Genomic DNA, 55,210 nt, shown 5'->3' on the forward strand with positions numbered 1-55,210 from the left:
TTTTTTTAACATTTATTTGAAAATATGTAATCTATATAAATAACCTTACTATAAATAATATATGTAAAGGTAATTGAACCTGACTAGAGTTATTTAAATTAAAGAAAACACCCGATAACAATAATTTATGGTAAAAAATAATGACAGAACAGGAATCAAGACTTAGTTGGATGGTTACAGGGTGATTAGGTATGTAAGTAGTAGGTACCTAATAAAGTGGTAATTAAATGTAAATTAATATTTGTACACATAAATATTTTATTATTTTTTTATTTTGTCCTAAGATTGGCATGAAAAAAAAATGCGGTAAAAGACATAATAGTTTCTGCCATCACTAGTAAGGAGTAATATTCATTTTTAATTTTAAAATTATAATCTTATTCGTTGATTTAAAAGTTTTATTAATAAAAAAAACATTTAAACACCATTAATTTAGAAGTATTTAGCTGAATAATGACAAACTAATAATAATAATAATAAACTAACTTAGTTTTTATGTATATAAGTCTATGATAAGTGGATTGGGATAGTACAAAAGGAACAAAAACAATATTTTGTTATGAATAGAGGTTATCTCAGTGATTGTATAAATGTGTAAATCCTGTTAAATAGAGTAGTTACAGATTTTTTAAGACATATTATTTAGTAAATTTATTTGTATAACCTTTAAGTAAAATTAGAATTTTATTTTTAATCAGATGAAGAGCGAGCATTATGAAAAAAAAATATCAGACCTAAAAATTTAGATACAGATGATATTACAGAAAAATATCAATATTGTAATTCTTATTTAAAAAAAAAAAATTAAAATATATCTGTAAACATTACTGTCATCATAAAAATTAAACTCCCTAAACATGATGGGTATCAACAAAAATTAAAAGATTTATCATACAATGATGCCAATGATGGTAAAATTAATTAACATTTTAGACATTTTATCAGTTCATAGTAATTTATTTACACTAGCTTACAAAGAAAAGTAATTATAGTTCAGAGTCCCATATATAATAATAAGAATAAGTAAAAACAAACGAAATAGAATATTACTATAATTTTTATTGAGCAAATACAAGAAATATTTGGTTTATGAAAAATAGATGCTATGTTGTTCTTGTTTCCACTTGGTGTACATATTTTTAGGAATTTTATTCATACTATTTAATTTTTCAATAAAACGGTTTCGCAATTCATTATCTACCAATTGGGTATTCATCAAAGTCTTAAGAAATGTACCAGTAAAATATTTATTTCTAAAAACACATGCTTCTAAGACGACTCGCATTACTTGACCAGTTGATTTGAAAGATTCGAGCACCTTGACAATGTCTGATTCATGTCGATTCTAAAATATAGTGTAATAAAATTCAATATTATTATTTATTACATTAAAATAATGAAAAATTAGTTTTTACGTTCAACTATAATACACATTAAAAATTTAAAAATCATTTAAACATATAATCAAACTTTAATTTTGATATTAGAGATTGAACATTTTTGTACATGAATATGATTGATATGTGGTCAATGCAAAAAATGTTAACATAGTTTTAAAAAATGCTAAACATTCAAAATATTTTTTTATGGTAAAAAAAAAAATTATTGAAAAAATATAGATAACATTCTACTTAATCTTAAATTTAATAATAGAAATAGTTCTGGTATTGAACTTGAACTCATAATTATTCAATGTTAACAATTATTAAAAAAATAAATAATAATAATAACCATTTTACTAAAATTATATATTTGTAATAAATTGTTGAAATATATTTTATCATGTAATTCTGTAATAGAATTATGATAATACAAGATTGCTAAATTATTTTTAATAAAGTATTACCTAATTTAATAATAAATTAAATAAGTTAAGGTTAAAGCAATATAATTAACCACATATTTTTTCAACATAAAATTATAGAAATATTGCTTGAATTAAAACAAATTAATTTTTTTTTTTAATTTCTTTAACCTAGTCTTAATAATTAAATCTTTTTAGTAAGTTATTGATACAAAATATAATTATTTGGGTAATTAAAAACATATTGCTTCAAAATAATTATTAGAACTGAATTAAAATTTAAAAAAATATATTATTCTTTGTATAGTATTAAAAAAATAATTTTTGATTTTTTTTTTTACCTGACAATCATCGTAATTTTTAAATAGACCCATGTAATCTTCTCCATGGTTTATTTTTGTTAGTTGAGCTTGGGCTTTTTTGACATAATTTGACTGTATATTTCCACAAGATTCTGTTAGTTTAGGTTGCTGAAAAATAATAACGCATTAATATATACTCGAAATAACCAAGCTTATGAATCATTTATGTAATTACAGTATTAATATGGGCTGCCAAAGCAGCAGGTAAATCAATAGGCAATAGTTCAGTGAGTAAAGAGTAGAATACTTTAGCTGTATCTACATTTGGTTTATATGTACTGTACCATCTGTTGTATTCTGACCAAAGACCAATTTCTAAACAACAATGACGAAACATTAATAAAGCAGCTTTTTGCATTAAGAAACTTTTTTCTGTAGTCGATTCTGACAATGTTTGATTGAAAAATTCTTCTAATTTCACTGTTAAATAAGTAAAATATTTATAAATAATAACATAAATTTTGCACTATAAATATATCTAAATATATAACAGAGAAATAAATACATTTTAATACATGGCATAGATGAGATTTAGTTTTTACAAAAGTAGAAATCAAAGACAGTATCAACTTCCAATTGGCCTTTTCTGAATGCTGTGTTATGACATTCTGAATCAATGTATAAATATCATCATCATTTAATTCATCTAGAAACTAAAACAATTTAAATTATAAACATCAATTAATAAATTACTTAAGTTATTAGTTTTTATGGAAGATAAAAAATAGTAAAAAAAAAAATTACCATTTTAAGCATGTTGTAAATAGAATCTGGAGTTTTATACAATCTATATTGTTCATATGCAACATTTAAATGAAAATTAACATCAGCTATAAGCATGTTTTTTAACATTATTTTAAATATTTTTTGAATTGTTGATTTTATTAAACAAGATGAACATTTTAGATTTTTTAAATAGATCCATACATCAGGATTTCTTATGATTATTAAGCTCGACTGTTAAAAATGTAGAAATAAATCTATAAATGTAAATTAATACTATTATTACACATTGATACAAGGCTGTATCTGGAATCTTAGCTCTCCCTCAAAATTTTTAAATATAGAGTCATTTTTATTCAATTAAAAACATGTTAAAATACATATATAAATTAATAAAAATTGTATAAAATATATTAAATAGTATGGTATAAAATATTCTGTTTAGACCTCTTTCTTTTAAAAGAAAGTTTAGATATGGCCTTGTATTGATTTAAATTGTATACTTAATCAGTACTTGAGTTAAGAATTGTTGAATAATTTGTACGTGTGGATCAAATTTATGATTAGGTTCTCCAGACAATAAAATTAATAGACTACCCAATAAGTCTGTCAAAATTTCTTGACATAGTTTTTCCTTTGATTCAGACATACAAAGTAGAATTTTAACAATTTGATCACGATCCCACTTATAACTGAAACAAGTTGATATAACACAAATAAAATAAAAATATTTAGTAAAAATTCTACTGACCATGTGATAAATTCTGTAAAGTCAACAATTTGTTTCATATGTAGTTGCCAAATTATTTCAATGGAATATTTATTCTCCTAAAATAATTATATTAAAGATTTTATTATAGTTTAAAACAGAACAATGTGTACCTGAAGTCCCAAAATAGTCTTTAGTAAATTTGAATTAATATCTTTAGATAATTCATCGATTAAATTGTCTAAAGTATTTCTATCTTTTTCATTCAACAACATACTCATGTCTTTGTTTCTAGTAAGTAATTCATTTAATTCTTCTATATTCTTAAATAAAATCATTTTGACACCTAAAATAAGTGTTTATTAAAAAATAATTCTAATTGATACATTAAAATATAGAATAATATTTAAGACTAAACTATTAAAAATATTTTTGTTAATTTAATTTGTTAAAATCAATCAAAATGATGTATAATATGTATATATACTAATTAGTATAAATTATAAAGTAGTAATTTAGTTTCAATAATCACGTTTAAAAAATTGAATGTTAAATTAAATACAAATTCCTTTAATTATACAAATTTAATAGGTCAAAATATATTGGCTATAATTAATAAAACAGAATTATTGAATAATACAAATAAATGATAAATGCATCTTAAACAAACAGCAGTCAAGAATAATATCAAGACTTCTATATTTTAAAGTTTAACACAAAACATTTTTGAAAAACATGTGGATAGCTGATTAAAAACAAATAGTCAAGAAGTCAAGATGATATTTAATTAAATTTGTTATACTCGTTAGTTATATCACAGAATAGATTACATTTAATCTATTTGGTGGTTGTATCTTATATGTTAGTAAAGTAAAAAAATTATGATAACTATGTTTTTATTTAGCTATCAATACATCTATATATACTTATAACATCAATGGATATGATGACATCATAAGTAAATTAAATATATTTAGACAATTATGGCACATTGGCTTATTCTAAGAAAATTTTTAATAATTATTGATGAAATAATAAGAGGCATATTTGAACTATCAACTCTGTATACCATATCAATAAATTAGATGAATTAAAGTTAAATATATATAAAAATACATGAGAAATCTATAAAAATTAATGTTTAAACATCAGTATTGTGCGTTTAAAAATATTTTAATTATTTAGTAGTATTAAATACTAATGATGAAATAAATGTGTGTTATCTAATGTTAGTAATGCATAAAGAAATATACTTTAGTGTTTAAATTATTAATTTAGAATCGTACTAAAAATAATATTCTTGAATACTATATGGATAAAATGAATACAAATATCATGAAAAATATTCATAAGTTTTAATAATAATAAATTAACATTAAGTTAATTTTTATTGAATTTAGAAATTAAAATATATGAATCTTATTGGTCATCTATGTAATATATATATATTTTTATACTACACTTAAATAGTTATATTTTTATTTAAATTTTATTTTATACATACATATATTTATTAGCTATTTTTATGAGCTTTACTGGATATAATTTGCCATTTCTGTTTTTACTTTCATTTATGATACTATTTTTATTTACTAAAATGATTGTTTAAATAAATCATGAGACTCAAGTGCAATTATTTTTTTTTAAATGTTAAATTGTCAAATAAATTAAATTTAAATATATTTTAATAATGACTAGTGCTAATTTAAAAGTTAATATTTCTAGTTTCAGATAAAGAGCAATTTAAATATATTATTTTGTAGGTAAATTATAGTTAATCTTAATTGTGTGATTAAATTATAATTTTGCAAATATTGAGTAATTAGTACTTTTTTATATTTATATACCAGCTATTCTTTAAATATTCGTTTTTATAAGAAAATTATCAAGAAACAGCGAAAACAATAAAAAAAGTTAATATTTAGTAAAGTAGAAACAGCCATAAAAAATATTTTTCATAATGAACTCATTAGTTTAATTAATTTTTACATCAATATAAATATGGATATTATATTATTATATAATCTATAAAAATATTGGCAAAATTATATTTGTTGATAAAATTCTGATTTTATTAAGTGTAAGTAAATGTTGGGCAAACACAGCAAGCACTAATATGTATTAATGCTAACAACGCAAAACTGGTATTGGTAAACCCATAAATGTTATGTTATAAATATTTTATTGAATAAGACAACACAAGATGACTTCTTAATAAATATCTCCTTACAATTTAAAGTTTAATCTTTATGATTTAAATATTTGATAATTATTTGACTAAACCACAAGTTTTCATATGCTCAAAAAACTAAAGTACTGATACCTTTGATAGTCAATTTTGCCAAGAAATTTCAATTAATCGAGCAGTATTTTCAAATTAATCTCAAAATACTGATAAATAAGATGGAATTAGCCACTGTGAGGTATTTTTATAAAATTATTGAAAGAGTACTTGACATTTTTCATGTGGTAAAAATTAAAAACAATTATGATTTCAATATTAAAATTATTTACTAATAAAATTTAAAAAAATAATGTAAACTTTTTTATATTTTTATTCTTTATATTCAAAACAAAAAAAGGTAAATAAAAACATACATAATTTATCTTTAAAAATTTAAATGCTAAGTAATGATAACAGATATCTTATCTGCTTAAAACTAAACAGGCAAATGGCTGATTTCACATGATAAGAAAGCGCTCAACTGCCAAATTGGCCAAATCGAATGCCACGTGGGTAGGACTTCTACCACTTCTTATCAAAGTATTTTTTCATAAGTGTAAGCCTCTAAGGTCTAAGACTGAAACTAAATTAAAAAAATGAGTTAGTAAGTATAAATTAAACATAATGCAATTACGATAATAAAATTATTAATGAATTAAAGTATATTTATTTATAAGAATCTTCAAAGATCCGTGACTTATTGTGTGGTATTACACATACCTTTTTTAATATCTTTATATAATAATGCAGATTACGACTAAGTTTTATCGTACGATACGCTTTTACATGAATTATATGTCTAGATCCTACAAGGGGTTTCCTATTTTCCATTTAATAAACTTTAAAATAACAAAACAATTTTATATTATATAGTTATATAATATATTATTTGAAGTAATATTTCCTGACATTTTCCAATCTTTATAATTCGATTGATCTTGTCTCTTATACAGTTGCACTAAATAAGAGTTATGTATTTCGAACTAAAACTAATATCTTTCATATTCTTTCGTTTAGATAAAAAATATTACATTTCAATCGATATTGTCTTATTAAATTTGTATGCAGCATATAAACCATATTATGTTTTTTTCTCAAATAAAATTTTAGGTACGCCACTGTGTGTATGCCTTGAAATTTTAACATTTTACCGACTTTTAATAATTTTTTTTATTCTCAATGTAAAAGTATAATTAACGAAAATTTAAGAGAAAACCGGCTAAGAAATAGCTCTATTCAATGATTTACCTCATTCCACGTTTGATCCTGGAACACAATAACCTAAAATTAACACAATTCTTAGTTATAAATAAATAAAAAAGTACAATAAAGATACTTCGTTTTCATGAATGAAGACCTCCAATTTTACAATTACAGTACTACACACACACATTTGCAAAAAATAAACCTATTTCAATAATGAGCGACATGTTTAGTGTCAACATTTCATTTTAAAAGGACGCCGCACCCATAATTTTATATATATATAATTTTAAAGTGAGTAATGAGCATTTTTAAATTGTAATACTTTACATTACTATAACTCAGTTTAAAATTATAATATCAATAAAAGCCTATGCGATAGCCTAGATAAAATTCTTACCTTTAAGTTTGGTAATAGGTAAATTTACTCTAATATTAAAGCTAACAACATAAAATGGATTCTGCTGAACGAAAATTTGCTATGTTGTATGTATGTAAGACAGAGATAACACATGCGGGTGTAGAGTTCTCTTAAGACCAGTACCTTGAAAACAAACTAGTTCAGCTCATCCAAGACCACTTTTTTTTATAAAAAGATCATTTTTATTTGGTTTCTATACCAAATAACTAATAAGCATTCCAGGAAACGATAATTGTGACATGATGGCTAATAAAGCAGTTTCATCCACAACGACTACCATAGCTTTATGACTACATAGTACATACTATCATAAATAAAATTGTAAGTAAATATATAATAAACGAAACACAATAATTTATAACACTAACTTATAACAGTTTGTAAGTAATCTAACGAAATTAGAATACGAAATTAGTAGCTTAAAGTCCAAGTTGGTGTAAAATTATCCCACACCAGGATAAACAAACTATAATATTAATGATTTAGTGCAAACATCAAGCACATTTCATTTTAGGTAACGTTTTAGTAATTCGCTATGATTTTATAAAAAAAAGTTGTGACTAAAAAGTAAATCGTTCACCCACCGCCTATTAAAAAATTGAAATAAATGAAAATATTTTTTATGTAAGTGTGAAGTTGTTGTGAGCTTAACAATTTACCGAGTATCGAACAAAATTAAATAGAACACTGATTTATAGCAGAAAAATACAGTCGAGGTCTATCAATATTATAAATTAGTGGCTATCTTTTAAAAACAAGACAGTAAAAAAAGGTAGGTAATATTTAAAAAAAAAAAAAAAATGCAAATTTACCCAACAAATTAGTAAGAGATAATATTAAACACGTATAATGATAAAATTAAATACCAACCATAATCGGGATTTACCATTACCGAATACAAAAAATTGTAATGTTATCGTTGCATTTTTGATCGAATATTAACATAATTTAGTGACTCGGCATCGTAATCTAAGCGATAGTAGTAATAATAGTTTTAATAATTATTCAACTATCCCAAAAATTTGAATGTGCGGGCACATAACACATATTATTCTATACTGCACATATTTTGTATGAAAATGAAACGTTCGCGAATAGCGCACGTGCTCCAGTACCGGCGGCAATACGCGTGTCGTTGACCGTCGTTAAAAAAAAACCCGCGAACAGGTTGACCATCTGATGGAGGGGGCCCGTGCTGACGGCGACGACGTTGCGATGTGGGTGGATATCGCATGATAAGCGGGGTATCGGGGTCGTGGATTTGTCGTAGGATTTTTGAAAAAGCTCTGGTGGATGGGTCGGTCGGTAAAGTTGTGACGAAGGTTGGGTTGGGCGTTACGGACACACGGTAGAGTACACCAGAGCGTCCAGAGCTTAAAATGCATCTGATTTCAGGGGACACAGTCATTAATTTAACTGTTACCTTTGAACTTTGACGGATTTCTATCGCGAAAAAAACCTGTGGCTTGTAACTTCCAAAATCCCCCCTCTTTTGTGCTGCACATTAATATTATATTTTATAATATGATAGCACTTTGGGTACACATTTGTCATTCGGAGAACACAGTATTTGAACCCCCGGGGAGTAGAAACACGCTTTAACGTTTAATTACACCGATATCGATAAAATATAATTCGGAAAACAATCGGCAGCCGACGGTTGAAAAGAAACTCGTTCGGCGCGCGCACGTCAAGTCGTCGTGGCGCCGCCTGAACAGAATTGCGTCGCGCGGTTCGGTCACTCGGCACAGTCGGCACCGTCTAACCGTCTCGCCCGGTCGCACGCACACACGCTCAGACCAGTCGACGAATCTCACTGTACACGCGCGCGCGCGCACACCATTCGCTCGCCGACGGAGAACATATTAATAGCTCGACCGATCAGTCCGTGGCCACTGCGTTCAGCCGCCACTCGCTCAGTATATCGCCGCCGTCGTCCGCCGCATCCCGGAGGAGCGCGTGTCGAACGCACGCGGCAATTTCAAATGTTCCGTAATTTTTTCCAAGCTCTCCCCTGTCACATTTAACGCGACACCGCGTCCTCCACGGTTATTTATAGTCCATATTTTTATATTTCGTACGCACTATTATTATTATTGCTATTTTATTGATTGTAATGAATAATAATTAATTTTTTACCACCGACATACTAATTAAACGTAATATAATTAATAATATTTTTATAACTCAACTGTGAAAAACGCTTCGTCGACAATACATTATCGTATAACGAAGTATTGTATAATTTGTCGTACACACCAGCTGCCTAAGCGTACACGCGATGAATTTCCTAAAGTGTACATTTGCATTTGTATTGGTCGTTTTGGCCACTGACACGGTTCGAGCATGGGGTAAGTCAATGATACAATAATATTATTAGTTATTACGATTATAAAAAACAACGACACATTATAATTATTATGCATACATCTTATTAAATCGGCTGTCTTTGATAATGAACAATACTCGTGCTATTTTAAAGTATTTATAGTATATTTTATAATCAATGACAACGTCGAGTATTGACGGCTCGGCTCGGTCGCATGCGGAATATTGCGTAATATACGTTATTGATATTATAACGGATACGTTGCTCGGATGTAATATCCTCTGATCATGAAATCGTTAATAAGCATAACGATTACAATTTACAATATACATGTGCGTACTACATTCGCACCAGTAGACGTACACGCGTGTAGATAATGTATGCGTAAATTATTTTTGCCTACAGAATTATTTTTTTTTTTGCACGTGATCGGCCATAGACCGAACGCCGGTCGTCACGTACGCCACACTGTCGGCGCTCATGACCTTTCCCTATTTCCCGACTGCGACGGCTGCCGGATTCTTTTTCACTTCGCTTCTTCTTCTTCTTCTTCTTCGGTGCTTCGGTCACATCTACTTCCTCCCTCCGCCTCGCGCGCCTACCGTTCGCCGCCGAGTGGCGTACGTGACGAACTGCACGTACACCACACGGTTTTTCACTCACCCCGCACCCCTCCTCACCAACCCCCCGAACCGTTTGCCTACGCCGCCGCCGCTCCCACCCTCTGGAACAATAAACGTCGCATATAATAAATATTAAGCGGCGGCGCCGTCGACCCCGCGCACTTCAGATTATGTAGGATTATCGACATGAATATTACACAATACCTACCACTAATTATGACGCGTATTATTGAAAATTTTACAATCTTTAGATGATGACATTGGTCTGTTAAGCTGAAAATAATAATATTAACATCCGAATCATTAAAATATGTTGTTTTCTTATTATATTATTATTTAATAATGATACTTGTATAAAACATTGGTTTTTTTCCGCCGTCTAGATTATTTGTATTTAATAGAATGATGGATGCAGTTGTTGTGTTATAAAACTAGTTAATTTGTTTATGTTATGCGTGACGATTTTTTTTCGCAACAACAGACCAAAAGTTTAACTAATGACGTTTTACCCCTACTCCCGTTTTCAATCGGTTACCTGTCGAAACACGTTTATTTATTTATCACGCCGATACCCATTAAATAATAATATTACAATATAATATTATATATTATATTATACTGTTCGATTGTCAGATAGGTTGAATGATAGCATCATATTCACAGCGCTTATTTTCTGCGTGATTTTAGCATTTAACTGTCCCACTACTAATAACTTAAGTTTAACACTACTTTTTTTTCGTTGGCCGAGAAATATATGACGAATGAGTGTAAATCGTCGGTTACTTTTGTCATGCGTTTTCGATATGCGGTGTCTACGAAAAATTCGTTACACAGGTAAACTCTTTTTGTAATGTCCTCTTCAAACAAACATTTACACTTGCGGTTTTTTGCGTTTTTTCCAATTTGTTCATCTTTGAGGTATTTGTTAGATAAGCAGTTATAGGAGTATATATTAAGATTTTTTAGAAAAGTGTTGTATAGTTAAGTCAATATTGCCCACCTAACAAAAATAATGTTTTCGTATATTTTAAGCAGTTTTATACCTATCAGCCAAAAGTCATCAAAATAATCATTAGTGGTTGATAAATATAACGATTTCCCGATTGTAGTACAACTATTGAAAAAAAAACAACGAAAGTCCAATGTGAGCTTATTGATTGATATAAGATATATTTCTTGTCCTACTATACTTGTTTGCATTTTTTAAAAATTATTCGTTGACGCTCAGTTGTTCTATTAAGATGTTATTTAATTAATTTTATGTTTAATCACTAGGATATTTTGAAATTCATTAAGTATAACAAGTTCGTTGAATTAAATATATAGGTATTAAACTAATTATTTTGATTTAAAGATACTAATATAAAAGCTAGTTGCTGTCAAAAAAATAAATAAATAAATAAATAAAAATAAGAAAACGAGTTTGCTTATAATATTGTAACAATTTAATAAATTCTTTTTTTTCAAGTTGTTTACTTGTAATTAATAATAATAATAAACAAATAATTGAATTATTATTTATATATTTTATTTATGTTATAATATATTAGGTATACAAAATTAATTACTGAAATATATACATTTAGTCATATGTTTATGTATGATAGTATTTACCATATTATTTGCTCACATTGTAATTTGTAAGTATCAGTTTTAAAGTGTTTTAACAAAAGCGTAAATTACATAGTACGTCTATTTTCTATAGATTGTAAACACGTGAAACCTATTTAAGTTATTATAGTAACTGCCTAAAGTTAAATCGTTAATTTAAATATCATTATGTAAATACGTTGTAGAGCAATAAACAGTTCGATTAAATTTTAATTTTTCTTACTGCTGATAAATTAATTTCTATTATTGGTGTAATGCCAATTACACTATAGAGAAAAAGAAATTTTCCATAATTCAAAAGTATTTGTGCAAATATATTTTACTGTTTATCTTATTAAAAATCGATGTAAAAATATTGTAATTAATTTCGAGTACAGTTCTTTCTAACTTAAAGTTTTATATTTTATAAATTTTGAAATAATATTAGTAAAATAGTGAAGAAATTTAGTCTATATTGTTGTATAGTATATCTGCAGTAAAAAAAAAAAAAATGTCTTGAAGATGTTTGTGTTAGATGAATGAGCGAAATAACGTAAAAAGTCTTGGTGACTTGTAATATTAATAATCCAGAAATAATGTCGTGTCACAATGAATGTATAGGTAAATGACCATTGACCGGTGTATGAAAATTTGGGCCGTTAGACTTTTTTTTAGTCCAGCTTTAAACCAATGTAAAAATTACCTGCGAAAATTCGGATCCCGAATACGTTATTCTTTTTGCAGAAAACGAAAACGCTGAATATTGAGTATATTATGTAATATTTTATGCAGTGGACACTGGATTCATTTTATAGAACGGTGGCGCGGGCATTCGTTCATTAATTATTATAGCTGGTGCAATTACTATGTTATCGTGTAATAGTGTCTGTTTCTGATACCGTCTATTACTTAAATATTATGAGTATGGTTCCAAATAATTTCAATTATCCTAGATGGCTAGAATTACACGTATTACGTTAATGTGCGGAATGTAGATTCTTGTGTTTAAGAGCAAAGTACTCTTTAGTACAATTTACGCGGTTGGGAGCAGAAATTTAGGATAGTGTTGTAACACTTATAACTAATTTTTTAACTTAAAATCAACGATTCACGAATTGCATTTTAATATTTTTATAATTGATTTTCGGCTTACTAATTATTACTTAGCACTATTTAATTGCTTTGTACAAGAGGGATGTCTTTCATTTAATTTTTCATGTCACTGGAGTAACAACAATTTAAAGAAATCTTATTACTGTATATTATAAAATTAATATACTGTATTTTTATAATATAAAACTAGTTAATAATATATTATTGTTTAATTGAATTACAACTCTATAAATACTAAAGGTACTTTAAGTATTGATAAAACTGTACTATGAAAAACAATTTGTTTTTTTTTTTAATGGAAATAAAGTAGTGACCTACTTTGGGCAGGTCAAAATAAAATATTTTTAAATACCCTTTAATGGCTTTAATATTGTATTATTAATATAGATAATTTATTAAATTCTTGTATCTTGATATAGAACGGTTAAGATTAGATATAATTTGCCAAGGTAATAAAATATTGTATAATGTACCAACTAGTGTAACAACTAACCTAATACCTACATAATTTCATGAAAATGTTAGAAAATATCATAGATAAGTACCAAAAATTAGAATTATTTAGACACTAGTATTATACTAGTAAAAAAGATCAAAGAACTATTAAATCCTATCGTTGTATAATTTATTTATAGAAATTTGAAATGTAAATTGAATTATTGTTTAATATTATAGTAAGTAATTAAAAGCATTTTGATAACGTATTACCTAAGTATACATAATATAATATAGTTCATAGAAAAAACATTATTATATTCTTCAGTTTTTAATATTTTCAAATTATTTAATTTCAAACATTTTTAATTTCGCTTTGGAATTATTGATTTTTTTCAAATGTATTCATCGAGATATTCATATAATTAAATACAAATAATGATTGATAATATATTATTTTTTTTCAAATAACTTAATAAATAATAATGTATCAATAACTTGTTTTTGTCTGGAAAGGTGATAATGAATTACCTATTCATTATAATTTTTTAAACCGAACTTTCGCTTATCGTGTATACCTACTTACTAGAAAATTGTAGTATAAACAAAACACTTAAGGACTAGTTAATAATAATATGATACGAGTATGTATTATTATAATTCATTATCATATGTCACAGTTTTTTTTTTTAATAGTTTCAATTAACGATTGAATGTATTTATTAATCTAACCTCTTATGATATTAAAAGTAATTGTTGTGATTTAAGAAAATTGTACTTATTAATACGGTATTTATCAGAAATTGTTTCGGTAAGTCTAAAAAGAATTGATATTTATTCAATTCAAAACCAATATGCAAATAGTTTTCTTAAAAAATAATGGTTTTATTTATTCAGTTTTTTTTATTGAAACACGGGATTGAAACGTAACCAGCTTATTAATAATACGCTTCTAATAAGTAATTAATAAATATTTATTTAAATCAAGGCCAATAATGATATTTATTCTTTTTATTTAAAATAATTAAATAATATTTTAAAAATGTTAAGTTAAACTGGAGTTAATTGTTTTAATTTAGTCTATATCATTTATTTGCGATATAAAATAATTTTGTTTTTAACCAACTACGAAATATTTTAAATAGTTATAAGTTATAACGTTAAGATTTTAATTGGTGGTTTAATTGGTTTTAATTTACAACATTTTAACAATCATTTAATTCTGTTCATTTTAAAATCTTAATAATATTGTAGAAAGTATATTACTTTATATAGTTAGATTAGGTTATGTTAAATAATATTTAAAAGAAAACATCAAAATTATTCTATTATGCTAAAACAACGTATATATATATTATACAATATGTATTTCCTTGTATTTTAGCATATCTTTCAAATGTTATTTAAAGCTTATATAACAGTTTAATTTTTCCAATTCACATTTGTACGTTTTTCTTGTGTGTCTATTTAGTACAACTTGATAAATACCAAACTATCATATCATAAAGTAATTCACCATGAATATTAATACCGGTTTTGTACACATTTTACGTATATCAAAACATTTTTTATTCAATAATTAATTTTCAAGGTACCTAAATTATATGGTTTTTCGTATACTTATTAGTTATTATATTAATCAAACTGTTGATTATTTTAGTTTCAGTAGTATTGTATTCAAGGAAATAGTTCATAATATTGTCTGAAGTATTTTACAGTTAGATGCCCAAAAGTGGTCATTGGAAGCCGGATATTGCGCTAGAACAATATAAAATCACTAAGTATTGAACGGATATATTATAATGATTAAAAGTTTATAATGGCTAATAGCTGATGTCTACACTACTCTATAATATTTTGTTGAAAAATACTGTTAATAATGATTCAATTCAAAGTTCGCATAATGTAAAAAAAATAATTAGTGTTTTATACATTAGCAATTATTGTATTTACTATACATATTAATAGTTTTTATACTTATTTTTATCCAAGATATTTTTACTAAGTACTGTATTATCTATCTAAATTCTTTGAAATAATGTTAATTGTAAAAAGAAAAATTATAAATGAGCTTTATATTAATACTAAGCAAAAAATTAAAATATTGATAGTTTTAAGAACATATTTTATTTTAACTGACTCGTTTTCGAGGTAATTGTTATTTAATTAAAAAGGGGGATCATTTGTATGCATACTACTACAAGACGTTGCAATTTTTCTTGTGTGTACGCAGGCCCATATTTAAGGGAGGGCTTAGAGGGGCAATTGCCCTTGTTGGAAGTATTAAAATTATTTTTAGAGACAGCTAAATATTGAAATGGTTAAAAATGTAAAACTTATTTGTAGCTCATTTTACCTAATAAGTATAATAATACAAAAATATAATATAAAATATAATAATATAATTAGTATAATACAGCAATAACTATAATAATATAATTACACCAAAGTAGATTTTGAATGTACCTACCCAATAAAGTTTTTACTCGTTATCAACTCGAAATTGTATGTTGCCCCTGTCGGCAATTTTTGTAAATACGGGTGTGTGTGTACGTGTCGTTGATATCTAATTTAATTTCGGATTGCTGGATTGCGTATGATATTTTAGTTACAGAGATAATTAAAAATATTTTAAATTTATAGATTGTATAATTTTTTTAGTAAGGAGATATAATTATTCTTACGCACATACTGAGTCTGACACCCAGACAAGTTGTACAGATATACTATTTCTTCATATCTTAAACGGTTTAATTTTTATCAATTAACACTAAATAGAATAATTTTGAAAATTTCTTTGGTAATATAGCTAGTACATATTTTATGTTGCTACATTATAATTTAATAAAAATATGCATAAATGTATTTATGAATATTATCACTATAATAATACAGCTCGTATCTATCAATCCATTGTAATATGCATAAAATGAATATTAGGTTATGAACTTTGAGTTACGTAGTACAAACATTTTGAAATTTTTGAATAATCACAATTCAACCGATCAATTACATTCATAGATATAATAAATGTAATCAATTTTTATTCATAATGTTTTCAAAGTAATTAACAAATAACATTTTTAATATCTTATAAAATAAATATTATTATATTATATACTATGTATATGTTTTTAAAATATAAAGTGTATAAATACAAGAAAATATTTAGTGTTATTTATATCTCTAATTTTTGAATTACCGTATAGGCTATAGTCTTCATTTTTAATAATAAATTGAACAAATATTATAGTAATTAATTATTTATAATAATCAATAGCTCTATTATTATTGTTATTAAAATGGTAATTAAGATTTATATTAACATTGGTAAATTAGGTTATTAGTGACGTGTATACATGTTTACTTCATAGTGTTTTTTTTTTTTTTTGTATTGTTTTTATTACTATTTGCATAATGACATGAATTTATACGGTGTAGTGTATTGAGAATGCATTTTATTTTCAAATCTGAACATCGATAGATATGTTGCTCAATGATTATTGCATTGCTTTTATTTTAATTCAATTTTGTTATCGACACTTAAGTACCATAATAATATAATACAATTTGTTACTATGACACGTGATTGAATATTCAGGTGTTAATTGAAGAGCTTAGCTCTAGCTACAATGCTACACTATTCAAAGTATTCGGTATTGACGTTAAAAATAGATGATGGTTGGCTACTGCACTGCTGCTTTGTACCCACTGTAGATCAAGCTAGGATTGTTTTTAACTGTACATTTTTGGCTGACATAGGTATAATTCATCCATAGTCTAAATAAAATTATGTAAATTGTAGTTTGGCAGATCTAATGAAAATGAAACAACCATTATTCAGATACTAAATAGCTTATTTTATTGCTAGGTGATATTAAGTATTAAAATTTTGTTTATTATGGGATTCAATAACATTAATACATAATTAGACTACTTATAATTATATGTAATAACTTGCGAGAAAGTAAAATAAATGAGCAAAAATAGTATTTAAAAACTTTTATTTTAAAGTAATATTGCGTAAATCAACGAAAAATATTTATAATATTATGATGGTCTTAATTATTTTAATAATGTTAACAAATATTGAAATATGAAATAATATAATTATTTTTATACTACGGTTAAAATATTCTGAAATATAAGAAATGCATTATAATTTAAAATAATATATAAATTAAAACTTTAATATTGTGATGAAAACAATTAACTGCCGAATTGGATCAAATGGTCAATATAAAGTATAAACTTTCTACGTATCTACATTTTAAATATTTTAATTTATCTTGTCATGATAACAATATGTCATTTTTTATGGTAGGTACCTAAACAATTACAATAAACGTGATATTCTTAATTATATAGCTAGGTTTGAATGATCGCCAATTATAAAATTAGAGGTTATTAATTTAAAAGATAATACGTTAATATACTTTATATTATTATTAATAATAATCAATTTAGAATACATTATATTATTTGAAAAGAAATTTTGCATAATATATAATAAAAAAAAAAAAAAAAAAAATGACGATTAATAAATTATATTGAACTTTGTTGATTATTAAATAAGATGTATTTAGTTTGTATTAATAAAACAATACTGTCATTTTTTGTACAATTTCAAACAAATTATAGAAATTGTAAGACAGTACTTGGTTGTTTATGATAAATGATAATTAATTATTCTATTTAGTAATTTATGTAAATATAAATAACTGAAACGTTATCTTTGTAGATGTTTAGTAAGTGTTTACCTACTGAATTAATAATATATATATTTTGTCATTGATATATTAACAATATTATCTCTGCAGCGAGCTTTTTTTAATTATTAAATTTACTTAAATGGGTTTTTTCTTATAATCTGGAATTTTACATTTTTATCATTTCAAAAACAATTGTTTACTCGTATTTAATTTTTTTCTAAAAAAAAAAAATGGTATTTCATTAGTGTTGACATTAATAGATAGGTATAAATAAAGTTTAATGATCAAATAACAATTATTTATAACATCAAATTGATTTGAATTTCACGTGTACATTAATATGATGAAATTATATTTTATTGTGTCAGATAATATGTTTAAGATATCAGTAAAAAGTACCTATAGCGTTGAAATACAATTTATTATCTTACATTTTCATTGATTTACCTAACCATAATTTTTAACACATATCTATATTATAGTATTCATATTGGACTGAAGTGAAATTTAAGTTTTTATTCCTTAAGACTTTATTGACTATTCAACTACCATTTAATTTTGTCATTATTTTATCAAAAGCGTATGTAAAGTAGTAAGCGTAACTTCCCACTGTTTTTGTAACATACAGTAGTTAGATATTTACCTTTTTATTGTAATTTATTTTAATTATACGTATATCATTTCGTAGAAAATTATAATATAATTATAAAAACAAAGTTATATGAGTTAAATAAAATATAGATACTAGATAGTGGTTATGTGAGGGTACATAATATCAATTTTAATATGCAAATCATTAAATTTGCTACTTATTAAATCACAATATAATAAATAATGTCCTGTCCATGAGTGTATAATATTATTAAAAAATTACAAAATACTTTAAAATTAATTGTATTTATAGTTAATTAACCACATAAATTGATGATGGATTATAATTACACATTAAAATCTTTAATCGAAAATTATTTATTTGTATACTCGTACATGTTAAGAAAATCTATGTAATAATTGCAAAATCACAATAATACATTGATACATCGAGATGGCAGTTTTTATTCACACTATCAACTAGGTACTCGATAATTGTACTGATATTTTTAAAACTTTTCAACTAAATAACAACTATTAAAAATTATTCAATTTATATTATACATCGTGGAAACTTCTATTAAATTTAATATACAATATTGATTATAACAATATTCAACTTATAATCTTATATTATAACCAATTGATTACAGTCAAATTACTTTTTGTGATGTTTAAACTTTTTTTTGTTATACAATTTATTTTTTTGGTCAATTGTTTTTATACCGAATGTTTAAATAGTTATTTGAATAATAGAGGAAATCAATGGACAAGTTCAAGGTGAAAAATCTGCAGGTATTAAAATAAATTGATAGATAGGTATGATGTTAAATGATATTATCTTCAATTCGCAACAATTGAAAATAGTAATTTCTGGTACTTTCAGTTCACATTCCAGGAAATAAGCTTTAAGACTAATGATATGGATAGTCTGCCCTTGGGTCAATGTATCTCCTCCACATCTGTATATAGATATATTGATAAAATATAATTAATTCCCGAACCAAACAGTTTAAAACCCGGAGTTGTATCTTTCAAACTTGTCATTTTAATTATTGTATATCGGTTTTTTTGTTACCTTGTTTCATGTAGATGACCTTGTAATTAAAATTGAGGTCAATGTTGACATAGAATCTATATTAAAAATGTAGGTATATTATCTACCTAAATATATGTTTTTATCTATACCAGTTCAAAAGGGATGATGTAAGAGTTAGTTTCTTTTAAAATAGGTTTAAATTTATTTAAATATTAGATATCTATATTGCTAAATATGTACAGATAATTAGGTATATAAACTAATCTATTGAATAGTTAAATAACTACCTCCATATCAACTATTATTCAAAGAAAAATTTGAATAAAAAATAGTTCAAACTTGTATAAAATTACATTGCATTTCTGTAATCCTTGAAGATATAATTTTTTGCTAATTTAAATTCAAAAAGGTTTATATTTAAAGTTGAGCGAAGTCGAACGTATTTGTTTCTTTTAATTATTGAATACGTTATACACTTATACATCATTCATATATGACGTTCAATGTTATTATCAATATGTATATTTAATATACTTTTGGTATTTATTTTTTTCTAAAATTATTTTTACAAATTTTTGTATGACTATATTTTAAGAGTAATTCAAAATAAGAATAGAATGATTCAACTAAAAATATACTTTATTGGAGGAAAAAAGAAGAAAACATAATTATATAATCGTAAAAAAGAGCATATTTTTCATTCATAGTGAAAGTTATAGCGTGTATCTTAATATACCGGAATATTACTTATATACTCGCGCGTTTTGTATAAATTTTATTTTTATAATATATATATATGCGTAGTATAATAATAACAAAACAAAAATATTTGCTTATAATATGAAATCTTAATTAAACAATAATGTTTTAGGAGTAATGTTATTTTAGTTGTGTAATTTTTTTTTTTTAGCTCCGAGTATAAAACTATTACAGCTCAACGATTAAAAGTTGTGTAATTATTTTTGTATTTTGGTTTGTAGATTTAGGCGTGGTAACTCCTACTCAGATTCAATTCTTTACAAAAAATGTCGTGGAGAATACAGCAGCCGATAAGTTGAAAAACATGGGTGCCATTGCGTATGATCCTATTAAAAAAGACGTATACGTCAGCGACGCCAATCAGAAAGCCGGAAGTATATTCCGGTTTAAGACTACCGGTGATACAGCGTACACCATCATCGAACCCGTCGTTGCTAGTAAGTATATTGCGGATTTCGGCTGTCACAGCTACTAAAATTTTTACTCTTGTAAATTATAATATATATATATATATATATGTTCTGATTTTTTCCCTCAGAACAAAACGTTACCGTACTGGGTATGGTGTTTGACGAACGTACGTCCACTTTGTACTGGACTACCGGCAACGGGCTAACCATCAACTATGTTCATGTACCAGAAAATTTGACTAAGGTTCCGCTCACAGGAAACGTCTTGTTCAGGTTCAAGGATGCAATACCCCAGGGTATCGCTATCGATACGTGTCGAGGGTGAGTTACTAATTTTTAATGATTTTTATCAATTGCTTCAAAGTTGTAATATACGAATTGGTATATTTAATTGATTTGATCTGGTGTTTTCAGTTTTATAAACGCATATAATAAATGTAGATATAATATTTATGCGTATGACTTAATTAAACTATCGTTTAAGCAGAGTGACGGTTTCATATTAGAAACCAATTCTGAACAGCCAACTAAAAACGTATTTATATCGAATGCCATTTGTCATAAGTCATAACTAAATTATCCAAAATCAAAATGTCATGAATATTATTCACTCAATTTATATGTACATATATCTATAGGTATATTATACTTAATTTTATTCGAATTTACCTATTGATTTATTGTATAAATTATTATGGTTTTTAGTATTATTTTATTATAACCTAATTTAAATTATACAATGTAACATAAATATTATTATAATTATTTTCTTTTTACACTGATGACATTTTATTAATTTGAATTAATTTTATCAATTTTGATTGTAAACGTAAATTGTATAACTTAAGCTGAAATATAATTTAAATTAATGGTATACTTAAATAATGAGAGATTTAATGAAAATACAGATAGGTTACTATAATGGTAATGAGTAGTATTGATCACTTTACTTTGATAACCTTCACGCTAGCCAGTGACGGACGACGCATTACTTTAGCGAACAGATTATACATAAATATATTATGAACTTCATAATATTACAAATTTACGATACTAAAATGTTCAATAATTTTCATTTAATTGAAGTGTTTTATTTTGTATTTAAAGAAGCAACTTATAGTTCACAAAGTTAAATAACTTGTATAAAAAAAAAAATTGTTTAAGTGGGTAGTTGATCCCGATCCCGATTATTTATTAATATTTTTTCTCCGCAATAGTCTAATATTGATAAGATATTTTAAATTCTAAATATTTGTAATAAATTATATTTTTATATCGAAAAGATATAACATTCATCTTTATGTATTCAAATTACTTAAACTCAAAACCAATATATTCAATAGAATATATTATGAACTTGCCTTGTTTCTGGCTTAAACGTTCTTCTTATTTTAAATTAAAAATAAACTTTTATTACCAATACAAATAAATAATTAATTATTTAATATTATTTGATAAAATATTCAGTACAACCAACATAATAATGAATTTCGATGCAAAAACTATGTATGTCTGGACATACCAAAATGTTGTACTGAACTCTACGTCCTTTCTCCACCAAGAATCTACGTTAAAACAGTATACATTATCAGTACTTGTTACAGATTAATTCTTATTTCAATCGATACAATTTTTAAAATTAGCGTTTTTCTTAGCAAATGTTTTACAATTTACATTTGTGGCTAATTTTTCCCAGGCTCATCTCATTAAGCAACGAAATTAAGAAACTATAAGCTAAACTTGAATCTATGGTCTTCGACGATGTAACTTTAATAAGTTTAGATGATTGATCACTATCCTTCACACACATAAAGAATCTCACAAAACCATTTAAAAAACATTGTAATAGGCAATACGCTTTTCCGTGTTTTAGATATTTGTACTGGACGAACTGTAATCATTTAAACGCAACCATCGAACGGTCGCGCCTGAACGGGTCAGACCGACAAATCGTGGTGCACGAAAACCTATTTCAACCGTTGGGCATCGCAGTTGACGTGGAACGCAACTTGATCTACTGGAGCGATGAGCACGAGGGTCTATACTATAGCATCGAGAGCAGCAATCCGGATGGCAGTTCCCGAAGGAAGCTCATTCACGGCACTCATCACCAGCCGTTCTCCATAGCGATAGATTATCAGGACATCTACTGGAGCGATTGGATCAATAATGCTGTATGGACAATGCCCAAGGACTCGTTTCAGGGTGGCGTGCAGCCGACGTTAGTCGCCAAGTACGAGATGATCAACACGCCCATGGGACTGATAACGCCCACCGGCAACACTACTATGATCAACAATACATATTGCGCGATGCACAGATCAAAAGTACGTTTCACATTGATTTTTCATCTACTCTCATTCTTCGATTCTTCCCACTCACTGACCAAACTCGTTCCCTCAGCCGAAATCGATGTGTCCTTTGATGATGTCTTCAAACAGACTTTGTACTGTTTTTCTGTCTAATTTGCATATACCGTGGACACTTTGTTCAGTGGAAATAAATTGGTAATAATTGATTGCAGAAATATATTCTGAAAGATAAGATTAGATAAGATTAGATTAGAGTTTTGAATACCTACTTTTGAATCTGAATTACATAATTTTTTTTAAATTTATCTTTTTAGTATTTTAGTCGTTCACAGCTATGAATGCGGTACATATATGTTTTCGTAAATTTTTATTCTTTAATTCGGTATTTTTATGTTTATAAGTATTCGAGATTAGTGTCGGTTTTAGATTACCTCAATAAAACATTAAATAATACATTAAACGAATCGGATGTTAACTAGACATCGATAACGCACATAGCTTGCTTATAATCAATTGTGTCGGTTATCGATCCTTGCTCCCTATGTACTAGATTATGACTACAACTCATATGCGCACATTAACCTTTTTTACTACTCGTTTGCGCATAATTTGCATAATTTTTAACAGTAGAAATCTTTTTTCAAAGAAATTTAACTACCTACGTATAGAGTGTACGTAATTTGCGTACGTATCTCCAAATTTTTGAATTGGTCATTAGCAGGGCTGTGCATTTAACGCACTAAAAAGTATTAAATGTATGCATGTATTTTGCATTAGGACAGGCAAAATATATACTAAAAAATAAAAATAAACCATGCAAATGCATTAAATTCACAGAACTGGTCATTATTAATAGTGGAAAATTATTAAACTCTACAACGTTTTTCTTCACCTTTTATAAAGCTTAAGACATACTGTGTAATCATGTTCTGGTATCATATAGACTGGTGAGTTTAAAAATGCTGTTTGAGTTATTTTATTTAGCATAGTTTCCTAATGATTAAAAAAATAAATAATTTTAATTATAATCACAATAATTTTTTTACAACTAATGAACTCAGTCCTTAAAATACTATATATTAAAAAATAAGTTCAAATAGTACATAGTTATTAGGTATATTATAATGGTTAGCGTTTGCATTAAATATGTTAAAATGTCAATTTTTTTAGATTTATAATCAGAGCATATTTTTTTCATATAATTTTGTTTTTCTAATATTTCATTTTTACTGGTAGGTATTTTCTTTATTATTTTTTTTATTGAATTAATTTTTAAATCAGTATCGACTTGAATTTCCATTAAAATTTGAAGTTTTAGATTATTAATAAAGCAATAAAGATTAAAACTTGTTTCACACCACTCATGTATTGGCAAGCTTAGTAATCGCGATTATTATAACATTTATAACGTATTATTACTGCTAAGTGACAACTGATGAGGAACTATGATTGAAAATAATCGTAATAGTTTAAGATACCCTGTACACTCAAAACTGTACCTACAAATAGGTTTTCATTTTTCATTATTTTGTGCGCAAACGAGTGTCAACCCTAGATTATGTTTTAAGACAGGACACTACGTGTTGTCACTGTCTCTTACACACGGGTAGCATGGCAAAACTACGTACAGAATTCTTACTACGGTTTATTCATGGTCAATATTATTGAGAAAATTTACATATTATTGTATTCGTAGCAGATAATATATAATTAAATGAGTCCAAGCGTAAGGTTTATTTCATGTGTTTTTTTTTTTTTAAATAAAATGTAAATATTTTTTTATTTAAATACATTATTTTTCAAATCAACGCAATAATAACAATAATAACAATATTTTCGTTGGTTTGTTTGCGCAGGACATCGCAGTGACAACGACGGAACTGACGCCGGAACTGATCCCGTACGAGGTGCTGAAGAACATCTGCAAGAACAAGGGCGTGTTGCACGCCAACGGGACGTGCACGTGCGCCCCGGGATTCGAGGGCGAATACTGCCAGACGGGCGTGTGCGACGGTTACTGCGTGTTCGGTACGTGCACGCTGTCGGATGCGGGGCAGCCGACGTGCCAGTGCTCGGAGACCAGCTACGGCGACCGGTGCGACAAGCAACTGTGCGCAGGCCGCTGCCAAAACGGGGGCGATTGTCGGATGGACTCGTCGGGCAACCCACATTGCGAGTGTCCGGTCGGGTACGCGGGCGACGCGTGCGAGTACAAGGCGTCCTGGCTGAACGAGGTGTGCTCGGTGTACTGTCAGCACGTCATAGCCAAACAACAACAGTTTTCCGTCTGCAGGTGACTGACAAAGATTATATTTTACTAGTCGACCGATTTGTTAACTGCGTATCGAACAAAAAATAGACATTCGAACACTCGCGGACACCGCGTCGTGTATGGATTTGTACAAATTTGTGCTTTGCCGCTTTGGTATATGGTACAATGCGCTTAGACGTATATGCTTACATAATATATTTCTTTTTTAACGCCGACCGGTGGGTTGTCTGTCATCGATTTTGATCGGTTTTTGAGTTTCGAGGAAAAAAACGCTCTTGTATTCTACCTGCGTATTGATTGATAATATTAATGTTACGATTTACGAGTATTCGTTTAATTGCGATTTCGAATAAAAATCTAAATTTTATTTTAACTTTAGGTTCTCCTCGATTTTTTTCATCGACAATTGATACTTTTAATCACGTAACTTTTGTACGACAAAGCGGTGTATAAAACTATTTGCTCAGTATTTTTAGAAAATAATTCTGTTTCCGGTTATACGTGGGATTCTTAGAAATATATTTTTTTACTCAAGAAATTGTGCATTATCTGCTACTTCAAAGTATGGGAAAAAATAAATTTTCAATCACCAACATTTTACCGAAATAATGATGATGGTTTACGTTAAATATTTGATTAACACTCGATCCGTATAGTATATTTCATAGCAGTTTTAAAATATTACAAAATCACTTAACATGTAGGTATTTATTAATTTATTTCGCTCTGCTTTATCTGAATACATTAAACGTACATATATCAATATTCAATAACTCTGTCGTAAAGTATTCGCGAGTTTGGATTCGTATAAGGTCATCTATAGGGTGGTATAGTGTCTGGTCAAACTGTTGATAACTATGATTTACCTATTATGTTTAATAACTATTATACGAATTCATGATACAAATATCTATTTGTGTTTATTATACACGACGAATCTACGTACAAATGGCGCAATAGTGATAATTCTATACCTTTTCTATGTAAGATCTCAAAGAACAATTAATTATTATTGCAAAATATTATGTGTATACGTACCTACCCGGAAAGTATACATAATCTATATAAACTTATTCTGCTTTAGGATACCTGAATTACCGTCGTCGAGGGGCCTCGATTTGTTATTTCAGTGTATCTAGTACTGCACACATATATTATATTATGCGTGTTACATTTATCATAATATTATAGAATAAAATATATAGATCTATAACATGCTACACTTTCACGATATTATTGTGTTGTGACGGCGACTGCCTTGAAATCAGCAAAATCGTAGTCTCTTACGTACAATGATCTAATATCTATTCACTTACGTATATATGCATGTATTTATGTCTATTAAACGCGATACAACTCTCATCTAATTTTTTCAGTAGTCTTGGCTACTTACGGATTAATTGGTAAACGTCTCAATTTATTATGTACCGCGGTTTATATACCGTTTATACCAAACAATAAATTAGCCCTAAAATTAATAAGATATTAAACATCACGAGGAACACTCTGAAAACGTACATATTATATTTTTAATTTATTTCATGTATTATACGATTAATATAAACATTTATGGACAATGTAATTTTTCTTATTCATAAATACCAGTTACAGAATATTGTACTCGTATATATTATTGCGTTGTAGGGCTTTCCCATACATTATTTCACTTGATGGAGTTGTACACTTGAACCTATGGCGTTAAAATTTCGGTGCAATAAACAGTGAAAATAATGACTATATCATTACGCTAAATGTAATAATAAATATATATATATATATGTGTGTGTGTACTAGTCTCTTTACTCATTCATTTGTTCGTAATTTAAATATGTATGTCTTGTAATAATGTTTCGCCGCCGCCACTAGTGTTTTGTTACGGATTATTTGGAAATACCCAAAAGATGTATGACGTAGGTGCCTACTACTTATATCCGCTTATTATAAATCCAGTAAGCGTGTGTTTTCAATAATTCATAAAAACAACGTCAAAACCGCTCTCAAAAGTGAACAGAACTACTAAATGTATCTCTTAAATACATAAGGTTAAGTATATAGGTACATTTTGTATTGGCTGTTTGCCCCGGATCCTTGCATGTATGTTCAATGTTCATTTAAATAACATATTGAACCAGTGGTTTAAAAAGCACTTGCACGATCTATGTACATACTATTATGTATTATATATTCTAAATTTGTAACCTGTTGAACTTATGTTGTATATGCAATGATAAGGCTGTTTTTTAGACCCGAAGACGCAGTTTAATCGATTTTCATGTAATATTTAATTCCTATATAGACACATTTATTGAAATATTGAATACTTTAATATATCTAGTTTCAAACTTAATAATTTATTTTTATGAACCTATATATTATTATATATTATATGTGTGTAGATAGCATAATTGATACGGAATTCTTGCTTAAACGATTTGAAAGTGATAAATGGTAATAATAAACTGTCAAACATTTGTTTTGCATTATTGTGCAATTACACCGTTTTATTAAATTTATTTATCTCACTTAAAGATTTCATATTGTGTTTATAAAGGAAGGGGGTTGCAAAAACTCGGGATTTATCCTAAGGCCTATTTTTATGTGTAATACGAAATCCGTTACATATAGTGTACTTGTGTAGGCAACACAAAGTTATTAGGTGAGTGTAACGACTATGTAATTTGCAACACTTTTATATGATCATATAAATAATATTTGATGTTTTATCGTTGGCTGTGACAATAATTTATCAGTTATGGACTTGTTTTATACTTCAGTTATTCGGTAATTTGTTATCAATTATATGTATATGTATGGTATTAAATGTTTAAACATTTTAATGAGTCTACGTAAAGGTTAAGAATCATAATATGTATATTCATTTTTATCAAAATAAGAAAGATGAAATTTCCCCCACATATGTATTTGTTTGCTGTGTGTTTGTATGTGGATTAAAAAAAAAAAAATGGCTATTAGGTATAACATACCGACTCATCAATATTTGGCCATAATGGTTTTTGACATCCCACGATAATGATTGTAAATTGTTTTTCAGGTGCGAAGAGTACAGGCAGCAGTTTGATTACTCGGAAATGGCTATGCTCAATCATTCGGACATTTCACCGTGCAAGCTCAGCAAGAGCGTGGTGGCCGTGATCGCCATACTCACGGTGTTCGTTGCCAGCCTTAGCACCATAACCATAGTGCTGGCCAGGAAAGTACGGTTGCTGGGCCGCCGACCCAGGATCAAGAAGCGCATTGTGGTAAACAAGAGCATCACGCCGTTGACGTGTCGGCCGCCACAACAGGAAAACCAACAGTGCGAGATAACTATCGAGAACTGTTGTAACATGAACATTTGTGAAACGGTAAGCTAAACGGGCAGTTGGTGTCTTGAAAACTTAATAACGATCTGTTATAATTTATCATATGTGTTCCCGATCTTTGCGCAAATTCATATTACACTTTATTTAAAATAATTCCGATTAAATATGTCGAAGTTTCGTAATACTTAGATTCACTAGTCAATTTTGGTATTTTTAAAGTTTTTTTGTGAATTTAAGTAAAAATTAATCAAAGTTTCTTATTTTTAAGAAATTGTGTAAATATTACATATTTTATTAACATTAAATGAAATAATTTAAATTTTGCTCAAAGTTAACTTAAGATTTTTACTGTAACGGTCAACGGGTTATAAAACTATTTCAAGCATAAAATTATCGAACGGCTGTCTGGATAAATTTATTATTAACTTATTAATTCATACTGTATTAATTGAAATAAATTATGTTTATTTAAAATATCACCATGCAATTAATTTGTACATATTTAAAAACTATTTTATTTTCTTGTATTTTTATGGATAAAGTAATTTTATTATAAACATACACATATTACTTGTATTTCACTGTGGATCATAGGCGGATATTTGATTAGATTTTAGGGGGGGGGCTTAAATCTTTCTTTGCATTGCTGCAAAATAGGTACCTAATTAATACTTAAATATATGTACAATAATTTCCGCCTATGTTGTGGATGTATACTCCTTGCATATTTTTGAAATTTCGTGGACATGTAATATATTCTACAATGATATACGTTTGCGTAAAAATGGGCACTACAATCACTGTAATATTATATTATTACTTATTATTATTAATAATAAGTAATTAAAAATTATTAAGTTAAAAATATGTTTGAAATTAAATTTTTGTTTTTAGCCATGTTTCGAACCGGATTTTCGGTCACCCAAGATGGGAGGTCTGTTGTCGTTGAGCAAGTCGAAAAAAGAAGACAAAGCGAATTTGTTGAGTAATACAGACATGTCGAGTGAAGACGAAAAACCGTTGTATTGATATAGTCTGGTGTAAAATGTAAATGTAATTGATTCGTTTTTACCAATGTTTTTACTTAAGGGGCTGTATAGGTATAATGCGTTGTGCATTGTTGTTGTTGTCGTTGTTGTTGTAGTTGGACAAATTTGTGATATTCTATATTGTTCCAAGCCATTCGGTTTCCAATTTTTTTACGATTTAAACTGTCAAAGAGAGTGTCGTTTAGAGCATTACTATTATTTATTTGTAGAAAGTATTTACAGGAAAAGCTTGATTTTTATACCAAATATTTTTTTATTGAAACGTATCGTGTGTTTGCGAAAATTATGTACTTACTGCAAGTACGGTTTTTATAGTTCCATAGTACGATACGCGTTTGACTCTAAATGCATGTACCGCTCTTTATTCTTTCCAATCATGCAGCCCCCCTCCCCCAAATCCATATGATTCTATTATTATTATTATTATTATTTTATTTTAATATTATTATTATTATTTTTTTTTTTTTTTTTTTTTAACAAACTGTTTTTAATACAAGACTGGAAATTTGTATCTTAAGTATTTTTTTTTCGTTTTATTGTTAAAACTAGTGAAATTAGTGTATTGTCGTTACAATAAGTATTTATATTTTGTAAATTAAATATTTATCTTTAAAAATAAATCATATATATTATATGGTATGACGTATGTTATATAATATTGTTATATATTATAATATTATACCTACTGATAAGTATTTGCGAATTTTTTTGTAAAACGTCGCATAGTAATATAATATACGTATTATTATTTAACTCTTAAAAAAAAATGTCTTTTTTGTTCGAATAATATAATGACCTATCTCTACATAATTTATTTTTAACCGCACGCCATATTATATGTTCTATTCTTGTTTTGGTAAAGACTAAAGACTAAATATAAACCCGTTTTGACTATCCCTATAACAATAGAATATAGATGTAGATTAATGTTTGTAATTTGGCAATTTCCGGTCGATCATTTCGTTGACATTTACTTAAATTAGGGTAAATAGCAAAGAAGAGGTCAGTTGGCCGTCGGCCGTGTTACTTTCGATCGACAGCGATAATAATAATTACTGCTGTTGACTATCGATGTCATGAAAGTTTCAGTCCATTTGATTTTACCATAGTGAATATTAACGTTCCTAATTTCCTATTTATACCTATCCAATTTGTTTTTTGAGTCCTTCTTATCCACAAAATACCATCCTGAGTTTACGCCTATTTACTCCGCACACTTTCTATACAAAATCAAACTTATGATGGAGAGACTAAGGGTAAAAAAGTTAAGGTGTATTGCTGTTTATGAATTCGTTAGGTAACACAGTGACAAATTTTTGGAGTGTGCACGGAGTTTATGGAATCCAGGCAGAACAGAAAATAATTACCCAATTCAGATTTTCAATGTTTTACTTAAAATCAAAAATAATCATTAAAAAGATTTTTTTCCTTTGTAGATTATAATTTTTATGATTTTAAAATGAATGATTTCTAACATTCTTTGACTGCTGTTAGTGACAGTATCTCAATATCTCACGAGTCATTAATGTATAATGACACGTACGGTGAGCATAATCAATCTTAAAATGCTCGAATAACAATAGTTTCGGTCAAGGCATAGGCGTAATTTATAATTTTTTTTCTCGAGAGTAACTAGATAAATTTGTTTCAAGTCACGTGCCATTTTCCGTCTCAAAAAACGTAAGGCAATTCCGTACAAAAAATGTTAATTATTTTTAGTATTAGTTAAAAATGTTTTTCACTCTTGATATCTTATACTCGAAAATATAAGGGGTGACAGAATCAAAACGAAAAAAAGATAAATATAAATGAGTATTGCTCTGCTGTATAATAGTCTACATGAATTTTTTTTTTTAAAGTATTGTAATATTCCTCAAAAATGTCAGGAATCTTCTAAAACCATGTTAAATGCCCGAATTTTCTACATCGTTTGTAATATTCGTTTTAGTTAGTATATGATTAATAACGAATGGATGAAAGCACTTGAGTAGATTGTCAATATTAATATGGGACCAAATCGACTATTTTTTGGTTTTCAAAATTTCGTTTTATCGAGCAAACACATGACATGTGTATGAAGCAACATGATATTATCTTGAGCTAGAACTTAGAAGTTCATTTCATTTATGAATCTCCAGAGTTTAAGATTACTATTCCTTCGGAATTCTTTATTTCCTAAGTTTTAAAACTGTCAAACATATTATTTGTTAATTCGTTACAGTGGCGTACTCACGGGGGTGGGGGGGTATGGGGTTTGACCCCCCCACCCATTGACGTATTTTTTTTTTAAACTATTTCATATGCGTATCCCAATATACTATTTTTTTACCAACAATATCACGGTTATTAATTAAGTGATTAAATTAATAAAATACAGTCAACTGGCGATATAACGAATTTCAAGGGACCGAGAAAAAAAATTCGTTATATCGAAAGTTCGTTACATCGAAATTCGTTATATCAAGAGAATATACCAATTGAATTCGTTATAACAAAATTTAAAACAAAAATTCAAAATTTTATTATTCGTATACATATGTATAAAATATAATATGAGTCATATAAGTATGTATTTATTGTTTAATTTCAATATAAATGTATGTAATATTTCTAATAAAAATATGCTATAATAATAATATTGCTTTTAATATGTACATATAATAAATCGCTATACATGTGTGCATTTATTTTTTTAAAAAATCAGATATTTTTGATTGTTTGCAACTGCTTGAGTTTACCTAATCAACAGTATTGTCCAGATTTAAAATGCTAGAAAACACACTGTCGTCAATATCATGTCTCTGTAAATAACTTAAGACGGCGCGAAGACCTAATTTGGCTTCCTTCAAGGTTACGATGGGTTCTTCAGAAGATTCTTCTTCGTCATTTTCTTTAAACGGTACCGATATGTTACATAGTATGTTACGTACATTTTGCGTAGAACCACTAATCGACATAAGTCTTATTTTAATTGCGATACTGTACTCGAGTGTACTATCGCATGATAATCATCAGAAAAATTTCGTAATCTATTAGGTGGTAATAGCAACATACTTATTTTTATATATTTTCCATTGAGTTATACACTAGAGACATCAGACATGTATCTTATTTTAATTAAAATTAAAAATTCGTAATAGAAAGCTCCAAATTTATAAAAATTTGTTACATCGCGAGGTTTTGATCAAAAACGCTTCGCTATATCGAGGGGACCAAAATACATAACATATTTTGTTCGTTATACCGCGATATTTTCAAGGGACCGGTAGTTTTATTCGTTATATCGCGAGTTGACTGTAAATAAAAATAAAATTGATAATTGATTAATGATTATTGATTTTACTGATTATAATAATATAGTGGTTAATACTCACGAACTATAATCTATAAACTATAATTATAATCTTAGTCCGTGTTAATACCTCAGTTACCAGCACCACGAATCACGATTGTGAACACAAGATAGTACTATCTTTAATCGTGGTCAATATACATTTTAATTTAATGATTTGGTTTATTGTGTATTGTGATAATGCGAATATGTGATGATAACGATGCTTTCAATTCATGGATATGACATATTATGTGCCTTTAACTACTGAGGAAGTGGTAGACGATATGGCAAAAAAGCCCAGAAAATTAGATTTTTTATTATAATGTGATGCTAATAAATATATAATTTTTTAAATAGTACAAAATTTGTAATTATTATGATTAGGGGGGAGCAGATCCCCCCCACTTTTAGATTCCAGTAAACTTTCAGAGCCCCCCCTCCATTGAAAATTCCTGAGAATGCCACTGGATGGGTATACCAATTCATTAAAAATTTTATTAATAATAATTAATTTATCAATAAGCATGTAGTTACTATATATTTATAAAACTATAATCGCTATTCAATAGTTCAAAATTTGTGAACTGTACGTACCAGATATTATGTATGTTAGGAAAGTTAAAAATAATTTTAAAATTATTATGTCTTATGCTTATATATTATATGTAGTAATCGATAATGAAAAAGGTTAGGATGATTTTAATTTTTACAATTTTTCAAATTTAAATGTCTGTATGATATTTTGTTTATGTAAAATATATTAAAATCCCGAGTAAATAAATTATTTTCATTTTTATAATATTAAAGTTGCCAACACAAAAATGAAACTTAAATCATAAATGTTTATTTTTATTGAATAAATTGCATTTTATGTAATTGCTTATTTGCAACTAACAGGGATGTTTCTCAAAATAAATGCTTAAATCTAAGAAATATTCAATAGCATATTTATGGGTTTAACCATTTTCAATTATCTTTGTATAATAAAGTTGTAAGTACTTATTTACTTATTTAAAATATTGTTCAGCAAATCAGGATCGATATGGCTTTGGATTCAGTTAATTTTTTAGAGCATGCCATTTTTCAACCTTGTCTAATGTGGAATATTTATTATAAAATAACTTCTGGAATATCAATTCGTAGTTAGCATATAACACGTGTTTTTGATTTCTATTTTTTAATGTTCAAATATTTAAACATTTTACTTAGGGGTAATTTTCTCCCAAAGCATTATAAAATGAAAACAAATAATAATAATAAAGGGATTTCATTGACCAATGGTCAAAACACATGTCCTTAAAAGTCGGTGAATAAAATAGTGAAGAATATTTATCAATGATTTTATAATCCAGTGGCATTGAAGTCATAAAATATTTAATGAAACATTGAAACACAAATTTAGAGTTATTGTGTCAGTGGTAGCGTCAGAATTTTTCTCTAGGAAGAGCCAACAGATCAATAGGGGGTCAATATTATATAGTCAAGCCATCCTGGTTATATAAAAATGAGATTTCAGCCTTGAAGAAAAAAAAAATAATTTAAATGAGTTAATTAATTTTTTTGGTTTAATCAAGAAATTGATTATATTATTTCTGTTAAGCATAATATTTTAGGTATAATAAAAATACATGTATTTTATGATAAACAGTATTAAATAAAAATTTAAGACTACAAAGCATGAAAAAAATGTAATACAGATTATAGGAAATACTGCTCACTAACACTTTACCAATCAACAATTTCACAAGTAAATTATATAACAATAATAAAATGAAAGTTAATTTTAAAAATAATGTTTATAGATATATACATACATAAAATATATATCAATATGACAAATCCTATATATGTAAAACAAAGACCATTATTGATTTTAAATACAAGTAGGTTAAAGGTAGTACAATTATTTAAAATATAGTAGTATATAATTGTTAATAACATATCTTTGTGCATCTATGGTGAATTATTACTAATTATAAATTTTTTTTTATACTTAGAAATGTGATCAGATTACTATGTTTATAATCAAGCCATGCACTTCTAGGTAGGGCCATGGCCCAACCTAATGTTGCCAATATAGCAATGTTCTAGGGGGTTTTCATTACTAGCAACTGTTATTATTAAATAATACAGAATATAAATTTGATTTAACGTCATTATATGCAATTGAATTAAAATAATATTGAAAGTTATGTTATTTTTATAAAAAATTAGCTTAATAAATTATTTCACTATTGGTAAATATGGAGTGGAGAATTTTATAAAATAGATAATTTCATTTGGTTTCAAAAGTCTTGAAAGAACAGGTCTCAAACTCACTATAATTATAATTTATATACATAAAAAAAAAAAAACATGAACACAATTTTATATCATTCAATGATAAATATATACAAAGATAATAATAATTATTCCCAAAATAAGCGATTGAATGTACTTTGAGACTGTAAAATTCGCACTTGTTTATAAAATTTCAATGCATGTCCAAGTTTCAAACCCATGTTTGATACGATATCATCACGTTGAAGTAATTGTAGAGAGCGACCATCAATATCCTACAATTAATAAAAAACAAATACTTCTAAGTATAGATTTAACGATTTAACATTATAAATTATGCACAACATAATTAAATGAAACTATTACTTTTATTAATTAATTAATTATTAATATCTTACGCAATTAATTAGTTGATCAATAATTTCTTTGGGTAAATGTTCTGATAAATATTCAAACAATTGATCTTTATTCCATTTCAATACATTTGGGATATCATTATCATGGAAATCATCGTATTGTTCATAGTCTGATGAACTATATGATTTATTACTTCTAGAACAAGTGTCATCTTCATCAGACGATAAAGACATAATACTAGATGTGTGTGATTGTTCAACATTATCTAAACACAAATTTCATTTAATTTACCAATAGTTTATATCTTTAATAAGTTTAAATCGTCTAGTATTACCTTTAATATCAAATACTTCAACTTCTTCTTGGTTTATTTGAGTAGCCAAAGTCATGCAAGGGATACATACATACATATCAGGTTCTACTTTATGTAAAGGTTTAATTTCATATGATTCATAACAAATGCTGTGTAATCCAACATCACAAGAAACACAGTGATACATTACCTATAAATGAAATTGAATAATTAAGTATTTAGTTATTAATAAATATCATTATTACTAAGTTAACCTTCAGGCCTTCGTCTTTGAGACATTTACTGCAGTTTTGTTTTCTGCATTGTTTACAGAGCCAAGGACTTAAATCTAATTTGAACTTCCACACGGGCTCATCCACTATTAGACAGTCTTTATGAGCTATAAAAAATTAATTAAAAATGTTAGTGGTAAAATAAATTTTTTTTATGATATAATTATTTCTACCTTTGATCAAACAAATTGGACAATCAAGTAATTCTTTATTTTCTAAAATTTTTGAACACATATAACACATTTTTGATAATGTTTCCTTAGTTACTTCAGGAGTAGCACTTTTTACTGGAGAATTTACTGGAGATATAGTGTTGATTTCAGTTGACGAACTATCTAATGATTCAGTTATAGAATTAACTCGAAGACTTTTTGCCTTAGTAGTATCTTGTTTTCTTCTTCTATCACTTGTAGTTTTTCTTACAGTAGTGACTTCTATAGATTTATCATTTTTATAAGAATATTTAGCTCTCTTCTTCGGTATATGATTATCAGATGGATCAAATACTACTTTGGCTTTCTATATTAAAAAAAAAAAAAAAAAAACAAAAATTAATTGAAAGTAACGCTGTATAATTTAATATATCAATACTAACCATGTTTCTATGAGGTCTTGCAGGTACAGGTTCATCATGAGAAATTACTTTCTTCTTGGGCATTGTTATTGATGGAAAGACACCTTGAGTAAATACACAAAATAATTATAGTAAATATATAATTTATAGGACAGATACAAAATAGTTATACAATTATACATAAAAATTTAAAAAAATGGAAAAAACCTATATTTTTATAATATTTTAAATCAAACAGTATCCTATTGATTTATCAACTCATTATAATATACAACAGTTTTAATGTGTTAAGTAATGTAAAAAATTATAATTTATTAATCTTTTACAATACATATAATAATATTGAATTTTAAAGGCAGTAAATTAGATTAAATATATTTAATAAGATATATATATCATTTACAATAATTAAAAATTATTATCATTTTTTATCAAGGAACAATAATTTTTTTTGCATAAATACAATAATTATTTGAATAAAAAACTTAAAACTTGTTATTATAAACTAAGTTTAATCACAATAATATAATATTTTCTTATGATATTGTACATAAGACAGTTAATTGGTCATATAACTATTTAATAGTTAACATTTTAGTAGTATTGTTTCTTATATTTCAAGTAATGCATTTACAGTTAGTAACTAATAAAAAATATTGTATTATGTATAGTTATAATTAGTCTCTACATTAATCAGCAAAAAATAATTAAATTTATAAAAGTAAGTTTTAAATACAAATCAATTACGGTTTACTTACTTTAAAGCACAAATGAAATCGTCCTGTTGTTTCAAAAAAAGAAGTGATGGCGTTGAAAAATGTTTTCTATTGATATATAATATATATATATATAATTATTATATATATATGTGTGTGTGTGTGTAAATGTTCTATCACATTTAATATTATAATGCAAACGGCAGTTGTATTCTATTACAACAACACGAAAATGATAAATTTAAATTTTGTTTGAAGTACAAAAAGAAGAAAATTTCGATCAGGATTCACAAATCACACTTCACAATAAATGATATCGGCTATGATTCAAAATAACATGAATTTAGAGGTAATAACTGGTATATTTGGCCCGTTTGGGTACATATCGTCCTATAGTTAAAGAAGACGTGAAATAAGAAATTTCGTTCGTAATAATAAGCGCCACCGACCGTATGGTTTCAACCATACGGACTTGCGGTATCCTCCGGGCGTACGTACGACGAGGGAAAAAGACTGATGTCACATTGGCTAACCTGTCCGCTAGATGTCTGTCTCACTCGTTTGAATTATCACTCACTCTCACACTGTCGTCCTTGCGCGCTGATAACGCGTTTGTTTGTGTTTTGAATATTATTGCGTTACCGTAATTACGGACCGCGTTCGTTGATCAATCTTTTATTGTTATTATTACCTGCTGAAACGCGACTGCTGACGGCCGAAAAACGGACAAACTAAACCGCATTGTGCACGTTGCATGACGTTCTACCGGTTTCTGCGTTTTGTTGTTCAATTCGTTCCTCGTCGAGTTTTCACGACATTTATATTTTGTAAATCAGTTCTCGTCTAAATTATTTGTCCACTAAAAGTGTATGTGCGTGCGATTCTTCTCAAATCACTCTAGTGCGTTGACGGTCGTTCTTAGATACGTAAGTCAATTCTGCTAGATGATAAGCGTGACGGGGAGATGTAACAACAGTAGTAGCGGTCGTGTATCGGCGATGTCCAAAGAGTGCCGGATTGTAAACGGCGGTGGCGGCGTCGTTGCTGGTGGATTCGTGAACCATTGTGAGGAGGTGCTTGATGAACAAAATGAAATGATAATGGCCGCGTCCAAGATCACCGTAGCCGCTGGCAATAATCAAGCGGTGGCCTCCATCAACCACCGCGTTTACCCACCGTCGTCCAATGAGTCGAGTAGATTAAAGGATCTTCAAGGTGCAAATGTAGAGTTAATAGACGAGATTTTAAACTATGCTCAGCAAGCTTATAAACGAGTATTTGAATTGGAAAAAGAATTGGAGCAGGTGAGTGACCATTTAACAGTTGTAGTAATTTAAAAATGTAAAAGTTAATATTATAATTTCATAATTTAATTTAAAGTACATAATTTACATTACCATTATAATTCTTTATTGTATAGTACAAACAGAAGTCTACAGATAGTGATCAAGGTTTTGCTGAAATAAGTGCTAGAGTAGAAAACTTGGATGTTTTGCCATTCACACCAGTTTCTTCAACATGTTCGTCTGGTATAGGAGATTTGAATTCGGCTGAACTACATGATCACCAAGAACAACAAGACATTAAACCTAAAAGACGTAGAATTCGTCAAGCAGCTATAAAACAACCAAACCCAGATCCATTAGAATCCAATCAGACAAAACGTCCTAGAACTAGAAATACACGAGCTAAATCAGGTTGGTTTTTTTTTAAAATTAAATTTAAAATTTTCTCATTAAAGCATAATTTTTATTTATTTACTGTATTTACCGTGTTAAGCTAAAATAGGTAAAATGCAAGAATTGTCTTTAATCACAGCAGACAATGCATATTACACTTGTTTAGGAAATTATGATCCTGTAAAAGATGAACCAGTTTCCGAAAATAGTAATAGTAATTTAGAAGTAAGTATTTAATTGTATATGTGTATTATTTACTTAGTATTTATTATTCACTTTATAACATTAATATATATAATTTTTTAGATACCAAGTTGGAGGGTTAAAACATATTCTAGTTGGTATTCTATGGAAGGTACAGAAAATATGTCTGATGATATATTTGAAAGCCGGCACTTTAGACTTGAACAATGTGAACAAAAACGAAAAAGGTAATGCTTTTAAAGATTGTTTTTTTTCTTGTGTGTATAGTATACTGCGTATTGTTAACAATTTTATATTGTTCTGTCAGATGGGATTTGCAACGAATTAGAGAGCTAAAACGAGTAGAGTATTTGAAAGAAGGTCGTAATAAACACCTTTCACAGAAATCTGATGACAATAATAAGGAAGAATTGACAACTTTATTGCCAAGTCCATCAAACATTAAAGCAATTGAAATCACAGATAAATTACCTGTGTCCGCATTTGGTTGCAATTTACATATTAAAAAGAAACTTGAGATGTTAGTACCTATTTATATTATTTACCCAAAAGCTATTTATTTTCATATTATATTCAGTATTTTGTTTTTGAATTATACTGAACATACAGTTATTTATATGTATAAATTATGAATATTTAACAAAACTATCTTTATTGCTTTCCAGATTTAAATTTTGTCATAGTCAATGGTGTAATGATGGCTCTCAAGCACCAAAAGAATGTAACATGCGTGAACTTCGTTCTTCTGGTTGTAGTCGGTTTTTTGATACCTTGTAGGTTATTATTTTCATGTAATTTTTGTGACAAAATAATAGATCTGGACATTTTCGCTTGAAACTATTTGATTATTTGTTATATAATGTATAAAAAAAATCTTGTATGTATAATTTACTCCCACAGAGATTAACAATTGTTGTGATATTTATCTAGTATTTAGGACATTTTATTTTTTTTTTCTATTATTCTATTATCAATTTTATTTTTATTTAAAATTTTATTTGTATTCAAGTGTTGCAAATAATAAATATAGTACCCTGCTAAAGTCCTATAAAATAGTATTTTCAATTTGTTATAAAATTTAATTAGTTATTTATTAGTCATTAATATATTGTATATATTTAAACTATGATTTTAACATGAGTATGTCTTCATTTCACTTTAATATTCATGTTTCTTAAAGCATTTCCTGTATACAATAAATATTGTTTTTATACTAGCATACTAGAAATCTCTTGACATAATCGCTGTATTTTATTTCACTGGAGTTGATAATTTTCTATTAAGAGCTTTTTTGGATATAATAGATATGTTTAATATCTAAAAAACTGCTATTATCATGCCAATGGTACAGCATACTTTGAAATAAACAAATCTATTGAATTTTAAGCATAAAATTATTCACTTATTCATAAAATTTATTTCAAATCTATCACTCACCACCACTAATATGATATCTGATGGGATTCAATAATAATTATTTTTACTTAAAGAAATGTCATAGTTAATTAGCTATTTTTAAACATTTATAGTGCACTTATTTGTTTATAAGACTATTAATTAAATCCTAGTTCACATAAACACAGTGTCAATTTAAATTTTCTTAATATGTAGGCAATTGACTTTGAAGTCTAGAGTCTATTAATGATCAGGGATATTGATAAAATAACCTTACTCTTGATGTAATTGGTTATAAAACTTTTTTTGTATAATAGTCAAAAATAGAACTTATTTTTTATGGAGAAATATTAATTTGATATAAGTTTTTATGAATTTTATTGATGGTAGAAAAAGCCATGAGAGTCATGTAGAGTGTATAGTTTAACATCAAGACTTTTTATTAAGACTTAGTACCAAATGTATAAGTTTTTTGCAAATTAATATTTTTATAATTTATATTTTATGGACAAATTAAGCTTGCTATTGAATATTATTTATACAAATCCTTATAAGCAATTAAAACAATAATCATAATTTTAAATTTATAAAAAACCATTAAAGTTGAAAAATAAATTGACACATGTTGCTTAAGTAGAATCAAGAAAACATTTTTTTTTAGTATGATTTTCTATCTTATTTTTTTTTTCAGTGAACAATAATTTACAGTAGTATCAATGCAGTTAAAATTGTTTTTTGACAAACCATAACTAATGATATAATATTGCTTGAAGTTATTAGGTAAAAGGCAAAGTATTCATCCATAATTATTGAATTTTGTTAAATTTTGAAGTCTGGTTGCAAAAATTACATCATCCAAAATATGTAACCTATTTTAATATGAATCTACTATCTTTATAAAGTTTACTATTATTACTTAAAATTGTTTATTTGGTAAAATTATTTATTATTGAACTTTAAATTTACAATATTTGTAAACATTTTTGATATTTTGATTTTTATATAATTAATAAATTAAATTTCAAGTTTTTTTTGTTACCTTTGTTTTAAATTTGAAATTAATTTACTATACTTCCTCAATATTTATTATTTAGCATAATAAAAGGATTAAATATTCTGTAAGGTATATGAAATATTTAAATTTTAAAATGTTTTTCAAGTTTTTAATAATAATATTTATCTAGTGTTAATAAATGTATGCAATATTGTTCTTGTTAGGGCAAAAATATGCATTAAAATGATACTTTCTGAGTAAAGTAAAGAATACAAGTCTGTATTTGTCTTAAAAATTTTGATGTGCATCTTTATTTGATGAAGAAAATGGAGTATTTTATTTAAATAGTTCAACACTGTGATCATTTCTAGTTTGTTGAATATTTAAAATAGGTGTCTTTTACATTCCTTGTAAGGTAACACGCTCACAAATTGATTATTGTTGTGATAATTAGGTACTGATATTTATTTAGGTACCAATATACTATATATTATATTGGCATATATTTACTATACATTATTATGTTAGGTATAATTATATAGTCCTATACAAACGTGTATGTATATATTTAAATCTGTTTATACTTCCAAATAACTTAATAAATTAAATATATAAATAGTTATACGTGTACATCAATATAATATATGTACATTAATTGTACAATGTATGTATATTATATATTGTATATTATGTGAGTGTGAGTGTGTATATCTGCTAAAACCGTGATCCTGCACTTTAGAAACATTTTCTGTGCACAATGGACGGGCCGCTCTCGTCGTATTCGGTCTTCGAAATCCACATCTGTTGAAAAGTAGACAGGGACGCCAAGATAGAACCACCGATCCATACGGAGTATTTGCGTTCGGGCGGTGCGATCGTTTTGATTTTCATCGTGGAAGGGGCAAGTGATGTGATTTCCTTCTGCATCCTGTCTGCGATGCCTGGGTACATGGTAGTACCGCCGGACAGAACTGTATTGGCGTACAGGTCTTTCCTGATGTCCACGTCGCATTTCATGATCGAGTTGTACGTGGTTTCGTGAATGCCGGCCGATTCCATTCCCAAGAATGACGGTTGGAACAACGATTCCGGACACCGGAAACGTTCGTTACCGATGGTGATCACCTGTAGAGTGAGGACTGGTTATAAAATAATATTTTTTATCAAGTACCTAAGTATCGATGACTTCCGAGTCGGGATTGAAGCACTCATCGATCATTACACTCACTTGTCCGTCTGGGAGTTCATAAGATTTCTCCAGAGCGCTGGATGACGCAGCCGTCTGCATTTCTTGTTCGAAATCGAGCGCCACGTAACATAACTTCTCCTTAATGTCGCGAACAATTTCTCGTTCAGCGGTAGTCGTGAAGCTATAACCCCTTTCAGTGAGGATCTTCATTAGGTAGTCCGTGAGATCACGGCCGGCTAAGTCCAAACGGAGTATGGCGTGTGGTAAGGCGTAACCTTCGTAGATTGGCACAGTGTGGGACACACCATCACCAGAGTCCAAAACTATACCAGTCGTCCGACCAGAAGCGTACAAGGATAGTACGGCTTGGATGGCCACATACATTGCTGGGGTGTTGAACGTTTCGAACATGATCTGAAAACAAATATGTGCATATGTTACTCGTGTTAATTTTAGGGTAAATAAACGGTACGATATATAACTGCTGCAGTGATCTTAATCGCAACTATTTAAAAAAAAAAAAAGTTTAATTCATAATTTTTGCAAGATCTGGTCCTATCCTAAGTAGCGACTATGTCTCCGAGTAACGTATCCAATAAATGTACGTAGATACAGGACGATTTTACACCCCTTCTCTAATCATTTATTTCGTTTTTGTTTGGTTTAATCACGGGTGTCTGGACGTCTAGATTATTGATTTGTTATGTTCTATACTTGTCTAATACATTATGTGTAACGTACAAAAAACTTAATAACCATAAGACTGGCATTATAGAAGCTTATAATACAATTATCTAGATCAATTATTATAATTGATATATTTATTATTTAAATAATATACGATATTAATATGTGATCAAAGTAAATTTTGGATTTAAGGTCGCCCTGAATTAGTTAGATATAGGTACTTTAATAAGTTATCAGGCCAATCAGGGGTAGATTTAAGGGGGGCCTAGACCAAGGGACCCTCACAAATAAATACCTTAACTCTTAAGCAATAAGTGTAGTCGTGTTTTTTTTTTAATTTCCCTAATTATTTGCTAAAAATATATTTTATTTTTCTATGTTTCAAAGTTTCACACAAGTTTTAATTGAGTAAACGAATCATTAGATTGAGATTGATGATTTTTTACCATAAAATTACACATTAGTATCGGATGTTGCCTTGTAATCGTAATAGTTATTTTTATTTCAAAACTAATATTATTATGTGCGCAGTGTAATAATTAGTCAACATCAGAAGGCAACTAAAAAATTCTTCAGTTGTGATGGCGCAGATGTCCCAAAAAGCCGACCCTGTACGTAATAAACTTATTCTGCAGATTTTTTGACAAAAATTTGAATCGATCAACCAGTAAATCGCGAGTATAAGTAAGCATATAGGCAACTATAGACAAGAACGTATCGGAAAATTTCTCAGGGGGGCTAAGTCCAGACGCTTTACATCATCGCTCGTTACCTGTGTCATTTTCTCTCGGTTGGCCTTTGGATTGAGCGGCGCTTCGGTCAGTAACACTGGGTGCTCTTCGGGGGCTACACGGAGCTCGTTGTAGAACGTGTGGTGCCATACCTTTTCCATATCGTCCCAGTTAGTGACGATACCGTGTTCGATGGGATACTTGACTGTGAGCACGCCCCTTTTGGACTGTGCTTCGTCACCGACGTAGCTGTCCTTTTGTCCCATGCCCACCATGATGCCCTGCAGACGTGCGCCACGTGAATAATGTATAGTACATCGAAATATGTCGCGAGAAATATTCCATCTCAATCATAATCGTAAATATAAAATATTTTCTGTCATTTACTTGGTACCGCGGACGTCCGACAATCGACGGGAACACCGCTCTAGGCGCATCGTCACCAGCGAATCCGGCTTTACACATACCGGAACCGTTGTCCACAACCAGAGCTGCCACGTCTTCGTCGCACATGATTTCGGTTTTATTTTCTAGAAATAAAAATAACAAAAATCAGACTTGTTGTCGATTACGACGACGTCGGCCAGAAAACGAAAAATCTATGAAAAATAATCCGCCGTCTTGCCGAAAAAAAAAAAAAAAAAAAAAATAATATTTTCGAATAAATTTCTACCTTCCGAACTGTGATAAATAAATAAATAAATAAACGTGCAAACGAAACGGCGTTTGCGCGATGCGATCGGAGAATGGCGAATGTGTGTAGACTGCGATGGCGGGCTCGAGTCAGTTTATATAGGTACGTCGTACGGCCGCCCCAAGACCGTTCGGCGGTCGAAAGTGAAAATCTGTCGCGTGGTAGGGTTCGCGTTGTACGGCAACGGGCCCGACGACGGTAAAGGTCGTCTGTCCGTCATCGTCGGCAACGCGAACACAATACGCGCGAGTTTATGACCATATCTGACGCGGTCAATCACGCTGCAGTTAATATAATTCCTTTTTCAGAGGCTGTCGGTCGGACGAGCGTACGATAACATGTATACCTATATTTACTACTTATAAATATATAGGTTCCTATATAGTCATACTGCACTAACGCACCAATAATATATTTACTGTAAATAACCGCGTTCGTCTCTATTAGTCCCCCTCCCTTCCTCCCGTAGCACGTTAATAATTTGTTTGGTTTTCGCGGGATCATATAAGGTTTGGTCGTGTGATCGTTGCAATTTGTAACCACGATGTTATAGTGCGCATGATACTCTTCAAAAATGGAAGTATTTTTCCGCAAAAATGCATTTCTATTTTTTTTTTTTTGCGGTTTTTACATGAAACCTATATTCTACAAACGAGGATCATTTATTTAATTTTTTAATCGCAGTCATCTCAAACGGTTAGACTGCGAAAATCCGATTTTATAATTATCTATAGCTACGTACCTATTCATACGCATTAAATATACAGAGTGGATCACCAAGCGTGCTTATACCCCTCATTTTTCCAATTCTGATTTTTGAAATTTTTAATTTTAATACATTTTAAGATGTGTTCTGCGTTAACTGTGGCGATGGAACCTTTTGTTTTCAAATGAAAACCAACCTGTTTTATTGCATATATTGAATATTCTAATTCAAAATCTAAAATTCAAACAATTTGGTACATATATAATTTCTGAGTTATTTAAACTAGTATGAAGGAATTATGATAATAATGCACGACATCAGGTTTTGATGATTTGATCATTACGGAAAACATTTTTTTGATAAAATAGTGTTTAAGTTTATAATAAACTTGAATTTTCAAAAAATCAAGATTTGAATACATGCATTATTAAGGGATAAAAAGGGGGTGAACATGTTTGACGAATAATAATATGTATTATCTTGTATTATACAAAATACAAATCTTCAATTGACATATAATACTATAACCGCGCCTGTTATACTTACCTATGTACACATAAGGTAGGTTTACGTATATAATCTATATTCGACCATACATGAGTAATTGACGATGCAATGCGTGTAACTCATAATATAATATTACATGTTATAAATTTATAATATTTTTTTAATGTCTAGGTATACATTATTATTTATTATTATGCAATTAAAAATAATTATAACTTTACATTTTTCAATCCAATAACTGTAAACCTTTTTTTAGGACCTATATTGTATATAAATAATAATTAATAGGTAAAACCTTTTGTAGGTTTATTTTATGGATTAATTCCGATTCCTACACAAAATATTAATACTACTTATAAAGTTATAACTTGTTGACTAGGTGCTCAATTAAAATTCAATTTTTATACAGGTTATACGTATTGAAATTGTTACCTACATTTTTATTTTATTTAAAAATAAATAAATTATACTTGGGTAGTTGGGTATTTATAATTTTATTTGTATAAAAATATATTACATTCTGTTTAAAATTATCAATAAAAACACTGATTGATTTATTAATAATTATACCACGTGGTATAGTGAACAAGAAAAACATAAAAAATATTTTTTGCATAATAATATTAATATATATAAATATGCTTATATGTTTAGAATTTTAAAGTGTGTTTTTATATATATTGGGTTTTTTTTTTTCTTACGCATTATAAGTTTTTAGCTTAAGATATTATAATATTTAACAATAAAAATTTTTTTAAATTTTTATGAAATCACGTGATTCACCATGTGTATGTCACAAGCTGTTTAGACATATATACCTATCAACAATCCTAAACAAATATTCAATTGATAGAACTTAAAATGGTATTGTGAATCGTTCATTAATGTCTTAAAATGTGATTTCCAGTTACCAGTATGTATTTACTTTAATAGGCATGTCGCATGTATGTTGTACGCAATAAAGAATATATCGCGTATATAGTTGTGCCTTGGACGTACAAAAATTAAATTAAACAATTTTTTTTAGAAATGGAGTAATAGTTGTTAATTTAATTAGAAATAAAAAGTATTAACTTTAAAAGATTCTGGTTTTAAATTAAATTTGGATATTTTCGCATCGCACGTTAATTTAATTTAGAATATTATAATGATGTTTTGTAAAAATGTTACAATATACCTAATAGTGAGTGGGAAATTGAGATTGTAGGTAAATCAGATAACGAAGGTACTTAATAACTAATATAGATTTCTATTTTTTTTTTTTTTTTTTTGATAGACGTCATTTGAAATTTTCCATGTATATAGCCTATATATAGGTAGTTAAATAAGTAGATACAATATTGTAACTAATTAACAAAGTTATTATAAATGAGAGTTGTTTGTATAATTGAAATGACAAAATATGTATATAAGTGTATAATATTACAAGCTCAGATATCTTTTTATTATTAACATTGATGATTATATTATTATAAAAGCTTAAATTTTTTATTAAATATTTAAATAAACTAACTAACTATTTACTAACTTAACTTATTTATTTTTTTAAGCTCATAAAATATAAAAAACTAAAAAAATTTTAAAGTTAGTTATTGATTTCCAGTATTAAATTTAATTTTATTACAAAACGTTTTTTATTTCAAGAAAACAAATTAGGGGGGCTATATGCCTATATTAAAGATCCTTATGTTATCACCTAAGTATATTCTATTGACATTTATAATATATATTACACACACGTATATATATATAGCCACAAATAAAGGTATAAATAGAAAATTACATTAAGTATTGGTACTTTATATTATAGTTTAAGTTAACATTTTGAAAACTGGGAATAATAAAAATTAAGTTATTATAATTAAATATTAATTAAGTATTAACTAAATTAATATTACTAAATTGAATGAAATGTTTCGTGTATAATTGAGATAGCTAAGGCCTTAGGGCAAGCTTAACCCTCTCCTCAAGGGAGGCTTTATGCCTAAGTATGCCCCCCACCACGATTTTACTCCATGGTCAAATACAAGTCTGTCTAATCTTTATACTTTAAACTATAAAGGTATAATAGCCAATAGGCCATTATCCTGCAGATATTGTAAACAGAAAAATATTTTAACGACGACCGCGTTTTTTACTATAGAGGAAATAATGCATATAATACATATAGTCACTATATATGGTTTCCCTTTCTACGTCCGAATAATAACAATAATACGTGTGTACGCCGTCATAATGTCCACTGTACATATATATATATATTATGTATATTGTATATACAGAGTGATTATTTTAAAGGTGATAACTCATTTTCTCGAAATGTTTTAGCAGTTTAATAAATATTTGTTAGATAGTTAAAAATTATTAGAAAATCATACTTTTGAATAAAAAAATTTACTTTATTTTATTTTTATCGTTATTATCGTTGTTAACCGTGATCTCATTAAAATAATTAAAAAAAGTGACATTTTTTTTCAAAGGTGTTGTTTTATAATTATTGTTAAAAAAAAATCCTAAAATGATTAAATGAGAATATATATTTAAAATAAACATTCTATACATACTATGTACATACAAAATGTATTAATGACATCGACGGCGAATCTCGACAAATATGGAAGTGTATCGGTACGCCCATAAATGGACCTGTTGTCGCGCTCGTGTGAAACTTGTTCGCGGTCCGCAGTGGTAATCATATAATATAAATAAGTGCAGCGTACATTATTGTATTTTAAAGTTTATTATACGTTGACGTGCGTATATAGGTAATATGACGTTATTTCGTTGCTATGTATAAAACAAAGAATAATATAAAATAATGCATATTATATTAATAAAATACTTTAATACTATCAATAATGGTAAATATACATATTTGTAGGTGTAGCATACTCTGTATCACACTGTCGCTACAAATAAAATTGGAATATCCACTCGTTACTTTCACGATGTGTATCATCGTTATTCGTAATAAAGCACCTACTACTTTTTGCATATTACCCGTATATAAATAGTATACATAATCACATAGGTTATTAGCACTATTCGGTTTTAGGTACCTCTAACTTGTGACATGTTTATTTAAATAAACATGTCACAAATAAACATGTTTATTTAATATTATACATACCTACATCGATTTTCTAAGCGCAAATAGCTCGATATTTTTAGAAATATTCATCATTTCCATGCACATAACACTTCGATAAACTATGTATTTTAAATTTTTAGTGAGTTGTAATATTAATGTATCGAATTCTGAAATCCATCATATAACATTCATCATATCTGCTAAACTACTGCAGTCAATTATCGATTTTTGGATTAATACGATCAATGTAAAGGGTTTGGTTTTTTAGTTCTCGAACAAAATAATTTTTTAAACAGTCACACAGACACTCGATTCAATCAGGGAAGTTGGTCACGAGGTCACAAGGGTAACTTTAACACAGATTGGTATTATGTTCAAGTTTACTTCCGCTGTAGTAGGCTAACCGTTAATCATTTGCCCAATATTGATTAATTTATATGCTGAAATTTTTGTAAATGATATTTAAAATTTTTATTTTTATTGGAACTACAGTTTTCATAACTGTGACAGATATGATAATCATAAGTATGTGTAAAGTTGGCCCAAATCGCTTTAAATAAAGTGTTAATTGTTTCTCTTAATTTTTAAATAATTGTAAGTTCATACATACTTATTTTTTGATTTTGTTAACTAACAGCTCTAAAGTTATTACTTCACATAATTTGGGAGCCTCCCCCTATCACAACCGTTTTGCTCAGAATAAATCGTTAATTGATTCAAATAAATGATGAATAATGATATCGATATCAAACACATTTTCCAATATGTATCTAATAAAGTATTTACATTGTTATTCGATGTAAATATAAGGTGGCGACATTAGGATTTATATTAGCACAGCGGTTCTCAAACTGTGCTCCGCGGAGCCCTAGGGCTCCGCGAGAGTAGTCTAAGGGCTCCGTGGCTCCCTGAGAATTTTTGTATTAATTAAATTTAAATTATTAAATTATTATTATATTTCTTAGTTAAATTTTTATTTTTATAATCAATATTATTTAGACCGTACCAATATGAATTATTTTAAACGTTTAAAACTTTAAAATATTTATAAATCCACATATGTCATATTTTGTGTCATTGTCAAAATGAGATTAGATAAAAGTATGGGTTTTTCATTCATTTGACATGTTGTAAGATAATGATTTAGTTTACTTATCTACAAGAGTACAATCTACATTCTACGAAGTTCTAATAATTTCTTGATTCTTCAGTCATTACTCGTTATTCATCGGCCGCTAACGCAAATATTGTTATTTCGGTGTTTATTCGTATTACGTGTTTCTTATTTTACCATCAATTGTTTTTATTGTTAACAATTTTTTTTGTGAATAAAAATACAAATGGATCGTATATATTCGTATTTTATAGAAAATAAAAATATAAAGCAAATCATTTACAATTGTTAATTGTAATTACATAATTTATTTATGAATTTTTGTTGCCTCATATAGACATTTCTGATCTTTGGGGCTCCGTAATTTTTTTTAGGAATATATGGGCTCCGCGAACAAAAAAGTTTGAGAACCGCTGTATTAGCAAATACATTTGATGATTAAATTAGATATTACCTACTATAAATAAACAATAAATATAAGTAGGTACCTATAGGTAATATTATTATTTAAATTATTTAATACATCATATTATATGGAACAATATATTATTGTATTATTCTATTTAAAGATTAACCTTTATAATAATAAAATTAGGATCTGCTTTATAACCGTAAATATATGAATAAATAAATCAAGAGTAATTAATTAAATTAATTGTTTATAAACATTACACTGCATGAATTTTTTTTTTAAATCATACAAATATATTAACTCAAGGTCCAAGGATTAATAAAAGTATGTAGTACCAGCTAAATGTGTAAACGTTCAATGACAAGATCTTCTTGATAGTGTCGAATGTGTCCGTTAAATCCTTTTACGGATATAATCATATTAAGTAGAAGTAAATGCTGTGTATTGTGTACACACTTCATTTCCTGTTTCAATAGGTAAATATTAATACAATTATATTTTATTATGAATAAGTACACCGTATACCTTATAATATATTTTACATAGGTAATAGACGTGTATTTTAAAACCTCGTATAATTTTTCCTTTCTACTGTGATACTGTATTAAACAAGGGTATTAATGGTATTATAATCCTATACTTAATATTATACGTCACATTTTGCATTAGCTCACTTATTACTTAATAAGATGTATCATAATATGTATTATATCGTTTTTTTTTTATCGCGATCGTATTAGATGTGTAACTAAAGATCAGCCAATGAGGAGATAATCGACTTTTTGAGCCTAATTGATATTAAGGACTACTTCCTTCCCACTCACATCCTGTATTAACAAAGATATAACATTTTTATTTTTTATAGTAATACTAATTATTATGTTGTTTACAACTTAGGGCTAATTAGAAAATTTTACTTATTATTTATAATAACAGATAAAAATGCAGTTATAAATACATTAAATAAAATATTCGTCATTGCTAATTAAAGTAAAATAAAATTAATAGTAAATAAATATACCGAAAAATTGGTTTCCTTAAAACTTGTTAATCGTGTTAATACCTACTAGTATTAAATACAATATTAAAAAAAAAAACATTTAATATATTTTCAGTTGTTACCCGATTAGTAATAGCATAGCCAATATGAATAGAAAAATAATAATTTAAACAATTGCTAAAATATTCCAATCCTAACTCAATTAAAAAATCTTACTACATTTAATTTCATTCAAATTTTATCCATCATTAAAACCCACTAATTAATCGATTTTATCGACAACTTAACCCTCGCTCTGTTAGTCATATAAAATGGGCCTAGCCTAGGACCTATTAATTTAATCTAGCGGATTACTGATTAATTTCCCGAGTTCAAAATATACAACAAATATTTTCTAACATAGCATAACTCTAGTATTTTTTAAGTTAATAAGTGTTTACTGTTAAAGTAATCACCCAATATTGTGTTAGAAATACACACATTTATATTATGATTTAAAAAGTTATTATGTAATCTTTTGAGTGTGTTTTAGCCACGTCTGTAACAAAGTATATGAAGAGGTCGTGATTAAGTGTGTAATTGGAAACGTAATATGGTGCTTTAATGATTTGTTTTAGAGTTTTGGATTGATAAGTTTGTTTTCTATTGATGTTAGTAGGTTTTGCTGATCCCAAGAGCTGCATACCATAGATCCATATTAGTTTAAATAGCATTTTGTATATAAGGAGCTTGTTGTTTAGATAAATATGTTTAGAGGTCAGTAGGTATCGTAGCTAACGGCTTACAATCATTGAGGGTTAAACGTTTGGAGCATATATGAGGAACCCATGTGAGTCGGCGGTCTAGGGTTAGTCCAAGATTATTGACGTTTTGAAAGTAGGGTAGAGGTTGATTATTGATGAATAGTTGTGGACAGTCTTTGGGATGTAGTGTGAAGGTAGAAAGGAACGATTTCGTTTGGTTTAATTTCAGGCCTCATTCTATGTACCATGAGGCTAATAGGTTAAGATGGGTTTGCATAAAAGAGGCAGCTAATCTGTCTGGATCAGAAGTGGCATGCAAGTAGTGATTTGTCATCTACAAAGTCAGCTACAATTGTATTTTGAGTTAACTGCACCTTGCGGGACACCAGCTTCTATTTTAGAAATATTTTAAAAAGTTTTTCCTGAGCGCATAGAGAAGTGGCGATCACTAAGATATAATTTAATAAGTAGGTAAAAGTATGAGAGAGGGAAAAGGAAATTACTTTAATTTTGTGGAGGCGCCCTTGGTGCCAAACTCGATCAAATGCCTTATAAATAACTTTAAGCGTAAAATGTAAAATGATGAAAACGTATTTATGCATAATATGATGTAACATCATTTTTTTTTTAAATCAAGTCTTAACTGTATTGATGTTAATTTTTTAAGATTAATTGTCTGTTTGCATAAAATTTTATTGATGTCCTGTAATAATTATGTTTAAATTATTTGTATTTGAATAAACTTTACTGCATATTTTAATCAATGAATGATGTAAATAAAAGTTATCCAACAATATATCTTTATGTAGATGATAATTATCAATATATTATATTATGTAAATCAATATTTGTTTGTTTCGTACTATTTTCTATGGGTATTACATAATTAATGACACCAATATTGAAAATTGTTATTAGGTTAATATGTATTAATTTTTTTAACAAACTCCGATATAATCTTTAGAAGGAATTTGTCCGGAATCAAGATTTAATAATAAAATGATTTTTAAGTTGTCTCTATATAATCTCTAATTTACCTGGTATTTCAGATGATACGGCCTTAGTGTTATATGACAGTACCTATATATAAATGTCAGTGTTACAAAGCAGGTGTACCTAAATTGCCTATTCAACATGTCGTGTGATCATTAAATGTATATAAAAAAATATAATTTATAAGTTCTATAGTACTGGTTTATTGTAGACAGCCCTTAATTTAATTTTATGTATGTAGATTAGTAGATTCTAATATAAGCTATAACAATTTTAGCAAATAAAATAAAATTAAGATACATCAATCTTGTGAAGCAATATATGCTGGATGAAATAAAATATTGCACTATATAAAACCGCCAGGCGCACAGGCAGGAGCCCCGTTATCGTCAAGAAATTCGAAGGACATATTGGTACGAAGACTGAATACAAGAAAATCAGTTATTAAACGGAAAAAGTGTTGCTATTTTAAAAAATCTTTTTCTGTTTAATAAAAAGTATTTCCGAACGATAAAATTGTATAATTTGTTTGAGCAACCACACAATTCTACCGTACTCCTTGAAATTAATCTATAAGTTATAACCAGTTAATTTATGGTCATTGAAGATTGAAAGTCTATAAACAGTATAAACAAAAAGGTAGCGATATCGACTTTTAATTACAGTTAGGTAATCGATTAATTCATAGTCTTTTAGTGACTCAAATGTCAATTATAAGGTATATATAACAGAAAGGTGCGAAGAGTATGACAATAACAGCCAACGAAGTTCAAATTTATTTTTATTTTTGTGCACCTATAATAGGTATTATTTATTCAGGTTTATTTTTACCAGTTTAAGTAAAAGATTTATTTTTTAAAGTATTTGAGTGTTAAATTAACCTAGGGTCAGGATGCAAAACTTTTTGAGTAACTATGCAATGCATATACTGAGCAAATAACTACATATATGCGTTCTATTAAAAACAAGATGCAGCGTTTCTTACGTGAAAGCACAGTTATGATAACAATAAGTAAATACACAAACATGAGTAAGGTGAATACAACTACATTAAATATTTAGTGGAACTTCAAAAAAAGGGATATAATACATATATAAGTAGAAATAATAAATACTGATAACATCGAAACTTAATATACATCACTAGATGTGATGCCAGAAAACTAAAAGCAAAAAAAAGCAGGAAAATTATGCAATTTTAAGATAGATTGTTTAAAACGTC

The 55,210-nt window shown here is 27.7% G+C and overlaps 6 protein-coding genes across 6 annotated transcripts in view; 3 read left to right on the plus strand and 3 right to left on the minus strand.

The window, feature by feature from the left end:
- Nucleotides 1-1,039: 1,039 nt before the first annotated feature.
- On the minus strand, nt 1,040-6,079 carry LOC112603584. Its single transcript, XM_025352232.1, has 9 exons — nt 5,922-6,079; nt 3,772-3,944; nt 3,641-3,717; nt 3,404-3,581; nt 2,911-3,123; nt 2,672-2,819; nt 2,342-2,586; nt 2,146-2,274; nt 1,040-1,345 (listed from the first exon to the last, which is right to left on the minus strand). Exons 2-9 carry the CDS (start codon nt 3,934-3,936, stop codon nt 1,088-1,090), a joined length of 1,413 nt encoding a protein of 470 aa, XP_025208017.1. The 5' UTR covers nt 3,937-3,944; nt 5,922-6,079; the 3' UTR covers nt 1,040-1,087.
- Nucleotides 6,080-9,176: 3,097 nt separating this feature from the next.
- Nucleotides 9,177-30,423, plus strand: LOC112603522 (protein cueball). The gene is made up of 7 exons (XM_025352128.1): nt 9,177-9,797; nt 20,859-21,074; nt 21,176-21,368; nt 22,921-23,374; nt 25,216-25,652; nt 28,684-28,996; nt 29,849-30,423. Exons 1-7 carry the CDS (start codon nt 9,728-9,730, stop codon nt 29,981-29,983), a joined length of 1,818 nt encoding a protein of 605 aa, XP_025207913.1. The 5' UTR covers nt 9,177-9,727; the 3' UTR covers nt 29,984-30,423.
- A 5,322-nt stretch (nt 30,424-35,745) lies between these two features.
- LOC112603595 lies at nt 35,746-38,289 on the minus strand. The gene is made up of 7 exons (XM_025352246.1): nt 37,892-38,289; nt 37,155-37,237; nt 36,733-37,078; nt 36,542-36,666; nt 36,309-36,477; nt 36,016-36,239; nt 35,746-35,892 (listed from the first exon to the last, which is right to left on the minus strand). The coding sequence occupies exons 2-7, from the start codon at nt 37,215-37,217 to the stop codon at nt 35,746-35,748; spliced, it is 1,074 nt and encodes a 357-aa protein (XP_025208031.1). The 5' UTR covers nt 37,218-37,237; nt 37,892-38,289.
- A 504-nt stretch (nt 38,290-38,793) lies between these two features.
- Nucleotides 38,794-40,690, plus strand: LOC112603594. The gene is made up of 6 exons (XM_025352245.1): nt 38,794-39,153; nt 39,270-39,546; nt 39,629-39,753; nt 39,835-39,959; nt 40,040-40,252; nt 40,398-40,690. Exons 1-6 carry the CDS (start codon nt 38,794-38,796, stop codon nt 40,507-40,509), a joined length of 1,212 nt encoding a protein of 403 aa, XP_025208030.1. The 3' UTR covers nt 40,510-40,690.
- Nucleotides 40,691-42,769: 2,079 nt separating this feature from the next.
- LOC112603514 (actin-42A-like) lies at nt 42,770-45,507 on the minus strand. The gene is made up of 5 exons (XM_025352116.1): nt 45,402-45,507; nt 45,116-45,258; nt 44,770-45,009; nt 43,350-43,724; nt 42,770-43,246 (listed from the first exon to the last, which is right to left on the minus strand). The coding sequence occupies exons 2-5, from the start codon at nt 45,239-45,241 to the stop codon at nt 42,857-42,859; spliced, it is 1,131 nt and encodes a 376-aa protein (XP_025207901.1). The 5' UTR covers nt 45,242-45,258; nt 45,402-45,507; the 3' UTR covers nt 42,770-42,856.
- A 7,643-nt stretch (nt 45,508-53,150) lies between these two features.
- LOC112603675 overlaps nt 53,151-55,210 on the plus strand; it is a 25,605-nt gene continuing 23,545 nt past the window's right edge. The window contains exon 1 of the mRNA XM_025352363.1: nt 53,151-53,314. Within this exon, the coding sequence (XP_025208148.1) occupies nt 53,151-53,314 (164 nt within the window). The remainder of the gene's footprint in view (nt 53,315-55,210) is intronic.

The sequence above is a fragment of the Melanaphis sacchari genome, unplaced genomic scaffold (assembly GCF_002803265.2).
Source record: "Melanaphis sacchari strain LSU unplaced genomic scaffold, SCAv2.0 Contig10_pilon_pilon, whole genome shotgun sequence".
Classification (NCBI taxonomy): domain Eukaryota; kingdom Metazoa; phylum Arthropoda; class Insecta; order Hemiptera; family Aphididae; genus Melanaphis; species Melanaphis sacchari.

Excerpts from the sequence above, each read along its gene's own strand:
- LOC112603584 (XM_025352232.1), bottom strand. The coding sequence starts at position 3,936 with ATGATTTTATTTAAGAATATAGAAGAATTAAATGAATTACTTACTAGA. Across the intron at positions 3,718-3,771 it reads AGACTATTTTGGGACTTCAG|GAGAATAAATATTCCATTGA; the intron begins GTACACATTGTT and ends TAATTATTTTAG. Across the intron at positions 1,346-2,145 it reads AAAATTACGATGATTGTCAG|AATCGACATGAATCAGACAT; the intron begins GTAAAAAAAAAA and ends ACTATATTTTAG.
- LOC112603522 (XM_025352128.1), top strand. The coding sequence starts at position 9,728 with ATGAATTTCCTAAAGTGTACATTTGCATTTGTATTGGTCGTTTTGGCC. Across the intron at positions 25,653-28,683 it reads CAACAGTTTTCCGTCTGCAG|GTGCGAAGAGTACAGGCAGC; the intron begins GTGACTGACAAA and ends ATTGTTTTTCAG. Across the intron at positions 28,997-29,848 it reads ACATGAACATTTGTGAAACG|CCATGTTTCGAACCGGATTT; the intron begins GTAAGCTAAACG and ends TTTTGTTTTTAG.
- LOC112603595 (XM_025352246.1), bottom strand. The coding sequence starts at position 37,217 with ATGCCCAAGAAGAAAGTAATTTCTCATGATGAACCTGTACCTGCAAGA. Across the intron at positions 36,667-36,732 it reads TCCAATTTGTTTGATCAAAG|CTCATAAAGACTGTCTAATA; the intron begins GTAGAAATAATT and ends AATTTTTTATAG. Across the intron at positions 36,240-36,308 it reads TGAAGTATTTGATATTAAAG|ATAATGTTGAACAATCACAC; the intron begins GTAATACTAGAC and ends ATTTGTGTTTAG.
- LOC112603594 (XM_025352245.1), top strand. The coding sequence starts at position 38,794 with ATGATAAGCGTGACGGGGAGATGTAACAACAGTAGTAGCGGTCGTGTA. Across the intron at positions 39,547-39,628 it reads AAATACACGAGCTAAATCAG|CTAAAATAGGTAAAATGCAA; the intron begins GTTGGTTTTTTT and ends TACCGTGTTAAG. Across the intron at positions 39,754-39,834 it reads ATAGTAATAGTAATTTAGAA|ATACCAAGTTGGAGGGTTAA; the intron begins GTAAGTATTTAA and ends ATAATTTTTTAG.
- LOC112603514 (XM_025352116.1), bottom strand. The coding sequence starts at position 45,241 with ATGTGCGACGAAGACGTGGCAGCTCTGGTTGTGGACAACGGTTCCGGT. Across the intron at positions 43,725-44,769 it reads ACCGAGAGAAAATGACACAG|ATCATGTTCGAAACGTTCAA; the intron begins GTAACGAGCGAT and ends ATTTGTTTTCAG. Across the intron at positions 43,247-43,349 it reads ATGAACTCCCAGACGGACAA|GTGATCACCATCGGTAACGA; the intron begins GTGAGTGTAATG and ends CTCACTCTACAG.